The sequence below is a fragment of the Pan troglodytes genome, chromosome 12, assembly GCF_028858775.2.
Source record: "Pan troglodytes isolate AG18354 chromosome 12, NHGRI_mPanTro3-v2.0_pri, whole genome shotgun sequence".
Taxonomy (NCBI): Eukaryota; Metazoa; Chordata; class Mammalia; order Primates; family Hominidae; genus Pan; species Pan troglodytes.
The window spans coordinates 65885143-65957231 of record NC_072410.2 but is presented as its reverse complement, the minus strand read 5'-3'; positions in this window follow the sequence as shown (position 1 = coordinate 65957231).

The following is a 72089-nucleotide window of genomic DNA, read 5'->3' as shown; positions in this document are numbered from 1 at the left end:
TTCATTTAAAAACTAATATTAACTTATAATTAAATCAGTTATACTAAAACAAATATAATAAATACTAAAACTCATCACATCATAATGTAGTAGTTATCCTACTACCTTATTCTACATATCCTATATGATCAAGGTGATTTCTGTCTCTCTTACGTGTTTGGTGGAAATGTATAATAGGGTGCTATTATGTACCTCCTCCAAACTCCAGTCAGGTTAATAACTTGAAATTGGCCATTGTGAACATCATCACATCACAGGAATCTGCAAATGCTGCATATTGAGCCTTGATTTATTGTTTTATTCATTGTCTAGATCAGAAGTTGACAAAATTTTCTATACCTATGTATCAATAAAACCATTTTTTTTTTTTTTTACCAAAACAGGAAGCTGCCTATGTGGCCCATGAGTTAAGGTTTGCCAACTTCTAGTCTAAACTTCAGAAAGTGATGTTGACCTCTTGATAATGCATTTAAAATTAAAAGTGTGTTTTGTTTTTTATCTGTTACATTTTGAATAGTACAAACATTCAGAAATTATTGCAGGATTTAAAAAGTATTTGCTATTCATCTTTATAGCAAAAAAGTCACTCATCACTGACAAATGAGTGATGTTCTGACATATATATTTTTTGTTTCACTTTTATGTTACTTGTTGATGTAAATGAAAATATTATCCAACATTTAGGCTGGCACTACACTTGTTTGTCAATTGCATTAGTAAATTGGCTACAGAGAGAAGAATTTGGCAAAAATCAACCAAAATTCTAAGAGAATCAACTGGTTATGTGGACTTGTATAACATATTATTTAATTGTATCATTATTTATAAATTGTGTGCTACATATCCTTTATATCAGTAAAGGATTTCATGTACATGTATATATACATGGATACTTTTTTTTTCTCTGAAGAGCCTGTTGTTAAACATTTATCAGTTCATTATTTAGGAAAAAAGGAATCACGTGTAGGAGAAACTGAAAGTATCCATGGAAAGGGAGGAAGGTGGGCCAACATCTGGAGCCCTCAGAAGGAAAGGAAAAGAGTACTTAGGAGAACATGGGTCTGGCTATTGCTTGGACAAGGACTTGGGATTTCTCTGTATTAAGGTGGGGGTGTTAAACAAAAAATTATTCATGACACTCGTTAAAGATGATAAGAAAGACTTATTCAAGAAGAGAGCAACTACAATGGAAGTTTTGTAGCAGAGGAAAAGATGCTACTCAACTCTTAATATAAGGATAAGTGGTAAGTTTATAGCCAAGAAACAGGGTGGGAGTCAGTGGGTGAAAAACTGCTAAGGGGAAACATCAAAGCTAGGAGCATTCTTGCTGAAGTCAGTGCAGAGTGGTAAGATATCAAGGGTGGGGAATGAGGAAGTTAATTGGATATAGTGGGCGATCACATACCAAGGGTGGGGGATTTTTTTCTAAACTGAATTAAGTAAGATTCCTGCCAAAACTGGACTAAGCAAGCCAAAGACAAGAGCCCAACATTGATGACTAATTAAAAACAGGACTCGGAGGAGCCCAACTCAAGTTAGTTCAAGGAGAAAGTCTTTGTCAGGAGATGGGACAATTGTGCTCTTAACAGATCAAGGTGAAATTATTACTATAATGAGCACACCAAATGCAACACTGACCTTGAGGTAACTTGTATGTTGAGTACAAGTTGAGATCTGGATATGGGTACTTTATCACAGTTTTCAACTTAACTTCAATGGATAAAATACTCCAGACACCTAACAAACAACATACATTTTGGAGAAAACCTGTCATAAACTAATGTGGACTTCAAATAATTAAAGCATACTTTTTCTCATTTACGGCGTGCATTGGAGATTGCTCTTTTACTTTCTTTGTCATTAGTGTCTTCAGTGCTGGCTACTTCTTTAGGCCCCTATTTGTTAGAACATGAGTTTCTTTCTATAGCTTCAATTAAAATGCAGTATGGCCATTTGTCAACATTGGTTATACAGTAGCTGTAGGCTATCTGCATGCTGGTGATCTACAATGCATTCCACCTGGAGGCAGATTTCATCCTGGGCCAGCTTTCTTGACTATGATCAATTTTCCATAATGATGTCCAGAATTGTGTGAGCTCAGCCAATGCTAATTTATGTTAGTATTATTTGAAGCCTGATTTTAGGAAATCATTCTGATTGCCTAAAGAAATGTTATCTATTCTCAAATAAAATATCAATGATTTTTCATCTTAAATGATTGCTGTTTGGATGACTTATCCTCCATCTTCCTTTCCTAACTCCCTCAAAGTTTGTTTCCATTATAAGGATTACTCAGAATTGTCTGTGCTGCTGTTCAACCACTCATCACAGTTGCTGGTGCTTTCCCAGTATCTGATTATCAATATTACTTTGATAAACAAAGCCTGTATATTGGTTCCTTTTCACAACTTGTGTAATTGCATCTCCAATTTCAGAATGAACCGTTTGATATTCTCCCTGCACAATTTTTCACCTTGTATGTTGTTGCTGGGAGGTGTCAATGGCAGCAGGCTAGCCCCTTGGGGACTTGGTAAGAGCAGTTTGAGAAGTGTAAATGGTGTTTGTTTAGGATGAACAAAGGAAAGGGTGCTTTCTGCAGTGCTCTTTATAAGGAAAATAAAAATTTTCTGTAATAGAGATCTAGTTCAATAAATGACTACATACAAATGGAACACTAGGAGTCATAAAATAATTTTAGATAAAATTTAAAAGGAAAAATAATGATATTTAGTGAAAAATGATGGAGTTAAAATTGTATGGATACACAGATCCTAATTTTGTATATACATATATATATTTATATGTGGTATATCAATAAAAAGATCAAAAACGTTACATAATAATTATTTTGTGTGGTACGATTATGGGTGATTTCAATTTTCTTCCTCAGTCTTTTCTGTCATTTTCAATTTTCTATAATGCTTATGTCTTTCTTTTAATAATCAGAATTTAAAATATCATTATAAGGAAAAAATGTCAAAACCAAGTCACAATAATAACACCCCCTCTCCCATATATATATTTCATTTGCTGAAAATAAAAGGAAGTCTTCCTTAATTACTCAAATTTCTTCATGTACTTATATGAAACCATGGATTCTTTACAGTACAGTAAACCATTTGTTCTAAGTCTTGAGACACAAATGAAAAGGGGGAAAGAGTTAAAAATTATAAAATATTTACAAGGCAAATGCTGTTGGACTAATTTAGCCCTAACTATATTTGTCATAAAATATCTGGAAAATTGCGGGAATTTTTGTGATCAACATGAGGTATACTCACGCAATCTTAGCATTCTGACTAAAATCTGGAAAAGAACAGGGCCCCAGGCATCACCATTAAGAACCAAATCTGTGTTCATCAACTACTTTTCTCACATTGAAATCATTTGTGATTTTATTTTCATTTTTTTTCTCATATACATCTCAAAAGTAACTTTTAGGCTTAGCTATGGCTTTCCTGCCCCGGTTTTCTTTTTTCAAGGCCAAGTTTTTCATTTTGAACATTTTTTTATCCTCATACTGTTCTTTTTTGGAGTTTTTTTGTTTTTATTTTGCTGAGGTATTCTTTATTAATTTGCTCACAAAAAGTCTAAGTAAATTATCCTAATCCTTAAGCATCTACAAATATGTTGTTTTGTCCTTACACTTGAATACAAGTTTTAAGTTTTATTTTCCAAAACTTTGAAGATGTGATTTTGTAGGTTTCTGTTGACTATATTACTGATAAAAGTTCTGATGCCAATTTGATTCTTATGAGCCAGTAGATAAATTTTTATTTTTTCTCCTGGGAAATTGTTGACTTTTTCTCTTCTATTTAATTTTCTGAAACTTCACAATGATGTGCCTTGGAGTTGGATTCTTTTGTACTAATCCTATATTCAATCATCAGACTTGGGTTTTTATTCAATTCTAGGAATTGAACTTATTACTTCTTTATTATTCCTTCTCTTCCATTTTGTCTGTATTTTCTGAAACTCATAATTGATGGGCCTTGAAAGTTCCGGCTGTAATCTCTTTGTGTTTCAGCTTTTCTCTCATATTTCTCTTTTTACAGGGTCTGCTTCTGCTTATTGAGGGGAAGATTGTTGCATGGGGTCCCATGTGTTCCTGGGATTCATTTTTCTTCCTAGTGTAAGAGCCCAAGGTCCCTCCAGAAGCTGTATATTACCTGTGGCCATTGCGCTACTTCTTTAGTTCCTAGTCTTTCTACCATGTCTGAACTTCTGCTTCAGAGAACAGTATTTGTAGCCTTAGAAGATACCAGTCTTTCTCTTCCTTCCATGTGTTTAGACATTGCTCTTGTCTTTCAGCGCCCGTACATACTGTGTGCCCCACGAGAACAGACTATCCCCAGGCTTTTAGGCAGTAGTTCCAGAGCATCAGTCAGGGGGCAGACACTTCTCTCATCTGCTCTGGAGGTTGATGAAGAGTGAGCCCAATGAACTCAGCTGTGCTGAATGTAATTCTTCACCTTGTTATTGGGACTTCTTCTTCATGGATTTGTGGACTCCAGGTCTGGAATTTCTCTCATACTTTATTGGGACTCCAGTGTTTTAGATCTTATTTTTTCCCTCTGCTTTTTTTCTGTCAATCTTACCTCAATTGCTTTCTTTGAGGAATTTCTAAAGTTTTAGAGCTATGAATGACATTCGATCTTGTTTCACTATGATGTTACAGGATCTTTTTTTTTCATAGATTTTGATTCTCATTTTAAAGAAATTTTAAGCCAGGCGTCGTGGCTCACGCCTGTAATCCCAGCACTTTGGGAGGCCGAGGTGGGCTGATCACGAGGTCAGGAGATCGAGACCATCCTGGCTAACACGATGAAACCCCGTTTCTACTAAAAATATAAAAAATTCGCTGGGCGTGGTGCGGGCGCCTGTAGTCCCAGCTACTCGGGAGGCTGAGACAGGAGAATGGCGTGAACCCGGGACGGGGAGCTTGCAGTGAGCCGAGATCGCGCCGCTGCACTCTAGCCTGGTCGATGGAGCAAGACTCCGTCTCAAAAACAAAAAACAAAAAACAAACAAACAACAACAACAACACAAAGAGAAATTTCAAGTTGGAAGGGGTATAAACATTTAAACATTTGGGCTCAGTTCAGTATTCAGACTCTAAAAATTCCAAGACAACTAACAGCATGTTCAGTGAGGTTTTCTTGCTTTACTGCCTATTCTAAAGACAGATACATAGTTGAAGATTTGCTCACAACACAATCATGGACAATTTCCAATCTCGCTCCCTGGAACTTCCTTCTCAGATCAAATACAAAGTTCAGCAGCTCTCCTGGGGTAAGCAGAGAAATATCCAAATTAAGTTAAATTTTATGTTATGGTCTGGAATCTGGCAATTCTTTTCCATAATATTTTACGCTTCATAGCTTACTTTACTCGCGTATTTCCTGAATGGTAAAGTATTGCCAACTCTATTCTGTGGGTGAGTAATCTGAGACACAAAGTGACTAGACATCTTGCATTCATAAGAAGTAGGAGAGGACTATAATTAGAAGCCACTTATCCTAATCTACTAGGTCAGTCACTCTTACTCCTTTTGTAGAGCAACACACGTGATAGATTAAGCTCACATATTCATCACATTCCTAAGGTTTTCTGAAGATTAAACACAACCTCCACTCTGACTTTATCATTTAAAGATCCTATTGGAATGCATGCCAGGGTATGTTAATTTTTGGATGAATATGAATTGCTGTATTTAAAAAAATCATAGTAAGCATTCATTGTGCACTCATTGTCAGGCAGGACTCTGGTGCCTTGCCCATGTTACCAAGGCCATCTTCACAACTATCTAATCAGGTAGGAGGGTATTATTTTCATTTTTATTTTACAGATGAAGAAACTAAGGCCTGTGGGATAAATTTACCCAGCTGTCTGTTTTTGCTTTTGTTTTTTATTGCCATGAGCAAATAATATATTTTACATTTTAAAATTAATTACATTTTAAATGGTTACAGAGGTACCAACATAATATCATTGATTTTAATTTGGCCCCACAAAGGCTGAAACTTTTACTGTCTGGCCATTTAGAAACATGTATTCCTACTCCAGTGAGTCTAACCATCAGGCTATTATTCACACACGCTTGTATTTTTATTACTGGTTACAATTAGCTGTGGCATAGCTGCTGCTTGTGGATTGAGATGTGTAGTTGAGAAGTGCTGTACTAAAACATATCATCAACTCTAGAGACTTAAAACAGGCTATCTATGGGTTTTATTGTTTCTCCTGTTGCTTTCCTCCTTTGCCATAAATAATCTCTGAATAGACTGTGTGTGTGTGTGTGTGTGTGTGTGTGTGTGTGTGTGTTTTAACTACTAAAATGAATTGATAAAATTTCTCACTCTGTCTTTAACTCATTTTAAATGTACTCAGTTTTTCCTAAGGGGACAGCAAAAGGATTGAACAGAGATGAGACAGAGGAAATCTGAAGAAAAAAAAAAAAAAATCAGGAACTCCAATTCAGGAACGCAGCCGTTGTTTCCAGAATCTATGTCAGCAGTTACTCTGGTGTTAGTGAGGCCCTGGAGACGGAGTAGGACATGTACCTAGCCTAAAATCTGAAACTGGCCTGCTATGTGGGCATTTCTTGGCAGATAGGGAGAAGCATGCCAAATACCACATTACAAATCACAGAGGTGCTTGGTAAGCATTGAATTATGGCAACGGAGTGGGTTTATTACGAATATTTTAATCTGTGACATGTGCCACAGATACCATTTCCACAGAACTCTAATAGCTATTGGGTATGGCAGAGGCAGGGTACCTACACGATTAAATAAGTCTGAAAAATTTTTGGCTACAAACAGTTAACTTTCCTAAGTCAGAAAGATTCCTGAAACCCATAAAATGTTGATTGCCATTATCAGTCCATAAGTGGAATACATAGCATATGGTGTTTTCCAAAGTTACTAGATAATGAACTTTTTTTTTTTTTTTGCTTGATTTTTGGTTTTAATCAAATAACTTGTGCTCTAGGAAACACAGGGCAAAACCAACATAGTGAAGTACCTTGTTCCCACTAGAAGCTTTTTCTACCCAGTGAATCAGTAGCAAATGATTATAGTCAGAACACCATTCTTCCTGGATAATGCAGAACCATATTTATAAATCCCCATTCATCCATTTCGCTTCCCTATTTTAGATTCCATGCAAACCACCAGCCTTCTGTGTGCATTTGACATTATTATTCTTTTTCATTCCAACATACTTTTTATAACTATAAAATTTTCGAGTTGACAAAGCATTCCCCATTGCTTTTCTCCTTGGTTTCACTGTATCGTGTGCACTTCAGGAGTTACTTTAATCAGCCAGTTCTCTGTAAATCACAATGTAAGATATTGACAATTAATTCCAACAAAGGGGATGATGTTCTGCTAACTTAGATCCCAGAGGCATTCTGTAAACCACTGTTTAGGTTGGGAGATTTATAACACCTTTCAGGGAGGTACAAAACCTTTTGGCAACTGACCACCTTTCTCAGACACCAAATAAAGTATCACCCAACATAAATAGACAGCTCTTACCTTTGAAGTTCTATTTTGCATTTTACTCAGGGATTAACTGAAAGTGATTTTGGTGGTTTTCTTTTCTTTCTTTCTTTTTTTTTGAAATCTTCAGATAAAAGAAAGTTACTGAATTCACTACATAAAGATCAGTCTCACCTGCCCTGACAACCTCTGACAATCCTGTCTTCACCTCTATGTTGCAGAAATCAGCATTCCCTGTTTACAGCAAAACTACATGAAACGATAGCAATTTCCTTGTGCACATCAATTTTCTTTGTGGATGGGCAGCCTGTTGCAATAATGAGGTCTGTCAGCTCTTTGCAAAAGAACTGGAAAGTGGCCTTACTCGTGTGGAAATCGAATAGCAACTTGTCACTCTCCCTTGGCAGCATAGCCCCAGACTGTCAATGTGGTGTCCTGTGTCACATTGTGGCAGTGGGCTAGGTCCCTCCCTGAAGAGATGCTGCTGATTAGGCCATTTTGCTCTTTCCTGCAGAATTCATGATCTACCCAGCACTGTCCTCATGATTGACTTTTAGCAAATGAGGTTGCCAAGTCCTGGGTATTTTAGTCTGTTAGTAACTAGTACAAATTCTGGCATCATAATTCATGCAATAAAAACCAATTAATGAAAATAATCCAGGGATTGGTAATATAGTTAACTCTCCATATCCAAGTTTCACATCCAAGTATTTAACCAATTGCAAATCAAATATATTTGGAAAAAACAACAATAAAAATAATACAAATTTAAAAATACACTATCATAACTATTTACAGAGCATTTACATTGCCTTAGGTATTATAAGTAATCAAAAGATGATTTTAAAGTATACAGAAGGATATGTGTAGGTTATATGCAAAATGCTTGGCCATTTTATAGAAGGAACTTGAAAATCTGCAGATTTTGGTCCTGGAACCAACCTGCCTGGATACTGAGAGATGACTGTTACCCATTATGTTTTTTCCTTGTGCCATGACAAATGTGTTACCCTGTTGGACTGAAGTATTCTCCTGTCTCTCTCTATCATTCTACTTCTAGATTATACCTAATAAGAAGTAAGATTTTTTTCCAAAGAAATTCAAAATATTGTTCCAGCAAGTCATTCTCTCAGACATTACATGCCAGCTAATTGATTTTTAATCTTTTTCTTTTCAGCTTCATTATGTTTTACACCTCAGTATATTTTTGTACTCTCTCACTTTTTGTAGAAACAAGACATCAGATTTCTAGCTTTAGCAGGACTGTTCAGTATACCAATTCCTGTTAACACAGCTGTTAAATATTGAGATCATGCTGCATGTTAAATGAAATTGATTTTCAAAGTAAATTAAATCCCTGAATGAAAGTGGGTCTATCTTTCCACAGGAAGGAAGAAATGTTAAGAGGGTTGCATGTATTAGCAGACCTTGGGAAAATGAGCTGAATTGTCAACCTCTATGGCGAATAGTTTAGAGGTTCCTCAGAAAACTAAAAATATAACTACCATATGATCCAGCAACCCCACTGCTGGGTATATACCCGAAATATGGGAATTCAGTATATTGAAGATAAATCTGCACTCCCATGTGTTTTTTTGTTTGTTTGTTTTTGTAGCACTGTTCATAATAGCCAACATTTGGGAGCAACCTAAGTGTTCATCAACAGATGAATGAATATGGAACAGTTGTATTATGGTGCAACAATCTACCTGTCTCAAGAACCTTAAAAGTAAACTACATCCAGTACAAGTCCAAACATAAAACACAAAGATATAGATGTTTAAAATACAATGACATTTGTCTGACAGCCAGTAGGACCATCTAAATTGGTCTAGAGTCAATTGTACCTAGTCTGCTCGTTCATTTCTTCATACCAGGAGAGGAAAAATAAGGTTGAAGTAAGTAATGCCTATAAAGCAATTATCACATTTTAATTAGCTGACTCTGGTTATAGCTAATGGATGGAGAGGATTTACATACAAGTTTTAAAATACTGAATGTTATATGCTCTTGTTAACCCACATTATTTATTGCATTCGTAAAAAAAAGTAGGTTTTATCCTTATAGTCCCTAGTTCTCTCCTCTGTCCCCAATTCTCTCTTCTACTCTAGGATTCTACTCAGGTAGATTTTAATTTTAAGTTACATTTTATTATTAAATAAAAATATGTTTTTTAATCTACATTTATTTTTATCTGCATTTGTTAGGTTAAAAAAAAAAAAAATTACTCAGGGATTGACCCAAACGGATTATGGTGTTTTTTTTTTTTTTCTGTTTTAATGTGGCAGTAATTCTAATAATTATGTATCACATAGATTATAGATTATATAGAGTGTATCAAAAACATATGTATATTCTCATAAGCACAGAAAAAAGTCTCCATTAGTTTTTCTGTTCTTTTCTAATTTTCCATTATATTGTGAAATAAAGACAAATCATTACTTAGCAAATATTTGTCATGTTCTCACGGGGAAGTGTTAAGAAATTTAGAGGAGTTATAAAAGTGGAATAGAAGACAATGAGGGCTGTCATGTGACTTATTACCAGATATTTGAGATATAAGACTTGCTCAGGTAAAATTAATTGCACAAGCCTTCAATCCTTTCATGGGAAAAACTATATGAAAAGATTATTCTATGTAATTCTAAATGCAAATAAATATAATAAAAGTTGAAGCAAGTTGAGGACTTGGGGTGGAATAATCAGAGCCAGGTAAAGTTAACTCAGGGGTCACTGAGGAGATAGACTTTCTGGTAGAAAGAAAAACAGAAAGGTGGGCGTAGTAACTTTTTCAGTAAGGAGAATGGTCTAAAGATCGGCAAATTATGGTTTGTGGGACAAATCTGGCAAGTGGTTAATTTTTTATGACTTCCAGCTATAAATAGTTTTTATTTTTTGAAGCATTGTAAAAATCAAAGAAGAGTATAATGTAAAGATAATATGGCTCACATATTCCGAGCCATACTAAACAATTCACTGTGTATCTGAAATGTGTCTTTAACTGGGCATCCTGTATTTTTAGAAGTTAATTCTGGCAACCGTATGTAAGGTCCAGTGACACTGCCTGATGATGTTCTTACTTGTTCCGTGAATAGGTTGTACCTTCCTGCAGGCTCTATGCAAATGCTTGGAATCAAGCTAAGGTTGACATTTGCTATTAATAGATATACACTTTTGGCCACATCTCTTAAACTCTCTGAGCCTTCTGCTTTTATTAGTGTGAAACAATGAAATGCACTCCATGAAAGTAATGTCTGTCTTATCTTGAAGAGCAGAATATTAGAAATACATGGGAGCTTAGTTATCTTTTACTGAATGCTTTATTTACAGATTGTAAAGCAGGTCTAGACTTTACCAAAAACCCAGATTTCTACTGTGATGACATGACATTTTGTGAACCCTGGGTATCATATGGCGCTGTTCAATGCTTTTCCCCTTCTATACTGCACTGTCTTCTCTATCTTCAAAGAACATAGGAAATAATGTACATTAAATGTTTTGTAACCTTAAATGTGCAAAATGTAAACTTACAAAATGATTATGTCTAGGCTGATATCAGAACATGGGAATCATCTCTCTAATTATGCTAATTCACAATCATACTCGAGAAAAATGTTTGGGTACCAGCACCTTAAGGTGCTTTAAGGGTGGAAAACCTCTTAAAGGCATTCTTAAGCCACAAACAATAGCATGAGCAATCTGTGCCTTAAGGACATGCTCCTGCTGCAGTTAACCAGCCCAACCTATTCCTTTAATTCGGCCCATCCATTCGTTTCCCATAAGGGATATTTTAGTTAATTTAATATCTATAGAAACAATGCTAATGACTGGTTTGCTGTTAATAAATATGTGGGTAAATCTCTGTTCAGGGCTCTTAGCTCTAAAGGCTGTGAGACCCCTGATTTCCCACTTCACACCTCTATATTTCTGTGTGTGTGTCTTTAATTCCTCTAGTGCCACTGGGTTAGGGTCTCCCTGGTCTCGGCAAGTTGTGTCCATCGTGGGGGCTCGAATCCAGGTTGAAGTGTTTCTGGAGCGATGGTTGGAATGGAAAACTAGCTGAAGGACACCCGAGTACTCTTAAAGCAATCCTCATGGTGAGTAAGAAGGGGAGCTAGGAAGTGTCAGGGTAACAGTGGGACAGGTGTGGGGTCTGGTTCATTTCACCTTGGAAGTTTTTCACACTGGTGATGAGGAGGAACAAGAGTATAGTGAAGTAACAGAAGACGTTACAGAGCATGTTTATTTACCAGCTAAAGCTAAAGCGGCAAAGGAAGAAGAGGTTCATCTCTACTCTTATGCAATCCCTCCTTATTATTTTGAAGAAAATGATCCCCCAGATCTTTCTTTTCTGGAGGACACTGGGTGAAAAGTAGTTGCCCCAGTGACTGTTCGAGCAGTGCCTCGAGCGACCGCTCTTAGTTCTATTCAGGCAGGAATTCAGCAAGCTAGACAAAAGGGTGATTTAGAGGCTTGGCAGTTCCCTGTTAGAATACACCCCCCAGATCAACAGGAAAATATTACAGCTACATTTGAGCCTTTTCCTTTTAAATTACTCAAAGAATTAAAACAAGCTATAAATCAGTATGGACCAGGTTCTCCTTTTGTAATGGGACTGTTAAAGAATGTTACTGTTTCTAGTCAGATGATTCCTACTGATGGGGACCCTCTTACTCGAGCTTGTCTAACTCCTGCTCAGTTCTTACAATTTAAAACTTGGTGGGCAGATGAAGCTTCCATTCAGGCTGCTCACAATGCCTGGGCCCAACCTCAAATTAATATAACTGCAGACCGACTTTTGGGGGTTGGCGGCTGGGCTGGTTTAGATGCACAATTCGTCATGCAGGATGATGCCATGGAACAGCTTAGAGGAGTGTGCATTAGAGCTCGGGAAAAAAATCACTTAATGTGAGGAACAATACCCTTCCTTTAGTGCTATAAAACAGGGACCAAGAGAACCATATGTTGATTTTATAGCTCAGTTACAGGAGTCTCTTAAAAAGATGATTGCAGATTCGGCTGCTCAGGATATAGTGTTGCAGTTATTAGCTTTCAACAATGCTAATCTCAATTGCCAGGCTGCTCTGTGACCTATCAGAGGGGAAGCATATTTAGTTGATTATATCAAGGCCTGTGATGGTATTGGAGGTAATCTGCATAAAGCTACTTTGTTGGCACAGGCAATGGCCGGACTGAGAGTGGATTAAAGAAATACTCAGTTTCCTGGAGCTTGTTTTAACTGTGGGAAGCATGGTCATACTAAAAAAGAATGTAGAAAAAATCAGCAAGTCAGGCCGCCAGATAGGGGAAAGAAGAAAACTGTTGAGCCCGAAATATGTCCAAAATATAAAAAAGGAAAACACTGGGCTAGTCAGTGTCACTCTAAGTTTGATAAAGAAGGGAACCCGATTTTGGGAAATGCCCTGAGGGGCCGGTCCTAGGCCCCGTTCTAAACCAGGGCATTTCCAGCTCAGGTCATTCCCTCACCCCTGTACAATGTCTGTCGCCTGCCACAGCCAGTAGTGCCACAGTAGATTTATGCTGCAGAAAAGCTGTGAGCCTTCTGCCTGGGGAACCCCCACAAAAGGTCCCAAAAGGAGTCTGTGGACCCTTGCCAGCAGGGACAATAGGATTACTTTAGGAAGGTCTAGTGTAAGTTTAAAAGGGATACAAATACATACAGGAGTCATTGATTTAGATTACAATGGGGAAATTCAAATTGTTATATCTACTTCTGTTCCCTGGAAAGCAGAGCCAGGAGAGCGCATGGCACAGCTCCTGATTGTGCCGTATGTGGAAATGGGGAAAGGTGAAATTAAATGAACAGGAGGATTTGGAAGCACAAATAAACAAGGCAAAGCCGATTATTGGGTAAATCAAATTACTGATAAAGGTCCTACCTGTGAAACAACTATTCAAGGAAAGAAATTTAAAGGTTTGCCAGATACAGGAGCGGATATTTCAATCATTTCTCTTACAGCACTGGCCGTCCACGTGACCAATTCAACCTGCTCAATTTAATATAGTTGGGAGTTGGCAAAGCTGCTGAAGTATATCAAAGTAGTTATATTTTGCATTGTGAAGGGCCTGATGGACAACCTGGGACTGTTCAACCAATTATAACTTCTGTACCTATAAATTTATGGGGAAGAGATTTATTACAACAATGGGGAGCACAAATTCTAATTCCAGAACAATTATATAGCCCTCAAAGTGAACATACAATGCATGAAATGGGGTATGTCCCTGGTATGGGACTAGAAAAAAATTTGCAAGGTTTGAAAAACCACTTCAAGTGGAAAAACAAAGTTCCTGCCAAAGATTAGGAAATAATTTTTGATGGCTGCCATTGTGAAGCCTCCAGAACCTGTACCTTTAAAATGGTTAACAGATAAGCCAATTTGGATAGAACAATGGCCACTAAGTAAAGAAAAACTGGAAGCTTTAGAGAAATTAGTAGCTGAACAATTAAAAAATGGGCACATAGCTCCAACATTTTTCCCTTGGAATTCTCCAGTTTTCGTAATTAAGAAAAAATCAGGTAAATGGAGAATGTTAACTGACTTAAGAGCCATGAATTCAGTTTTACAACCTATGGGAGCATTACAGCCAGGATCGCTTTCTGCTATAATTCCAAAAAGTTGGCCTTTAATAGTCATAGATTTAAAAGATGGTTTATTTACTATCCCTTTAGCTGAGCAAGACTGTGAATGGTTTGCATTTACAATTCCTGTGGTAAATAGCCTGCAGCCTGCTAAGCGTTTTCATTGTTTTACAGATGGGTCTAATAATGGTAAAGCTTCTTATTCTGGATCAAAAAGTAAAGTTTTCCGGACGTCCTATACTTCAGCTCAAAAAGCAGAGCTTGTAGCTGTAATTGAGGTATTGACTGCTTTTGATATGCCCATTAATGTGATTTCTGATTCTTCATACGTGGTTCATTCCACACAGTTAATTGAAAATGCTCAGTTATGATTTCATACAGATGAACAACTGATGACTTTATTTACCCAATTACAAACAGCAGTTAGGAGTAGAATGCACCCTTTTTACATCACTCACATTAGGGCTCATACACCTCTTCCAGGACCTTTGACTGAAGGGAATCAAATGGCTGATCGCCTAGTTGCTAATGCACTATCTAGTGCTAGACACTTTCAGCAACACCTGTTGAACACAGCCACCCACCTGGGGACAGATCAAGAAGCTGTCACAGATGGCGGGAAAAACTTGAGGAAAGCGGGACAAGCAGTCACGAGTAATTTAATGGTAGCTATAATAGCAGTTATCACCACTGCCATGAGTATTCCTTCAACAAGAGCTGACACAGAGAACAATTATACTTATTGGGCATATTGATCAATCTTGGCTGGCAATAATGCCTGTATGCAATCACTCTATGACACAGTTACCCGTGCTTTCTGATCTCAGTATTTACCATAATAAATCTGCTCCTGTAATGGAGACATACTGCCCTCAAAAACCTATTTGTAAACAGGATTGGAAAAAATGAACTTACTTGTTTAGTAATGAACTTAGAACTTAGAAATGAAAATGAACTTAGAATGAAAATGAACTTAGAAAAAATGAACGTACTTGTTTAGGAAGATTGCATTGCAGAACAGGCAGAGATTCTGCACAGAAATTCCTATGGAATAATTATTGATTGGTCCCCTAAGAGGATGTTTAGCTTGAATTGCACCTCTTAGTCTGCATGCCACAGCCACACTATGTTCAGATGATCTGAAAAAAATGGTCAGATGGTAGAAATGATAAGAAGTATGGCAAAAGTTCCTATTATCTGGAACCATGGTGGTATAGTGGCACCTCAACCTCAAATGATATGGCCCACTGTAGGAGCTAAACATAAGGATTTGTGGAAACTCTTACATGTTCTTAATAAGATCAAAATTTAGGAAAGTATATAAAAGCTTCTAGAACACTCTACAAACTTGTTTTTGGATATAGCAAAATTAAAAGAACAAATATTTAAAGCATCCCAGGCACACCTGACCTTAATGCCAGGAACTGGAGTGCTTAAAGGAGCTGCAGACAAATTAGTAGCTAGTAACCCATTAAAATGGAAAAAAACACTTGGAAGCTCTGTGATTTCAATGATGACTGTTCTTTCAATCTATGTTCTTTGTCTTTGTATAGTCTGCAGATGTGGATCCCAACTACTGCGAGAAGCAGCTCACTGTGACAAAGCTGCCCTTGCTTTTGTCGATTTGCAAATCAGAGAAGGGGGACATGTTGGGAGCAAGCCCCCAAAAATCTGGCCATAAACTGGCCCCAAGACTGGCCATAAACAAAATCTCTGCAGCACTGTAACATGTTCATAATGGCCCTAACGCCCATGCTGGAAGGTTGTGGGTTTACAGGAATGAGGGCAAGGAACACATGGCCCACCCGGGGTGGAAAACCGCTTAAAGGCATTCTTAAGCCACAAATAGCTTGAGCAATCTGTGCCTTAAGGGCATGTTCCTGCTGCAGTTAACTAACCCAACCTATTCCTTTAATTCGGCCCATCCATTCATTTCCCATAAGGGATACTTTTAGTTAATTTAATATCTATAGAAACAATGCTAATGACTGGTTTGCTGTTAATAAATATGTGGGTAAATATCTGTTCAGGGCTCTCAGCTCTGAGGGCTGTGAGACCCCTGATTTCCCACTTCACACCTCTATATTTCTGTGTGTGTGTGTCTTTAATTCCTCTAGCCCTGCTGGATTAGGGTCTCCCCAGCTGAGCTGGTCTTGGCAGAATTTGTCCTTTTTTATGGCTGCACAGTATTCCATGGTGTATATGTGCCACATTTTCTTAATCCAGTCTATCACTGATGGACATTTGGGTTGGTTTCAAGTCTTTGCTATTGTGAATAGTGCCACAATAAACATACATGTGCTTGTGTCTTTATAGCAGTATGATTTAATCCTTTGGGTATATACCCAGTAATGGGATGGTTGGGTCAAATGGTATTTCTAGTTCTAGATCCTTGAGGAATCGCACACGGTCTTCCACAATGGTTGAACTAGTTTACAGTCCCACCAACAGTGTAAAAGTGTTCTATTTCTCCACATCCTCTCCAGCACCTGTTGTTTCCTGACTTTTTAATGATTGCCATTCTAACTGGTGTGAGATGGTATCTCACTGTGGTTTTGATTTGCATTACACTGATGGCCAGTGATGATGAGCATTTTTTCATGTGTCTGTTGGCTGCATAAATGTCTTCTTTTGAGAAGTGTCTGTTCATATCCTTTGCCCACTTGTTGATGGGGTTGTTTGTTTTTTTCTTGTAAGTTTGAGTTCTTTGGAGATTCTGGATATTGGCCCTTTGTCAGATGGGTAGATTGTAAAAATTTTCTCCCATTTTGTAGGTTGCTTGTTCACTCTGATGGTAGTTTCTTTTGCTGTGCAGAAGCTCTTTAGTTTAATTAGATCCCATTTGTCAATTTTGGCTTTTATTGCCATTGCTTTTCGTGTTTTAGACATGAAATCCTTGCCCATGCCTATGTCCTGAATGGTATTGCCTAGGTTTTCTTCTAGGGTTTTTATGGCTTTAGGTCTAACATTTAAGTCTTTAATCCATCTCAAATCAATTTTTGTATAAGATGTAAGGAAGGGATCCAGTTTCAGCTTTCTACATAAGGCTAGCCAGTTTTCCCAGCACCATTTATTAAATAGGGAATCCTTTCCCCATTGCTTGTTTTTCTCAGGTTTGTCAAAGATCAGATGGTTGTAGATATGCTGCATTATTTTTGAGGGCTCTGTTCTGTTCCATTGGTCTATATCTCTGATTTGGTACCAGTACCATGCTGTTTTGGTTAATGTATCCTTGTAGTATAGTTTGAAGTCAGGTAGCGTGATGCCTCCAGCTTTGTTCTTTTGGTTTAGGATTGTCTTGGCAATGCAGGCTCTTTTTGGTTCCATATGAACTTTAAAGTAGTTTTTTTCCAATTCTGTGAAGAAAGTCATTGGTAGCTTGATGAGGATGGCATTGAATCTATAAATTACTTTGGGCAGTATGGCCATTTTCACAGTGTTGATTCTTCCTATCCATGAGCATGGAATATTCTTCCATTTGTTTCTGTCCTCTTTTATTTCATTGAGCAGTGGTTTATAGTTCTCCTTGAAGAGGTCCTTCACATCCCTTGTAAGTTGGATTCCTAGGTATTTTATTCTCTCTGAAGCAATTGTGAATGAGAGTTCCCTCATGATTTGGCTCTCTGTTTGTCTGTTATTTGTGTACAAGAATTCTTGTGATTTTTGCTCATTGATTTTGTATCTGAGACTTTGCTGAAGTTGCTTATCAGCTTAAGGAGACTTTGGGCTGAGACAATGGGGTTTTCTAAATATACAATCATGTCATCTGCAAACAGGGACAATTTGACTTCCTCTTTTCCTAACTGAATAGCCTTTATTTCTTTCTCCTGCCTGAAAACACCTCTATGCAAATAAACTAGAAAATCTAGAAGAAATGGATAAATTCCTGGACACATACACACTCCCAAGACTAAACCAGGAAGAAGTTGAATCCATGAATAGACCACTAACAGGCTCTGAAATTGAGGCAGTAATCAATAGCCTACCAACCAAAAAAAGTCCAGGAGCAGACAGATTCACAGCCAAATTCTACCAGAGGTACAAGGAGGAGCTGGTACCATTCCTTCTGAAACTACTCCAATCAATAGAAAAAGAGTGAATCCTCCCTAACTCATTTTACGAGGCCAGCATCATCCTGATACCAAAGCCTGGCAGAGACACTACAAAAAAAGATAATTTTAGACCAATATCCCTGATGAACATCGATGCAAAAATCCTCAATAAAATACTTGTAAACCGAATCCAGCAGCATATTAAAAAGCTTATCCACCATGATCAAGTGGGCTTCATCCCTGGGATGCAAGGCTGGTTCAACATACATAAATCAATAAATGTAATCCATCATTTAAACAGAACCATAAACAAGAACCACATGATTATCTCAATAGATGCAGAAAAGTCCTTTGACAAAATTCAACAGCACTTCATGCTAAAAACTCTCAATAAATTAGGTATTGATGGGATGTATCTGAAAATAATAAGAGCTATCTATGACAAACCCACAACCAATATCATACTGAATGGGAAAAAAACTGGTAGCGTTCCCTTTGAAAACTGGCACAAGACAGGGATGCCCTCTCTCACCACTCCTATTCAACATAGGGTTGGAAGTTCTAGCAAGAGTTAACTTTTTTAACTTTTATTTTAGGTTCAGGGGTACATGTGTAGGTTTGTTATATAGCTAAATTGTGTGTTGCAGGGGTTTGGTATATAGATTATTTTGTTACCCAGGTAATAAGCATAGTACCTGGTAGGTAGTTTTTCCAACCTCACTCTCTTCCCAGCCACCACTCTCAAGTAGGTCCTGGTGTCTGTTGTACCCTTCTTTGTGTCCATATGTATTAAAAATTTTAGTTCCCACTTCTTAGTGAGAACATGTGGTTTTTTGTTTTGTGTTCCTGTGTTATTTGTAGTTTGCTTAGGATAATGGCCTCCAGCTGCATCTATGTTGCTGTGAAGGACATGATCTCATTCTTTTTTATGGCTGCATAGTATTCCATTGTGTATATGCACCACATTTTTTAAAAATCCAGTCTACTGTTGATGGGCATTTAGGGTGGCTCCATGTTTTTGCTATTGTGAATATTGCTTCAGTGAACATACGTGTGCTTGTATCTTTATGATAGAATGATTTATATGCATTTGGATATATACTTAGTAATGGGATTGCTGGGTCAAATGGTAATTCTGTTTTAAGTTCTTTGAGAAATCACCAATCTGCTTTCCACAGTGGCTGAAATAACTTACATTCCCACCAGTGTTGTGTAAGTGTTCCTTTTTTTTCCTACAGTCTCACCAGCATCTAATATGTTTTGACTTTTTAATAATAGCCATTCTGGCTGCTGTGAGATGATATCTCATTGTGATTTTGATTTGCATTTTTCTAATGATTATAATGTTGAGCATTTTGTCTTATGCTTTTTGGCTTTGTGTATGCCTTCTTTGAAAAGTGTCTATTCCTGCTTTTTGTTCACTTTTTAATGGGTTTGCTTGTTTTTTTCTTGTAAATTTGTTTAGGTTCCTTATATATTCTGGATCTTAAAAGTATACTACAAAGCTACAGTAACCCAAACAGCATGGCATTGGTACAAAAACAGATAATAAACCATTGAAATAGAATACAAGACTCAGAAATAATGTTGCAAGTATAAAATCATCTAATCTTCAATAAAATTGAGAAAAACAAGCAATGGAGAAAGGATTCCCTATTCAATAAATGGTGCTGGGATAACTGGCTAGTCATATGCAGAAGACTGAAACCAGACCACTTCCTTTTACTATATACAAAAATCAACTCAAGATAGATCAAAGACTTAACTGTAAAACCTAAAACTATAAAAACCCTGGAAGAGAACCTAGGAAATACCATTTTGGACAGCACGTGACAAAGATTTCATAATGACTCCAAAAGCAACTGCAACAAAAACAAAAATTGGCAAATGGAAGCTAATTAAACGGAAGAGCTTCTGTGGAGCAAAAGAAACCAACAGAGTAAATATTCTACAGAATGGAAAAAAGAATTGCAAACTCTGCATTCAATATTAATGGTTATTAATATCCATTCATATCCAGAAGGGTTTACTTTTCTTAACCCAAGTATTTTATTAGAAAGAGGCTGTGCGGAAGAGTGTTTTGGAATATATTCCTTGCTTCCTGCTCATGGCAGGGACAGAGTCTTCAAGCAAAACTACCCAGTCTATGATTAATAAATATACTAGAGTAAGTTTTCCTATAGGGTCAGTTTAGTCCCTTAGAAAAAAAATATGTTGTTTGAAAACACAATTGGATAAAGACCACTCATGTCTATGTGCATATATTTGCATGTATATATAAGAAGATATATATACACACACATATATATCTATATCTATATCTATATATGTGTACACACACATGCAAACACAAATCACTAGGCTTGCATCTGAAACAGAGCCAGTGTATGGCTGTTGGTTTGATTTTGTAGCTATAAATACCTATCTTATACTCATCACTGTACTGAGAACCATTATTTGAATTATTCCTTGATTAAACTAATTCTTCATCTTAAGTCTGATACCTTTGGAGGGTCTCTAACTTTTAAGTTGGTCGAGTAGGCTTATATTTAACATATTGATGCATTAGAAACTTGGGAAAGCATTCAGGTTAGAAATTTGTTGGGAAGGGGAAAGATGTGTGCTCATCCTTTAAATACAATGTGAATGGGACTACTGCTTTGGTGTTTTTTAATTTGTCACTCCCTCCTCCTTCTCTCCACTCACCCATTTTGGCCACTTATTTTTACTTGGATTATTACAAGATCATGCTAATTAAATGTCCTGTCTCCAGTCTGAGTCCACACCCCCCAAAATCAATAAAACAAGTAATCATTCCTTCTCATGTCTCTGAATAAGGTGATGAGTAAGTTGTCTTATGATTGATTATTCTCAGGATTTGTAAACATTACTTCCAGTTATTTTTCAGAAGCAAAATGAACTTTTGCCTACAATCTAAAGGCATTTAACAGAATCCCACAGAGAATTCTTGAGTTTCCTGGTGTACTCATCTTTAGGTTGTATTCCACAAACCTCCATAGCTGGGGTACTTGGAAGCTGATGTGACCATTTTAGGTGTTCATTTGAAACTGGCTATTAGCTGAGGAGAATCTGGGCTTCTACAGACAGGAAAAAGAATCACTTCTAGCACCAAGGTTGTAAAACTCTGCAGTATTGTGGTATTATGGATGATTGTGCTCTTATAGACACTATGTCTTTATTTTGTGGATAAAGAAACTAGGAGTCAATGTTGTTTAGTGTAAGCCTTTATAAGGGAGGGAAAAAAGCATTATATAAGGATGACTAATGCAATGTAAGAGGAGTTACTTTGGCACAACGGTGATGTATTTTTCCTTTGCAGTTTTGTAACAGTTTCTAGCTATTAGATAACTATGTCAGAAAAGTTGCATTTGAATTGACTTTCAGAAGAACTTAAAACAGTTCATTATTTTTGTTGCATTTGCAAAAGTGACCTCCAACTTCTGCCTTCAGTGAAAGTGATTTCGCCTGCAGTTAATTATTTCCATTTGCACCACATCAGCAAAGTCATTCAGGTAGACTCCTAAAATCAGTCTAGTCTGCTTCTCTCTCACTCTCATATCACATTCCAATTCTGTTGTTAGTCTTCCTATGAGATTTTTCTTGCATCTGTACCCTTCCCTCTATAATCACTGCACTCATGCTCAACAAGGTCCCAATCATCTCTTGGCTGGATAATGCAGCAGGCTTCTTACTATTTTCTTGTCTTAGCTCTTCCTACGCTCCCATTTATTCCCTATATTACAGCCATAGTAATTTTTCTAAAATGCAAATGCAAGCATTTCACTCATCTCCATACAAACCTCACTGTCTTCCCAGCCCTTAATCTTAAGTCTAAGCTCCCCAAATGGCATGTAAGACTCTACAGGTTTCTAGTGACAACTTTTACTATTTCCTTCCTCATACTTTTAGGTTTAGAGTTATTGAACTACATGTACTTTCAAGATTCTATCCTGTTTCTGTGCCTTTTCACAGGCTGCTCACTCTTCCAGAGACACTTTTCTCCAGTCCCTTTGTTTCACACCACCATTAACCTTGGTAACTTTTATTCATCTTTCAAAACTCTGCAGGTGTCACGCGCTCTGGGAAGTAATGCATCAATCCCTCTTCTGTATTGAGGTACTATATATGTTGGTGATTAATAGGATATGCTCTGGAGTCAGACAGCCTAGGATCAAATCCTAGCACCATATTTTTGTAGCTATGGTACCTTAAACAAGCTGTTTTATTTCTCTGTGCCTCAAGTAAGACTTCATACTTGAGATAATAATAATAATGCCTCCTCATTGACTAATTATCTGGATATTAAAAAAAAACTACCATATGACTCAGCAATCCCATTAATGAGTATATATCCAAAGGAAATGAAATCAGTATGTTGAAGAGGCATCTGAGCCCCTCTGTTTATTGCAGTACTATTCATACTAACCAAGGTATGGAATCAACCTAAAAGTCCATCTACAGATGAAGAGATAAAAATATTCCACTCATACAGTGGAATACTATTGTATCATAAAACAGAATGAGAGCCTGTCATTTATAGCAACATGGATGAAGCTGGGGGACATTATGTTAAGTGAAATAAGCCAGGCACAGAAAGACAAACTCTGCATGATCTCATTGATATGTGGAATCTTAAAATGTTGATTTTATAAAATTACAGTACAATAGTGGTTATGAGAGGCTGGGGGTGGGGGCGGGTACAGGGGTGTTCCGGAGAAGTCGATCAAGGGGTACAAAGTTACAGTTAGATGGAAAGAATAAGTTTGGTGTTATATTACACAGGAGGGAGACAATAGCAAATAACAATGTAGTGTATATTTCACTATAGCTAGAAGAGAAGATTTTTTAAGATTGTTACTACAAAGAAATGATAAATGTTTAAAGTGATGACTTTGATAATTACTCCCATTTAATCATTAAACAATATATGCATGTATTGAAAAATCACACTGTACCTCCTAAGCACAATTATCACGTGTCATTGTCAATTTGATAATGAATTAATAAAAAGAAGAGTGCTTGTTATACAGTAAGGTATTAATAAATATAGCTACAGTTATTGTTACTAACTTGTGAATTCAATTATTACATATATTAGTCTGAATTATAATTATTTCTTTATACTCCAGTAACTCACACTAACATTTAAAAAAGACTTTGAGGGCAAAGGCAGGAATTTATTCATCTTTATATTTTCAAAAGCTGCTGTGAAGCCAGGAAACTAATATACACTCAGTAGAACCTGGTTGAATATGGGATGCTTTAAGGAAACAAAATATTATATAAAAATGAGGCAATATCATTTCACCATGAGAAAGAAAGAAAGTATAAGGACAATTCAAAATTAAAGATGATTCAAGAAGAGTTAAAATTGATGTTGGTTTACATTTTCAGATGTAAATTGCTTAGGCTAACATCAAAATATGACTATATTTGAGAGTTAAGTGACTGTAATGGTGGAAAAACAGAATGTTTTGATGGGAAGGTAAGTAAAAAAATTACATTTTCTGTTGACTAACACACAAAGCCTGCCAACACTTCCAAGGAGCTCCAACTGTTGGACATGAATACCCCACTGCACACTCAAATGCCTGGCTTCCTACATCTCTTCTGCCAGGACCATACTTCTGCTGTTATTGGTGCACTGGATCCATTGCCCCATAAATTTACATATATGAAGCCATGGGATCAGCCTGCAAAGGCCCTCACATCCTTTTAAGTTTCCACTCTCCCACCAGAACATTCACAAAATGGACCTCTCAGAAGCTTTCAGGGTCCTGGTAATGACCTCAGACCCTAAAATTCCCAGAACCTTTTCCCCCAACCATAAATTTAAGCTATACTTGAAGGGGGTTTGGGTGGTGGCAGGAACCACATCCAGAATTTCAAACACCTGAGTCTAAAATAATCATTTAAAGTTAATTTTTGCAAGCTGAGTACAGTCTGGCTTACTAAATCCATGGAGACTGACAATTGAGAGTAAATTGTACATTTTTTCAGACTGTAAATGTTTACATAAGCACATAAAAACCAGACACACACAGCTCCTTATTCAGATACATTTTTGAAAACTTAGTGCATTGTCCAAAAAAAAAAACCCATAAAAATATTTAAATGAATGATTTAACTAAATTCTGTTTGAGAAGCCATGAAGAGAGTTTGGGGTAGGGATTTAAATTAAATTAACACAATTATAGTCAGCAACCATGAAACAACAGAAGTCATGTTTGGCATAGCAAGCTGATGCACATACCTCAATTCACATTGCAGTGATCATTTTGAGACTAAAATTGTCAGATCCCAGGAGACAGAGAATATAGTCACATTCTAATTAAAGTAAAACTCTTTATAAGTGCATTGAAGGAGGTATACAAGCAGAATGACTATATAGAAATCTCTAAAATTAAGCATTTATTGAGTAATTTACAAAACAGGCTGATTTTGGTGGGATTATTTGATTTTTGTGAAAATCAAAGGCAAAGACTTTAATAATTATTATTGTAATAATAGCAATAATAATAATAACATCCTAACACTGTTTTAAATGCATATGCCTTTTTTCTTTAAATCCAAGATGAGTTGATGATGTAGCTATAATTTCATCATATTAAATTAGAAAAATGAAAAAAATAGCCTGAAAGTTTTCTATTGGCCTGTGGCACATTCCTGAATTTCATGCTGTTTTTCGACTCTGCTCTAGGGATAATGAGATATTATTTTGGGTGTGAAATGCTGTCCAATGCATTAGCTGTGACAGGATTGCAGAGAGACGTATTCAACTGACTGGTAGAAAATTTTGCAAACATAGTGAACCTTGTTTCAAAATAAATTACTTCAGTTTTCTGGCTCTGTAATGTTAAAATTTCAATATAAATGTGAGGCAAATGCTATGAGTAGATTAAAAAAAAGAGATTCCTGTTGACAGTAAGTACAAGACAACATATGATATTGGGGGTGCATACAACACATGGCTGGTTAATCTTCAAGGCTCATTTCATGTCGGGAAACAGAGCCAAGTGAGAACAGTCCCTTCCAAATTCAGACAACTACACAAAAGCCAACTACACAAAGCAGCATTATCTCATTAAGCAAAGCTGTCTTTCCCCCAGTCAATCATCTTGAATAAAATAAATTGATGTTCAATTTTTAAAAAATTAAAGAGTGGTAAAATTCAAGAAAGCTCCTGGCACGTTTAGTCTCTGCCGTACCATTGCTTCCTCAGCATGAGCTGTTTTCAGGAACAAAACAGCAATTGACACTAATTAATACTAATTACTCATCTTGAACTTACTTTTTAGTTTATCTGGCCTTACCAATATGTCCTACTGAAGTTAACCATTTGCTTGAGGACTGAATAATTTTTTCAGCTCATCTCTAACCCATGCTGTTTTACAAGCATGCTTACCTGTGTATAGGGAGGAAAAAGAATAAATGAGTTGTGGTCATATAAAATGGGTGTACTTAAACCTTGAAAAGATTATAAGCTTCTTTAAGATTTAATGCTTTTTCATAGATTTATACCAACAATACATTATCTGTGTATAGAAACACTGTTTTATTGTGCTGCACTTTATCATACTTTGCAGATGTGTTTTTTCCAAATTGAAGGCTTATGGCAACTCTGTGTTGAGCAAGTCTATCAGCACCATTTTTCCCATAGCAGGTGCTCACTTTGTGTCTCTGTGTCATGTTTTGGTAATTATCACAATATTTCAATCTTTTTATTATTAATATATCCACGATGGTGATTTGTGATCAGTAATCTTTGATTTTACTATTCCAGTTGTTTGGGGGCACTGCAAATTGCACCCATATAAGATGGTGAACTTAATCGATAAATGTTATATATGTGCTGAACACTGCACTGACTGGCCGTTTTCCCATCATTTTCCCTCTGCTCTGGCCTCCTTATTCCCTGAGACACAATATTTAAATTAGGCCAATTAATAGACCCTACAGTGGCCTTCATGTGGTTCAGTAAGAGTCACAGGTCTCTCACTTTAAATCAAAAACTAGAAATAATTTTCTTAATCCAGTCTATCATTGTTGGACATTTGGGTTGGTTCCAAGTCTTTGCTATTGTGAGCAGTGCTGCAATAAACATACGTGTGCATGTGTCTTTATAGCAGCATGATTTATATTCCTTTGAGTATATACCCAGTAATGGGATGGCTGGGTCAAATGGTATTTCTAGTTCTAGATCCCTAAGGAATCACCACACTGTCTTCCACAATGGTTGAACTAGTTTACAGTCCCACCAACAGTGTAAAAGTGTCCTATTTCTCCACATCCTCCCCAGCACCTGTTGTTTCCTGAGTTTTTAATGATTGCCATTCTAAACTCATAGGTGGGAATTGAACAATGAGGATACTTGGACACAGGAAGGGGAACATCACACACCGGGGCCTGTTGTGGGGTGGGGGTAGGGGGGAGGGATGGTGTTAGGAGATATACCTAATGTAAATGACGAGTTAATGGGTGCAGCACACCAACATGGCACATGTATACATATGTAACAAACCTGCACGTTGTGCACATGTACCCTAGAACTTAAAGTATAATAAAATATATATATATAAACTAGAAATACTTAAGCTTACTAAGGAAGGCATGTCTAAAGCCAATATAGGCCAAAAGCTAGGCCTCAAGATTACTGATGATGGTTGCTATACTAAACAACAATTTTCAGTGTAGATGAAACAGTCTTGTAGTTGAAAAATAATCCATCTAGGACTTTCATAGGTAAAGAGGAGAAGTCAGTGTCTGACTTCAAAGCATCAAAGGACAGGCTGCCTCTCTTGTTAGGAGCTAATGCAGCTGGTGACATTAAGTTGTAGCCAATTTTCATTTACCATTCCAAAAATCATACAGCCCTTAAGATTTATGGTAAATCTGCTTTTCTTATGCTTTATAAATGGAACAACAAAGCTGGATGACAGCACATTTGTCTAAATCAAGTTTTACTAAAAATTTTAAGCCCACTGTTGAGATCTACTACTTTGAAAAAAGACTCCTTTCAACATATTATTGCTTGACAATACACCTAGTTACCTCAGAGCTCTGATGGAGATGTACAAGGAAGTTAATGTTGTTTTCATGCCTGCTAATGCAACATTCATTTTGTAGCCCACGAATCAAGAAGTATTTTCGACTTTCAAGTCTTATAATTTGAGAAATATATTTCATGAGGCTATAGCTGCCTTAGATAGTGATCCCTCTGACAGATCTGGGCAATGAAAACTGAAAACCTTCTGGAAAGGATTCACAATTATAGATGCCATTAAAAACATTAGTGGTTCATGAGAGGAGGTCAAAATATAAAAATTAACAAGAGTTTGGAAGAAGATGATTTCAACCCTCATAGATGACTTTCAGGGGTTTAAAACTTTAGTGGAGGAAGTAACTGAAGATGTAGTAGAAATGGCAAGGGATCTAGAATTAGAAGTGAGGCCCAAAGAAGTGATTGAGTTTCTGGAACCTCAGGATGAGTAAAGAAAATGGTATTTTAAGATGGAATCTACATCTGGTGAAGATGCTGTGAACATTGTTGAAATAGCAACAAATATTACGAATATTATATAAACTTAGTTGATAAAGCAGCAGCAGGATTTCAGAGGACTAACTCCAATTTTGAACAAGTTCTACCATGGATAAAATGCTATTAAACAGCATCACATGCTACAGAGAAATCTTTCAGGAAAGGAAGAGTCAATCAATGCGGCAAACTTTATTGTTGTCTTGTATTAAGAAATTGCCACAGCCACTCTAACTTTCGGCAACCATCACCTTGATCAGTTGGCAGCCATCCAAACTGAAGGAAGAGCCTCTACCAGCCAAAAAGATTATAACTTGTTGAAGCCTCAGAAGTTTGCTATTTTTTTAGCAATAAAGTATTTTTTCATGAAAGTATGTCCAGTGTTTTTTAGACATAATGCCATTGCACACTTAGTAGACTAATGTATAGTGCAAACATAACATATGCACTAGGAAACAAAAAAACATGTGACTCCATTATGATATTTTCTTTATTGTGATACTTGCTTTATTGAGATATTTGCTTCATTTTGGTGATCTGTGGCTGAAACTATGATATCTCTGAGATATGCCTGTCATTATTACAATAGGTAACACTGAAGCTATTATTATTATCCTTATGGCTTAAAATGACAGCTCTCTGTGTTTACAAACCATCATTGACTCTTCATTGCCCCTGAGTTAAGCATAAGATTTTCAGTTTAGGGATTAGGAGCTCCACGAATAATACAGTCCCATCCTCTCTCTCCAGCTTCATCTTATATTATTTCCCAGTCACTCCTTGGACTCCTGCTAATTCCAGAAATCAACACTCCCAACCCTATTCTGGGCTTTTTAGTTTGTGTGTCATTCTTTACTTATGTTTTGCCCTTCCATTTTTAGTTTCTTGACCTGCCCAACTCTTCATGAATGAACAATTTCATCCACTTTACTACCTATACAATATATCCTTTTATACTTTTGTTAATGTCACTTACCTTATTCAGTTATAAAGTTGCTTGTATATTTGCATCTGTCTAGTGTCCAACAAAGTTAGCCAGACTGAAGTAAACAGTTAACAAATCAAATTACAAAGCATGTTTCTAAAAAATATAAGCTATTTTCTACCCTTTACAAGAGGAGATATGGATATAAACTAATGCATTTTTTGGTTTTAGACAAATTTGGATAATGTAAATACTTAAATATGATTATAGCACACATATTGTTGTTAGATAGTTAAGCACATTCTCCTAGAACTTGCATATTTGAAGTTCTTCTAAATTTTGTAATATATAATGATTAATTTTAATATTTTATCTCGATTTCCAGGATATGCCTAATAAAGGACTGCTAAATCAGAACTATTTGACAGCCATAGTGGGGACTTAGGACTGAGTGAGGTATTGTGACCCAGCAATTGCTAGCCATTTTCAAAAATGGCCATTTCAATCTGCATCAGTCTACAAACATGGCTCCTTCTCTACTATGGTCCATACCTTGTCTAGGTTGAAACTTTATAAGAAGTGTCATAGACAGGAATTTAATGGTCATAGAAAGTTGTCAATTTGTTCTCTTATTAAGTAGTGTTTATTCATTTTTCCTTAACATCTTTCCCACAAGATACAGTGAATCCCTGTTTCTGCGAGATCCTCAATTTAAACCTTATTCAAGATCTAACTCTTAATTTTACTTTCTATGCAAGTTTGATATGCTATATTCTTAACACAATCATGAAATGACAATTCTGTGTTCTATAGACTTTGTCCCTGGACTAATTTACATGATGCACTATAGCCCCCATTTAAGCTAAACCCATAAGTAGCTAAAGGCATATGACAGTGAACAGCAAATACATGTGTTACAAATATCCGTATGCAAAATACCCTGGTCAATAGTATGTGATTCAGGAATAGATTCTGTGGAGGGACTCCAATGGATGGGGGAGGGTAAAAGCGCAGGAATTTACAATTACGGGTTCCTTAAGAGAGATCATAACATTGACATAGTTACGAGATCTGGTTGGTGGCACAGCAGAAGTTGACGATATAATAGAAATGAATCTTTCGCTCTCTCTTTCCTCCTTTTTTCTAAATGCTTCCAGAGAAATAAGTAACTGTTGTATTGAAAACTTGCAAACCCATTCTGTGTTCCTGAGATATCTTTGCTATGTTATTATTGAACTTGGGCTATTCTTCATGTAAATGTTTTCATGGTAGTGGATCTTTACATGAATTAACTCACCTTCAAGATGACTGAGAGCTGTTAGTACATTCCCTCTCCTAGACACAGAAAAGACTTCTGTTTGTGATCGCTTATTCCCATATGACTGGTTTACTTATTTGAACATTTGGAACTTACCGTTCTGAGAAAGAAACTACTCTGGAGAGAAGTGGGATGATGAATCGGTATTACATAGTTTCAAACATGGGAATAAGCAAGGTAATAGCCTTTTCTGTCACTAGTATTTATTTAGAAAGTCACTTGGAGTTTTATAGCCAACTTCTGCCATACCTTCCAAAAGATTAAAAAAAGAGGAATCATGGTATGGGGTTCTTCCCCACAGAGACACTGCCTATTCCTTTGGGTGTACTAAATCTTAAAATGAGTTCTCACTCCTGCAGTCCAACAGCTCCCGAGATATTTCTAGCAATTTTCTGGGTGGCAGTTTACACTTATCAATGATTGCTATGAGAACTCAAAAGTGAGAAGAGCATAAAATTAGAGAAACAATAATTCTCTTCATTGCTAGTTTGATCAATAACCTTAGGGACCATAGCTTCATGTCTTTTCTTCTCAAACACACAGAAGATATCAAGAAAAAGATAATAAAACCAAAATGAAAACCATGGGAGTTGTAAAAGTTTTTCAGAATAGGAATAAATTACACCATGACATATGGAGGCAAAAGCATAGAGACTGCTGAATTACAAGACACAGAAACAGTTTCAATGTGTTTAAGCATGTCTCAAAAATTTAAAGGATCTCATTAAACAATGCTAGGTAACTTTTTTTCAAGTAGGTGTTATTGGTATTTTAAAAAGTATCAAGATAGTTGCTAGGGGGCAAACTAGCCTTTTGACAGAAACTGGCAATATGGAAAAACACATTAGAGAATCTCCTTCTAAGTTTTAGTGTCTGAGAAATTTAGTTTTGCCAGGGAACACAGTATGGCCACATTTAGGGAGAATGACAGAAGCAAAACAAAGTTGGAGGAAACTAACATCTAACTTAGCCTAACAGAAGGATTTACAAAAGGCAGTGAGCATTCCTTGTGTAATAGATATTTACATTTACGCTCTAGGGCAATGTCTATACATATCAGGGTATTTGGGAAGCAAATTTAGTAATAAGAAGTTCTTTATGTCACCAGGGATGATTTAAGACTAATTCATTTAATAAAACAACAAAATGTGATTAAAACTATTTCCATCCTTTTATAACTAACATCTCGTATGGCAGGCACAGGAGTGTGCCAGGTTCAGACTTTCCCCTCCTTAGTCAATGTTAGGTGAACAGTGGTACAATCTTATTTTTTACTCTCCTTTTTCCCAGTGTCCTTGCATGTGTCCAATGTTTTGTTAATATTAATAGGATTCTTCAGAAACGGTATATAATAAATAGTGAGGTATTTCTTTCCTTCCTTTGCCTCCCCTTATGCCCTCTTTCTCCCTCCCCTCCCCTCCCCTTCCCTCCCCTTCCCTCTCCTTCCTTCCCCTTCCCTTCCATTTCTTTCTTCTTTCCATCCTCCTTTCCTCCCTGCTTCCCTCCCTTCTCTCCTTCTTCAAAACCTGTACTTGGTTGTAATTTTATGAAGAAACATTTTAAACATAAAATGTAGAATATATAAGAGACACACATGCTTTGTTCCCCTTCTAGCTTAAATAAATAATATTTATTTGCCGTTAAATGTGGGTTTGAGGTTTATGCCCTTTGTCAGTTTAAGGAAATTCTTTACTATCTCATTTGCTAACAGTTTTTCTACTGAATGAGTGAATCATATTTCCATTTCTGGTACTGGCAATGTTTGATGATAAGGCATTGTTATTTTTTGCTCTGATAAATTTGATTTGCTCTTATTTAGGAATTTAGCTGCTACTTCAAAAACTGGGTCTGGTGTGTTTATTGTATTTCTTGGCATAATTTTGATTTTGGATTATAAATTCATTATAGAATGAGTTGGATACCTTTGTTTTTTAGTCTTTGAAACAATTTGCATTGTATAAATTTATCTGTTTTTAGAGATTTAGATTTGTTAAAGGTTTTCTTGAAATTATGTGACCTGAGCTTTTTGAAGAGTTATGTGTGTATATATGTGTGTGTTTGTGTGTGTCAGGGGGACACAGGGGTGTTGGTGTGGGTGAATCATTTTGTAATGGGCTGGGGAAATGGGGTTTTAGCTATTAATTATATTTAATTAATAATTGTTATTTTATTTTTATTTTAAATTCTAAGTCAATTTAAAAAATCTCTTATGTATATTTAATTTTATCTGTGTTGTCAATTTATTTATATAATATTTTTGCGTTATTCTGTTTTAAAATCTTTACTCTGTTGGTAAGTCCTAGTTTTTAAACTATATATTGATTATTTGTAACATTACTCATTTTACTAGTAATATCTATATTAATATTAATAGTTTTAAAGAACCAACTTTTTGTTTTATTAATCTTCTCTAGTGTTTTTCTGTATTTTCATTGATTTCTGGTTTTGCTTTAAGTATTTCTATTTCTTTCTAGGTTTATTTTCTTAATTTTATTTTGACACTGAGTTGAAGGTTTGACCAATTTTAATATTTCTTATTATGTAATAAATACATTTAGGATTTTATATTACCTCTGATTAAGACCTTAGCCAGTTTGTTATAGGAAACTTATAATACTATGCAAGTCTTTAGGTTTAAATGTGTTATTGTTTTCATTGTAATATCCTAATTAATCTGAGTAATAGAAATTTATATTTGTTTCTAAAAGTTTTATAAGCACTTAAAAATTGTTAATTTCTAATTTAATTTTATGGTAGTAATAAAGTCTGGTGTTTATTATTTAATGTTTGTTATTGTTGTGATCTTGAACACTACGGACCAAGATTTAAAGCTGTTTAAATAGTAAGTCCAGTGAAAATTCTGCTTTATAAAGGTTAATGTAATTTAGTTTCTGGTTCAACCCACAATGAAACATCTAACTTTTCCCTTCTATTTAGAAAAAAAAATACTCTTCTAGTGTTTTTTCACTTGCAGTCACTTCAGGTGGGATGTATAGATGTGATACAGCAAGTTATAGAGAATAAGAGAATGAGCTTTAGCAACATGCAGCTTTGGTTTGAGTCTGATTCTGATACTATGATATTGGGCAAGTAATTTGAAATCTCAATATTTGCTCTTTAATTTATCCATTTGGAGCTTATATATTTTTAAATACCATCCCCTACTGCTATAGAAGAGCATGCGTTGCTCCATGCTCTGAAAGAAGTGTACAGACAGATGATTGTACTAGGTGAGAAGGTAGGCCTGTTCGCTGCTTGGCCATCTTTCCTAGTATAACATTATGAGGTTATCATAAGTCAAAATGGCTACTTTCCTAGACCAGGTACAAACTTTCTGATAAAATTTGCTAGTAGAAAACTTAAAAAGGCAATTTTCTTTCCACATTGATATTCAGGTGAATGATATACAGACTTCAACTTTTCCTCTCTTCCTCTAATAAGATAGTAGGACATGAGTGTTGTGATTTTTGTTTTCCACTACTTGTTGTCGAAAACATTGGAATTTGCAGTTTTTTAAGTCTCCCTTTTGGGAGCCATGAAATTAGCAATGTTTGTGCATGTATGAGGAAGTATCTTTATTGTCCATTAACTTTGGTTTTTATCAGCTTCTATTGTTATTTTGGGGATACGGATTCCCCAGCCCCTGATGGGGCACAAGTCTTTGAGTTCTGAATCTGAAATGTTTGGTGTTTTGTGGGAAGCTGGGGAGCCTCCAGGGCCTCCACAGTTCACTCCTGTCCCTGTGAGACAGCCTGTTACATGCTGGCATAGGCCAGGCAGCTCACAGCTGTGACTCATCTGCTGATGTGTTCCCTCAGGCTCTCCCAGAGTAGCTGAGGTGGGTGGAATAGTGCATATTGAAAATCTGGACACATGTTACATATTTCTCAATACCACCCGACTGAGGGAACAAGGGTAAGTGTGGCAAAATATGCTACCCCAAAATATGCCACTTTGGCGTAAAGGTAACTTTGATCTAAATGCACTTGAAAAACAGCAAACGCATGAGAGGCGTCCTAATCCCCCCTTTTCTGAAAACAAGAGATTAAAAACTCCCTTGTGAAAGTTCCCTTACACCATGAGGAGGTAAACATTCTTCACTGGGGAGTCATAGCCCAGAGAATTTTGTGCAAACAGACCTTGTCAAAATAATTCTTGTCATCTTTTAGCTTCCCCACAGAATTTAGTTACTTTTCCACAATTGCCTCTCTGTTTTCAACCTAATATATTAGCTTTTAGGTTTTGTCAATTTTGGGGTCTTCATTTCCTTATTAGGGCTCCCGTGTTACATAAAATTTATATTAAATTTCTATGCTTTTCTCTGGTTAATCTGACTTATGTCAATTTAATTACTAGGTTCTGTCTAAAACCCTAGGAGGGTAGAGGTAAAATTTTGTCTCCCTGACAAGGGTAAAGTGAGGAAGTATTTTCTTTCCTTTTTCATGAATAGCATTTCCCTGGGTTCTGGGGTGAGGGAGCAGATTTTTGTATTTTTTTTTATCTCACAAAAGCTTTATTTACAAAGTTTCCATATTTTTGTGGTTGTTTCAAATAGTTGTTTTAAGCTTTTGTGGAGGTTTTGCTTATATCTACAGATTTAGCATCAGTAGGCATATATTAAGCTTGATAGCAACTTAAAAAGAAGGAGACCACAAATGTTTGAACTATTTTCCAGGTGACATCCATTAATAATGCAATATATTTAGAAATATGGTAACTGAGGTTTTCATAATCAGTTTAGGTCTTCAATATTTCTGTGGAGTATGGAGAGCAGAAATCAAGCAGTGTTCTTAAGATGAGGATCTGTCTATAGGTTTTAAAATAACTTTTACTTCTCAAGGAAATGAAATGGGAACAGCAGAATTGTGGGACCCCTGTAGAAGTCATGTTTGGACAAATATATCTTCATTTGTTAAATTGTGTACATGTTTACAGCAAGCCTGGCTTTCAGCAGCAGGCAGCGATTTCCTACTCAAATGTTTCCTTTACACAATCATTCTTAGCTTCCAAGTGAGCAAAAGGAAACTGCTATTTATTTTGAATTTGTTATTTAGCTTATTGTGACTAGATATATACCCAACTATAATTTTTTTAATTCTGTGGATTATTAAAAACAAGGTTTTGCCAATTTTCTTAGAAACGTAAAAAAAATGGGAAATAGAGAAAGTAGTGAGCTATGAGAGACAGGATGGGGGAGGCAGAAGGGAAAAAGAAATGAGAGGTTGTTCTCTGTAGTTAATGCATTTGTCTTAGAAGAAAATTTTAAAGAAGAAAAAAAGTGGCTTGCTTTAAGTACATGACAGGTGCCCAGATTTTATCTAATATTAAAAATCATGACGTGTCATATGGTTGTCAGGAATCTGAGATAATATTAACTTTTATTTCACGACAGTGCTCTGCCACTGCTGATTTTACATTTAACACAGAGTCCATTTCTTCATCTCCCCTTAAGAGCCAGCCAATTCAAGATTTATTGATTTGGTGTCAATCAAATATGGTTTATCTTCTCAGTCTTTGCCTTACCTAATTGTTGGCAGCCCTTGGAAGAGAGGATACTGTTAACCTTCGGAATGTGCATGAAGGCTTGGCGAGTGAGGTAGGAAAGGTTTAGCTGAGCCAGTTTGGTTGGAACACCAGTGCCCATTGAGAGAGAGTTCTAGGTCATGGTGCTTCATCTGCAGTGAGGGTGGCCAGAAACAGATCCCCTAAAACTTCATATGCATCAGGAGATGCGAGAAGCGGTGATTACAATGCTGGGGAAAATGCCAGAACTGTATGTGTGTGTGTGTGTGTGTGTGTGTGTGTGTTGGGGGGCGTGACATTGCAACCCTGGCATTTTGTAAAAAAAAAAAAAAAAGTGAAAATATATTTAACAGAATTAACAATCTCCTTGCTTCATGCTTTTCAAATGCTAATATTTGAAAAATGTATCGAATGTGAAGTTATGAAAAATATAAAAGTTAAATTAAAAATATGATTAAAATATACATTACTGGCCACTAAATCACATCTCTGTACTGTGCTGTTTGCTGTAACTCCAATCCTTCACTGTCTGAGACTACTACAGTCACCTGGAGTGGAATCCTCTAATGTGGCCACTCCAGTTGACCTTTGGTGTCTTCCTGTCATTTAGCAATCCTGTATAGACTTGGCATTACTATTGCCTCTCTGGCTGCTCATGATGGAGGGTCCAATTTCAGCAATTTTGATTTCTTTCCTAGGTATCCACAGAGATATGGTCATATCCTCAGTCTCTCCTTCCCTTTCCAGTTGAGACATGTGCTCGTGCTACAAGCTTTTCCAGCCAGGTCCTCTTTGGCTGTCTGTGTGATGATGAAGTGGGGTTGGAGGGAAGGATAAGAAAAAATTGGAGGAGATAGGGAACTGCAGGAGCTCAGTGATAAAGAATAACCCAAACAACTTGCAGTGGGATGTCAGGAGTGGTGGCGGGGCAGGTAGTGGAGCAGAAGAGAAGTCTATTTGAGAGAGAGAGATAAATGACCAAGTAAACTGCTTACCAATGTCTCCAACATTTACATGATGACAACAGAAGCATTGATGTTTCATTTTTTTTGTTTAAGAAATAGCAAGGTGAAAGGTGAAGGCCTTCAACCTTGGGTGCACACTGGGAAGCTTTAAAAATACTGAGTCTTGGGTCCCATCCATCAAGAGATACTGATTTACTTGGTTAGGATTGTTGCTCTATCATCAAGAGTTTATAACTCTTCCTGGAAGTTCTCATATTCTGCCAAGGTTGAGAACTACAGTTAAGTGAATACCAGGATTTGATTATAATCAGTAAATTATTTTTATTTTAACCAAAGAGAAAGAGGTTCATCTTTAAGAGGCATTTTTAAGGTACAAGACACAGTGGTGAATACTTATATTATTAACTTTTTAAAAAAATTATCATAGTAACATTGTGAAGTGGGGATAATCAACCTCTTCAATAGGTGAAGGAAGTGAGGCCTACAGAGAAGTAATTTGCCCAAGGTGACACAGTTTCTGGAGGTGAAACAACCAGCTGGGACTCAATCACAGGTCTTTGTGATTTGTCTTTTTCCTTATCTTTCCTTTAAGACCCAGTTGGGAATTATAGATAGGTATCATGGATTGCTTGAGGACCTAATATTTTTCATGCTTTATGTCTAGGAATAAGAAAAAATAAATTCTATGTGTTCTAATTACCATAACCCCCAAGGTTGTCTAAAATTAGGAGCCAACAAATTGTAACCCAGCATCTATTTTTTACACAACCTATGAAGAAAGAATGTTTTTCATCTTTTTAAATGGTTGAAAAAAATTAAGGAAGAATCTTTCATGACCTGTGAAAATGATATAAAATTATAAATTTGGTGACCACAAAGAAAGTCTTATTGAAACAAATTAATTTGCTTTTGTGTTGTCTATAGCTCCTTTCACATTAAAATAGCAGGATTAATTTTGGTGGAGACCATTTTATGTCCAGCAAAACCTAAACTATTTACTATCTTTCCATTTACAGAAAAAGTTTATTGACTTTTTCTCTATATGAAAACCTTATAAATATAAATAAATAAAAAAGCTGATATATCCTGCAGAGAATTCCCTTTCACATTAAAAAATATTTAACAATACAAAACAATTTACAAGTTTCCTTTAAGGTATAAACTCCCCCAGTGACTTGAAATGTTGGTATGAAAATCATTAGATGATCACTGTTCTCATCATTCCTTCTAAGAGATCAACTTTTTAAGATTCATATATGAGTGAGATCATGAAGTATTTGTTTTTCTGTGTCTGGTTTATTTCACTTAACATAGTAACCTCTAGATTCATACTTGTTGTTGCAAATAAAAGAATTTTGTTTTTAGTGGCTGATTACTATTCCATTATGTATTTATACTACATTTTCTTTATTCATTCATCTATTGTTGGACACTTAGGTTGATTCCAAAGGTTATTATGTGTCAATTAGAAATTAAAATTAGGTGACCCTAGGGGTCAGTGCTTAGAGAAATATAAAGCCAAAGTACCACGAACCATTATTCACTGATTGATCATAGGAAAATGTAAAACCTTTGCAGTTCACATCACTAACAACTGAATATTTATTGTAGTAACTCCATTCACTTTTAGTTTTACTTGTGAATTAAGCAAATCACTGCATAGTTCTGTTTCTATTTTTGGCATCATATAGCTTTTACCAAAATTTCTATTTTCTTAAATATTGTTGTATACATTAATTTTTTTTCTGAAATGCATCATCAGTAATATGCTGTCTTTAGTGGAGCAACTATACCAAGAGTTTCTCAACATGTGTTCCTTCAAGCACATGCATGAGAATCACAGATCATGCTTGTTTTAAATAGAGATTCCAGGGTTATAGGCCAGACCAACTGATTCAGAATTTCTGAGGGGTGGGTTCAAGGTTTTGCCTTTCAACAAGCTCACCAGGTAAATCTCATGCACCTTGTAGACTGAGAATTTCATGCTACATCATGGGTGAGAATATTCGCAACCATACTAGAGACATAAATTTGGAGGAGTATGCAAACAGGGTGTAGAGACTCCTGCAGAGAAGTAGAGTTATATCAGGTCTCTGTATCCTCATGTTGTGTGATTGGAAGCTAATATGAAAACAATCTTGCTAATAAGAAGTAGAATCACCCAAGGGAGCAATAATAGAGATGAGGAAACTCGTTAAAATAATGGAAGCTAAGATGGAAAGCTGCTAGTTTTCTTCTGCTTCATGAGCATATGGTTGATCTTAAGGCCATCCGCCTTCCTGGCACCCCTTCTTCATTGTGGAAATGGCAAACTGTGCCAGGCATTTATATTTGCTCCTCCAGATTCAACTGTATCCCTTTCTACCTTTTCCGTTAGCCACCTGGGGAGGCTGAGCTGTATTGACTACTATGAGAGGCTCTTCCCTCTGGCTTCTGGTGGGGTTTTCAGTGAAGTTCCTCAGCAGAAAATGAGAGGGAGGGAGGAGAGTGGGACTCTCTAACTGTGAAGCTAGCTCTATGTCAGTAGACTGAAAGTCATTGCTCTACTCAAGGTGGCCTTTTCTACATGATGCTCCACTGTCAGGTTGTATTATACACTTTTCCGTTGTTCTCTTTGGTCTAAGGATAGTAGTAGCTCTGTGGTTGCTAACCCCAGGTTAACTACATTTGTGTGTGTGTGTGTGTGTGTGTGTGTTTTCCTAGAATCTGCTGACTTGTTTATAAATTTGAAACCATCCTTATGACATCAGTTTTCTGTTTGGACCCTAATGAAACAGGAACCAAATGTTACATGTCAGAGTCCAAAAGAAGAGGAGGCATCATTTTCTCAGTGAGCAAAGTTTTATTTTATCAGTATGACAAGCTCGTTATTGTCTTGGAACCCTCTGATGTTCTATTCTTTCTGCTCAAGACTCTGTTCCCATGATTTGTTTGTCTAGCTAATTCCTGGTCATTTTAGAATTTTTACTTCAAAAGCCACTTTCTCATAGATGCCTTGAGTGGCTCCTCCCAACTAAACCAGTTTCCTATTATAATTTCTCATAATATGCTGTTTCCTTTATTGTACTCATCCATATTATAAGTAAATTTTTATACATTATCCTTGGGTTATCTACCACGCTTGACTCTAATCTCTGGGAGGACTCTGACAAAACCTTCCTTTTGCAGATGCTTACTCAAATTTTGTTTAATAAGTGAATGAATAAAATACAGGTGTCGTAGAAAAGTTCACTAAGTTGGCTTTTTTCCCCTGGGAAAACTTATGAATATATATAAACTATATATATCAACATGCTATTTTCAGTGCTTCCATAAACCCACATCTTTTCATTTGACCAATTACACTAATGCTCACATGGACGTAAATGTCTCAGGTTAAAGGTAATTAACTTATTTGTCTCAAAGATGCTTGTTTGTTTTATGAGACATTTGCTATAAGAGAGAAGGCAAAAACCTATTGTCGAATAAACTGTCAATAGTTTATAAAGCAATAATAAACCATATTAAAGAACAATTGCATGGCAATTAAAGACTGATGCTGGCTTGAACTCTGAATAGGCATTTGCATTTTCCCAACAAATGGAAAAAAGGTCAATGGGATCCATCCTTCCCATTTTCTTCTCTCTAAAGTGTTTCTAATCAGAGTTATTAGCAGACATCTATTTATATTAAAAGGCATTCCTGTACAGAATCAAAGTGCTATACATTTTTATGAGGCAAACTTGCCAAGATTGCCATTTTTTATTTGCTGCAATGAAAGCAACTTCTAGAAATTCTCTTTCTAGATATTTTGTAACATTTCCTAAATTGGTAGCCTAGATTAGAAGGAAAACAAATTAATCAGTCTAAATATTTGAAGGTAGAATGAATACTGAGGACTCCTTTAGGTAATGCCCCATTTTTAAAATTCCAATTCCTCATAATGTGAATTTTGATTTCTTTATAGTCGAAGACTTGGAGGATAGTTAAGATTCCCCCACAGATCTCTAAAAGATATCAGTCTTCCTTTTGTTTGCATTTCTCATTTTATCAGTTCACAGTCCCCACCTTGCTTTAGTTTTTCCCTGCATGGAGCAGAATGCCCAGGTCTCAAGGACTCATCTGGTTCTCTTCTTGAAGGACTGCAGTCAGTGCAGTTTCCCTCTTGCTAGCTGCCACCCCAGGCTGAGAAATTATGCAGCTGACTACGCTTCTCCAAGTCATCACACACCTAGAGACATCTTTCTGCATTGTACCAAATGTCACTGTAAAGAAAAAGAAAATCAGAATCTTCCTGCATTTCTGTATGGGCTGATGTTCCTCCTTTATGAGTAATTTCAGGGATCAAGAGAATATTATAGGCCCTATTTAAAAACAATTTCCCTGTATGGGGTAGCACACAGCACACTGTTAATCATTTATATTTCAATGTGAATAAGACTGCCAGATGCATTTTGAAAGCAGATTTTTATAAGGAGTGACTTGGTGTTGGGGGAGGTGGTGCAGAGAAAACATGAGGCCTATGTGAAGCCCACAGCAGCAGAAAGGAGACATGGGGGTTCTCAACCTATTGTCTACTGTCCCCTAGATACATCCCTTACTTCAGTCTAATTTCAACGAACATTATTCTATTTTGTCAAGTATTGAATGTGTTCCAAATAAAATAATATGTCATGAATTTTCTCTATCTATGACCATGCCAGAGAAGCAGTTACCTCATTATTAACGACCTTTCAATCTTTCAATGTGTATATATATATATGCACAAGTTTTAGACTTGCCATTATTCATATACAGGTATATTATATATATAATATATATATGTATATTTTCCTTAATATGAGTTAAAATAGTATGTGGATTCAGCATTATACAAGGCAGTAGGATGTATAGCCCTGTAAGAACACAATAATATGTGTGACTTTGTACCATTACCTTTCAGGAAATGCATGAGTAACATTTACGTAGCACTTCAAAATTTGTACTTCCATCTAGTGGTAACTGATAGAAACAACACATTTTTAAACCATTTGATTTTGGAGGCACTGGGAGAAGATAAATGGAAAAAGCTCTTGGTCAACCAGCACCTGTTATGAATTCAGTAACATTTTGATATTGAATAGAAAACACACAGTGAAGGTAAACATGTAGTAGGCAAAGGGAAGCAAAGGAATTTAACACAATGAATGGCGGCATAGGCTAAATTTATTCAGGATGGTTAAGCCAGGATTTCTAGCAGTGCTTATATTGGGAAGATCACATAGGATGAAACGGTGGATGGTTTATTTTGAACATGAAGAGGAGGGTCAGGGAATTACTCCCATGTGATCTTCTTGCTGAGAACATCACCTAATGGCCAGCCTTCTCCATGACTTCCCAGAGTCAGTGTCCTTGATGGCAAATAATGTTTCAGATAGGTAATTTGGGGACATGAAAGAATCTGTTGGTTTCCTTAAGTGTCTCATTTTAAATCCTAGTGAGCTGGAATCTCAATAAAATTATATCTCAAATTGATATAGAAGAAAAGGATATCTGCTTATAGACTCTGAGGCTGCCAAGGAGTAACTCTTAGTTAAGAGAGCAATGTGTTAAAAATGTGTAAGTTTTCCGTTGGTCTTTTCACATGAATTCTTCCAAGGATAAGGTAGAACAAGTCTTTGAGATAGATAATCTGGGTTTATTTTTTAACATAAAAAAGACAAAATTTTCTTTATTTTATCCTGTTTTATGTGATACAAGAAAGGATTGCTTAGCTTGATTACATTTCATATAACTTCCTTTCCACTATGGATTGGAAAAACTAGTAGCTCTAATAAACTTGACAACCAAAACATTTATAGTCACATGATTTATACAAAGTTCATGCTGTTTGACATTGCAGATGCCACCACTGCTCGAAGCCGCATGTCATCAGCTATGGTCAATCCCACCATGCTTGACATTGTGGCCTTATGGTAAACCTTTAGTCGGTGTCTCTTCAAGCTGTTTTCAAAGTTTCAAAGAAAGCAGAAAACTTTTGTGCTCTGAGCACTGGAGAGGAAAGCTTTGCTTGTAAGGGTTTCTGCTTTCACAGAATTATTATAGGATTTGTCTGCCAGGGTGGATATTTTAAACACCCTAATGACACTGGCAGCAAGTCACTCTATCACGGGAAATCTGATGGTGAGAACTTCATCCTGAGCATGCAGGTCCTGGAATCTTGTCCATGGAGAATACCAGACCCAACACAAACAGTGCCTAGTTTTTCACTGCACTGCCAAGACTGAGTGGTTGGATAGCAATCATGTGGTCTTTGGCAAGGTAAAAGAGCATGAATATCATGGAAGCCATGGAGTGCTTTGGGTTCAGGAATGACAAGACCAGCAAGATTAACATTGCTGACTGTGGAAAACTCTAATAAAGTTGACTTGTGTTTTATCTTAACCACTGGGCCATACCTTCTGTAGCTCAAGAGAGCACCCCTCCACCCCATAGGCTGGCAATATCCTATATCTTTGTGCTTTTGCTGCAATTCTTTGGGTTCCACATTTTCCTTATTCCCCTTCACATCTTGCTGGATTGCAGAGTTAAGTCTATAATTATGAAATAATAACTAAATAGCCAAAATTGAAAAAAATAAAGCTCGTGCTGTTTAGTGTGAATTGCCTCATTGTTGTAAAACTCTTAAGAGTCACTTGTAAGTGCTGTTTCTTAGGCACTGCCTGCACTGGCAGAGTACAATCACCTGGAAAACCCGTTGCCCAAAGAACTTACCTCTCATTCCATGGACAATTAGTAAGATTTTTATATTTTAATTTTATGTTTGAATTCCTGACTTGTGCCATAAGTATTTTGTTTCTTGACTTGATCTTGCTTATTTGGTCACTCACAATACAATGGTGATAATGACAATACCTCAACTTTCTTTTGAATATTTATTTATTCACTCATTTATTTTGATTTTATTTTAAAAATTCCTTCTGATTTAAATGGCTTTTGGATCAGGCATATGCTTTTTTTCTGTCTATTTATGCATTTTTTTAACAAATGCTTATTCGTCATGTTCAGTATCTTGTCTGGAGTTATTTTATGGGCGAGAGGCACTCTGTGGGTGTTGTTGCCTCAAAAATATCTATACCAAATGTGAAAGGTGTAATAACCCCTGTCATAATTAATGTTTAGCTTTGAGGACTTCTTACCTTTCTTTTAGTTTTCGAAAGATTCCTGCAAATGGTTAGACTTTTTGCAGTCATAACTTACCTTCCCTGCAGGATTCTGCCAGCTATAGAAGCAGCACCTTCCTGCCGGCTCTTACCTGCCCAATTCTGTCCCTCTGAGGGAAGATCCCACGTCTGTGGGAAAACACACTGATAAGCCTGAGTGATAGCCCAGGGCAGTTGTTTGTGGGGTCTATAAAAGAGCTTAGGCACTTAGGCTAGGGTGTTCACGTTGTATCTGAGAGGCCACCTACAATGTTGGGCAGAGCCTGGGTAGAAAAAAAAGTGGGTGAGCTGCAGGCTATTGGCCAGAGGCGAGTCAACCACTTCCAGTGCTGTCAAGGTGAGAATCTTATGAAGACAGGAGGATAGAACATATTTTATTTGGCAGTCTAGTAGTTCTACTTATAAATGTTAATTATTTAGATGTATGTTACCTTGATTTCATTTTTTCTCTTGCCCCAGTCCCACAAAAGTTTAGTATGTTTCTGATAGTGTCTTTCCAAGTGCTACCTCTGCTCTGCCCCCTGCTCTGCTGGGTCCCACTGTCTCTTACCTGCTTCCTGGGTCCTACTGCTGCTCTCCCCAGTGGCTCTGTAGCTACTTCACCAGGCATCAGGCCTTTTATTTCTCTGCCTCTTTGTGGGTACTAGAACCCTCCTAGTAGAGAGGTACACTTGGCTCCAGGTTTGTCTTAATGTTGTCAACTCTCAGAGGTGAATCCAAGCAGTGCTGCATGTGCCTCAGCATTTGGAAGAGACATTGGGTGAAATAGTTCCTTTTGTTTTACACACAAACTTCTCATATCTCAGATATGAGTCCAGTAAAGACAGACAAATCCCTGAGAGAGAGAGAGAGAGAACGAGATCCAAGTTAAGTAATTTGCCTAAAGTCATATGGACATGTGACAGAACTTTGCTTAAACCCATGTTTTTGACTTCAAATATAAACTCTGTATGTGATATTAGGCTGGCACTTGTTTTTATTTTATTATCACTTAATTATTTCCTTTTGAATTATTTGCTAATTGTTTTACTTGTATTTATTTGCCTTGTCTATTAAGACTGTAAACATTTGAGGGCAAAGTCAAACATTGCCAGGGCACTGTATCTCCCATGGCACCGAGAATAATGCTGAGCACATAATAGATGCTCAGAATAAATTATTGGAAAGCATAAGCTTTGTCTTTGGGATAATAATCTGCTGTGTCAGACAGAAAGCCTTCAGAGTGAAAGAAACCTGTATTTACGTTCCTGTAACACCACTTTCTATTTGTGAGAATGTGGGCAAATTGCTTAATCGAAGACTGTTTCTTCAGCTCCAAAATGGGCATAGTAGAAAAATGTACCTAATGGGATGATTGTAATAATTAAATGATATAATGTAGGTAACACACTGACAACAAGTCTCTTAATAAATATTCCAGCTAGCACCATCATAATTTTCTAATCAAATTTCAGAAATCACAAGCCAGATAATATTTTGCCATTTTATGAAGAAGTCAATTTGCCTGACAAGTGGACAAGAACTCACTTTGGGCCTGGTATATGTGTATTGCAATCAACTGTTCCCATTAACTCCATGAATATTTTGATGATGTTTACAGCTCCAAGGAATCTATTTCTTCATTAACATTAGTGGTAAAAACTCAGTAGATACCAAGATTATGTTGCCTAGAGTCCTATGGATCATGAAGAGTTCATGCATACTCATTTCTGGAAGTGGTGATGTGGCACTCAGATGGGATCAGCTAGCACAAACAGGAGAACCATAGCCCCAGTTTCACCTCAGCCCACTCAGTTTTACAGAGAAAACCTTCAGCAACACCCACGGCATGATCTGCAGCCCTGGGTCAACCAACTTTCATTTCTTAGTAAACTCATTTCCACACTACAAAAAAAATCAAACTGTGCTCCTCTCTTATCTAAGAAACTAGGGCTTGTTTTCTCTTTTTTAAGAGGGAAATTACAAAAGCTGTTTTTATTGTTAATGGAACTCCAAGGGATCCATTTTTCCATCTTATCGTAATTCTAGAAATTAACACTTGCTTGGCACCTCAATGTCTTAAGAAGAAAGCACTGTTTAGAAATAAAGTGCCCCGCATTTCTTATTTTTATGTTGTTATCTTTTATATATATACATTATAGAGTATTTCATAATATGGGAGCTAACACAGAAAATAAAAAGTACACACAATTACATCCTCAGCATCAACCATGGTTAAAGATTGATATAGTTCTTGGCCTTTCTCTAAACACACGCAAACATACATGCCTATACACGTAGTATTTTTAATAATTTGCAGCATACTAAATATTGTTTTGCATCCCTTGCCTTTAGTCACTCAATATTATAGAGTAGGCTTTTGATGTTACTATTTTTTTCAAGAATAATCTCAAAATATTAATGTCATATGTGTCATATTTATTAGCGTTATTTCAGAGTTTTTTGAGGACAGAAACCCTGCGTAGTTCCCTCGCCGTATACAGTTCAGTGCCAAATATCTGTGTTGAAAACCATAGCAAGCACTTCTTTCCTTGCACGCCTCCCGTCATGTCTGCCTATTCCCACCAAAAGTAGAATTTCTCATTTTTGATACAGGCCACCTGGCCAGTTGAAGAAACCTCTTTAAAGAATTGACTGCAGTTCAGCATCTATCTTTCAGCTGCAGCGATAAATGGTTTATTGTGCAAAATAAAAGGTTTCGGTATTCAGCTGACAGAGAAAGTAGAAACCTCTTTCTTTGTTGACAGAAATAAAATGTGTCGTGTCATAGGTGTTGATATAACATATTAATCGCCCCTGCTGGGGAACATAGGCACCCTGGCGCGGTGTGCTATAAATATTGATGTGATCACCCCAAACTGGCAGGATGCCTGGGAAGCCATGAGAGGTTTAGATAAAGGATTTTCATAAAGGTGTGCCCAATTGCTTCCCACACTTCTTTCCCCACCCTCTGCTTTGGAATCTACATAACTCCAACTAAGTCGTCCCCGTTGATTCCCCAGCCTGAAAAACCATTCCAGGTGTCCTCTGTATAGTGCTGAATCCTCCACCCCTTCTGGAACACAGCACCTAATCCTTTTATCTTTAACATTTTGTGTAGTTTTGACAGCACTAGCAGCTTCCCCCAGTTGGCTGCCTATCGGGTGTAGTAAAAGGATGCCTGGCGTCAGCTGCTGGTGAGGAAGCAGCCAGGCCATTTTAGCTGCAGGGGCAGAATTTTATGCTGTGATGTTCTTTTCAGTTCAGGGGACACTTTCCAGTAATCAAGTTGACAACCTTTCTTAAAGTCACATGCCAGTCAGAAAATTGTTCTGTTTCTGAAGACTGAGCAAATGCTGATGCTCACAGTGGCAAAAGGCCAGTTCTCTTGTGGCAGATTTGTTGTTTCTCTACTGTTTATTAATCTTCACCAACCACAAGACTGAAGGTTAAAGTAGAGTCTCATCATTTAATCAGAAGTATACATTACTTCAGCGGACTGCATTGCGGATTACTTCTGCAATTATATACACACTTTTTATCCAAAATTATTAAGTACCCAATATATGTCAGGCACTGTTCTACAAGTATGTGGATACAGGGATGAGCAAGTGGAGAAGACAGATGAGGTCCCTGCTTTAAGCTTGTCTTCTGATTACAGCACCTCCAAATAAAAAATAAGGAATATATCAGTTATAAAGACTATTTGTAACACTAAAATAGAATAGAAGAGTGGGTGGTTACTGTAGACTGGGGTCAGAAGTACTCTGAAGTGTAAGTTTTTAAAAGTTTTTAAAAGATTACAGATGAGAATTGTTTCAGGCAGCATGAATAGCTCACGCAAAGTTTTAATGAAGATTTAATGCAAGAATGTTTTTGAGGAACAGGCGGAAGCCAAGTTGGGTTAATACCTTTGACTGTTTTTAAATATTACATGATAATAAAGGCAAAGCTGATTTAGCATATTTGGAAGGAGAATGAAGGAACCACAAAGAAATTGTGTGGCTGCAACTATTTAAGAATATTTTATAGAGATATTTAATATAAGAATATTTACTTTAAGCCCTTCCAGCAAAGGTCTGGGAGACTAAGATTAAAAGCACATGGCAAGATCACCCAGTCTCATCCAAGATGAAGATGTTGTTGGGTAAGAGGCTCTGTGTTGGATCCCCTGCAGAGTTTCACCTCAACAGGCTGTCTGAGGATCCTAGTTTGGATGAAAACCCATTTTCCTTGGAAAGCAATGACAATTCCCTTCTTTTGTATTTGCTCTTAGTTCTTGGCATAAAAGTTAATAAATGTTGCGTGTTCAGATTTTATAGATGATACCAGTGTACAAGCAAATGTGAAAAATTTGATTCCCTACTTGGAAACCTATAGTAGCTGGAAAGCTCTGTAGAATGTCTTGACCTAGTGGACACCATTTCTGCCGCTCTGAAGCACTTGGAGAAATAGATGTCTATGGCAGGAAAAGACAGATGATTCAGAATATCACTTAACATTGACTTAAACCTTCATTTTTTGATATCTGGAAATGAATACTCTCTGAGGAATATCAATGAATTGTAGTGACTAGACTAATTTAATTCAACTTTCTTTTGTAATCTCATAAATACACTTACTCCAGAAGAACTAAAGATGTTTTGTAATGTAGAGTAGGACATGCCTCAGATTATTATCTTAGGGACACATACATTCAAAAAATAGGTCGTATTGACTAAATTTATGTGACTTTATTTATATGGGGGAGATTTTGTTTGGAACAAATTTAGGGGGTTGTTTTCTTCTGAAATTAATCTATCACATTCCCCCAAAATTTCTACAGGGAGTATGATGGTTAAAGTGGTGAAAGTTCTTTTCAGAAATGGTCTGGGAAATGCAATTAGGTTTTATTAGGTGGAGAAGTAGCTCAGGGAATTTTCTCTATTCAAGGTTTGATAAAGACTGCTAAAAAAAAAAAGTTTTTACATTTAAGTGACAATTGACAGCTTAAGAAAGACAGGTTGGATCCCTGTGCTGATCTTCAGAAGCTTAAAGTTAGAGATCAAATAATTCTGACTGAAAGCCATATTAAAGAGCCTGGCTAATATGGGAAATAGATTACAGAGTCTGATCACAGGCTTTATTCAGAAATTGGATATCATTGATATAATGTGAATTGCACAAAGCAATCTATCCAACAGGGGAAGGACCTGGGTACTTAGAGATTTCATTTGGAAGAGTTTGAAAATATTGGGTATTTTAGTTTATTTTAAGTGACAGATGAATGGAAGTAAGCTAAATATTTGATATCAATGACTTTTTAAATACAATAAAAATTATATTAAATTATTTAAAAGTCTTTACGAACTTTGGCAAAACTATAGGACTTTAAAATCAATCCTATTATTTGCAACACTCACTGCTTTTGTTCTTGATTGGTGAGGCGGTAAACATTTGTGAATATGTCTGATCTCTGCTGAAATGTGATTGAAAAGAAAAGAACAGGCATTTTGATACTTATTACCTCTTTTTTTCTTGGGCCTTCTGACCCTTACAAAATAGAACTGTCAATTGAATTAACTTTTTTATTGAATACCTTCTTGTGCAAGGGCCTGTACTTGAAGAAACATGATAAAATGAGTACAACAAGGTCTCTGCCCTCCAGTTGTTTAATCTACAGATAGAGAAATCTTTCTGTTGCCTGTTGGTTATTACCATCCAGAATTTCTACATAACCTTAAATTTAACATATGCAAGACTGGATTGAACACCTCTTTCTTTATAATTCTTACCTTAGTTAATGTCAGTGGTGCCTCAAGGTGTCTCCCAAGCCTGAAATACAGAAGTCATTCTTGAAGCATCTCTTCATCCACCCCTCACATGCAATCAATCAAGTTATCTTAAATTGATCTGTTCAATGTCTAAAATTTTAATTCTCATGTCAGAGGTCATAGTTACTGTTCCTGAATTAGTGTAATAGTTCCTTGAATAACTTCTGTGCTTATGTATATCAGTATAAAGTTATCAGTTATCTTTTCTTGAAAAGACTCTCTTTTATAATGAGGGTTTTATCTATCTTAACTTTCTGTTGTTTATTTTGAAAATAATGCTTGATTATGGTGCAAATTTAAATAAGAATCCAAATAATACAAGTTACTATAAATTACTGAACATGTATTATGTCCCATGCGGTATTCCAAGGGCTTTAAGCATATTGTTTCAATTATTCTCACAATAACCCTCTCAGGTAAATACTATTACTATCTATATTTTAGCATTAAGCAAACAGTATTTAAAGGTTTATTACTTTTATATGTTAAAATATATTGCATTTTCATAAAAAATAGAGATTTCTTTTTATTTTTCTTAGTTAGCTAAGTAAAATATTTGGCTGATCTAGGCTATTTTTAATAGGTTGACTAATTGATTAATTGAATGTTTACTGAAATACAAAATCAGATAATCTCTTTGTTAATGGTTTGCCTTTGATAGATTTCTTTTTATTTGAGTAGGTCTGTCACTTACAAAGATACTGTGATGGCAGTTTATACAATGTTTTATTGAGCAATCTGCCACATTGCACAAACATTGAACTTCATGTTTTTGTTCAATAAATGAAGCTCGAAGACTAGTTGATATGCTATTATATAGATCAGGAGTGATGAGGAATCAGTGAGTAGAAACCATATGAAAAGGAGAGGTAAGGAGTTACAAGCCCATAAAGATAAAGTGACCAGAATTTGGTGTTAAAATGAAGTGTCCAGGAGAACTCTAGATCTGTAAGAGCAGCTGGAGAAACAGTGACTTTGCAATACTACAAAGAGATCGCAGTTCTGGCAGAGATCCCGGGTTGATTGATGCTTTAGATGTTTGATTCTAATAATACAGTAGTTTCATCTGTTTGTTAAAGTTTTAAATGATTACTCTTCCTCTTGAGTAATTACTGCAAGTTTCTCCTATTTCCATAGTACTTTCTATATCATTTCCAGTCTCCATTTCACTATCTTATCCATTAAAGGAAAGGCTCTCATAAAAGCAATTTAGACTAACATACTTTTTCTTATGGGGCATTTATATTTTAAATCTACTTTTTGATTATGAAATCATATTGTATAAATAACAAATTACCATAAACTTAGTGACTAGAAACAAGAAAATTTAGAGTGTTTGTAGGTCAGAAGTTTGGGCGCAGTTTAGCTGGGTCCTCTGCTTAGGGTATGACAGGCTGCAATGCAGGTGTTGTCTGGAGCTTGGTTCTCATCTGGAGGCTCACCCAGGGGAAGGTCCACTGCCCCCCTCACATAGTTGTTGGCAACATTCAGTTCCCTGTGATTTTACATTTCATGGCAGTTTGCTTTTTCAAAGCCAGCAAGGGGATAAAAAGAGAATAGAGAAAGTCGCTAGTAAGAGAAAATACTATACAATGTAACATAATCACATGAGTAAAGCCTATCACCTTTACCACATTCTGTTGGTTAGAAGGAAAGCACAGGTACTGCCTACATTCAAGGGAAGGAAATTCACAAGGATGTCAACAGCACAAAGCAGAGATCATAGGGCTGGGATCATTTTTAAATTAAATTAAAAATAGTTTAATGTGTTTTAGGGATGGAGTCTCACTCTGTTGCCCGGGCTGGAGTGCAATGATATGATCATAGTTCATTGTAACCTCAAGCTCCAGGGCTCAAGTGATCCTCCTGCCTAAGCCTCCTGAGTGGTTGTGACTACAGATCTATACCACCATATTGATCTTAAAATCTGCTTGCCACAGGATTAGAATTGGCTCATGGTTAATATTTTACTGTAATTTTAATTTTTTTCTTTTTTCAGGTCTCCTTTAAAATCAGTATATTAATTTTGGTTAATGAAGATTTAATGTTATCTACTTTCTGTTATTCTAATAACAGCAAAATATACCCTGCCATGAAATTTTTTTTCTATTTGCGCTTCTAATTTACATATTAGTTCCAAGTATGGTAAAAATGAAACAACAATAACAGCAATCTAGTAAAGCAGAGCCAATAGTAGTAAAAAGCCAAGTAAACAAACAAATCACAAACAGAACAGAATAATAAAGATGTAATGATGTAAACCTAATATTATTTTTTCATGCTTTACCTGCTCAGACTGGCTCAGTGAATCCTACTGTTCTGGAAAACATGAGTTTAAAGGACAAGCATTCCTATACAACAATAATAGACAAACAGAGAGCCAAATCATGAGTCAACTTCCATTCACAATTGCTACAAAGATAATAAAATACCTATGAAAACAACTTATAAGGCATGTGAAGGACCTCTTCAAAGAGAACTACAAACCACTGCTCAAGGAAATAAGAGAGGACACAAACAAATGGCAAAACATTCCATGCTCATGGATAGGAAGAATCAATATCATGAAAATGGCCATACTGCCCTAAGTAATTTATAGATTTAATGCTATCCCCATCAAGCTACCATTTACTTTCTTCAAAGAATTAGAAAAAACTACTTTAAATTCCATATGGAACCAAAAAAGAGCCAATATAGCCAAGACAACCCTAAGCAAAAAGAACAAGGCTGGAGGCATCATGCTAACTGACTTCAAACTATACTACAAGGCTACAGTAACCAAAACAGCATGGTACTGGTACCAAAACAGATATATAGACCAATGGAACAGAACAGAGGGCTCAGAAATAATGCCACACATCTGGTCTTTGACAAACTGGTCTTTGACAAACCCTACAAAAACATGCAATGGGGAAAGGATTCCTTATTTAATAAATGGTCTTGGGAAAACTGGCTAGCCATATGCAGAAAACAAAAACTGGACCCCTTCCTTACACCTTCTACAAAAATTAACTCAAGATGGATTAAAGACATAAACATAAGACCTAAAACCATAAAAAAACCCTAAAAGAAAACCCAGGCAATACCATTCAGGACAAAGGCATGGGGAAAGACTTCATGACTAAAACACCAACAGCAATTGCAACAAAAGCCAAAATTGACAAATGGGATCTAATTAAACTAATGAGCCTCTGCACAGCAAAAGAAACTATCATGGGAGTGAACAGGCAACCTACAGAATGGAAGAAAATTTCTGCAATCTATTCATCTGACAAAGGGCTAATATCCAGAATCTACAAAGAACTTAAACAAATTTACAAGAAAAAAACCAACAACCCCATCAAAAAGTGGGTGAAGAATATGAACAGGCACTTCTCAAAAGAAGACATGTATGCTGCCAACAAACATATGAAAAAAAGCTCATCATCACTGGTGAATAGAGAAATGCAAATCAAAACCACAATGAGATACCATCTCATGCCATTTAGAATGACGATTACTAAAAAGTCAGGAAACAACAGATGCTGGAGATGTTGTGGAGAAATAGGAATGCTTTTACACTTTTGGTGGGAGTGTAAATTAGTTCAACCATTGTGGAAGACAGTGTGGCTATTCCTCAAGGATTTAGAACCAGAAATACCATTCGACTTAGCAATCCCATTACTGGGTATATACCCAAAGGATTATAAATCATTCTACTATAAAGACACATGCACACGCATTTTTATTACAGCAATATTCACAGTAGCAAAGACTTGGAAACAACCGAAATGCCCATCAATGATAGACTGGATAAAGAAAATGTGGCACATATACACCATGGAATACTATGAAGCCGTAAATTAGCAAGAGTTCATGTCCTTTGCAGGCACATGGATGAAGCTGGAAACCATCATTCTCAGCAAACTAACACAAGAACAGAAAACCAAATACTGCATGTTCTCACTCATAAGTGGGAGTTGAACAATGAGAACACATGGACACAGGGAGGGGAACATCACAAACTGGGGTCTGTCAGGGGGTGGGGGGCTGGGAGTGGATTAGCATTAGGAAAAATACCTAATGTAGATGACGGGCTGATGGGTGCAGCAAACCACTATGGCACGTGTATACCTATGCTACAAACGTGCAGGTTATGCACATGCATCCCAGAATTTAAAGTATAATAAAAAAAGTATGTTAAAAAAGTAAAACAGTGTATCTTTACAAGTCATAAAGCAGTCAAATCTAGAAAGAAGAAGTACCATTTCTCAAGACAAGAACCAGATAACTATTATCTCAAAACCTACAAGGGCTTTTTTCCAATCTCCAGTTTATAGATTTTTTTTTTAACACAAAAGCACTTTAGTTTCCAGATTAGAAGAAGCCAAAATCTCCCCCAGAAAGATAACTCACTTCTTATTAGTGGTTTAATTTTTTAAAAGGCTAAGTTTCATTCCTGTGCATTTGATTGCAGAGCAATTGAGTGGTGGGGGGATATTTTGCAAGGGAGAAAAATTGTGTGAGAAAACAGCAAATTCCTTACCTGGAGTTTTTACTTTAGCATTTAAATTTACACCTTCAGTCATCATAAAGATTATCATAGTGGTGAATTTCAAAATTTCTTGTTGTGTTTTGATTTATTAAGACAGCAAGATGAGCAAAATGAAGTTGTAAAAATTTGTAGAAATGTTTACCAGTTTGGATTTGGCTAGGATTTTCTCTTGTTTAACTTTTTTAGGGAAAGATTTATGAATCTTGAGTTATCAGCTTAAAATGCTGTATATCTATCCATGGGTTAGACATGAAACTCTCACCTTTATAGCAACTTTAAGTAAATATTTAGGCCTGAAATACTTTGATTTGAACTAAAAAATAGTATGGAGAATCCTTCCTTGAATCTTTGGAAGTTGATTGTTGTTGTATTTATGTAAACATAACACGAAGACTTTGGGCTTGTACAGACAGCAGCCCTGGAAGAATATATTTAATTTAGAATTATTGCACCAACAAATGAGTTACTTGATGAATGAAACTATACCATGGTATAAATAACACATGATTTACTAAATAGTCAACTTCTCTGTATGTTGATAGAAAGATTAGAATAATACTTAGTAGCAAACATAGTTGTTTCGGTAATATTTCCAATTTCTCTTTACTAAGAAATTGGTGAAATTCACCCGTGTCAAGTCCCGGGAAGTGCTTCTGTCATGGTCTTCTTTGTATGGTCTTTTGTTGTCCTGACGTGATATCTAAATCAAATTTTCTAGCTTCCACCTTGATAGAAGCTAGGTTTAGAGAGCGATTGCAAGTTTTATTTCAGTCTATTTCTGCAATTTCTTAGTTTCTCAACTATATTCCTATGGGATTACTTCATATTTTGTCTAATTTTGTTTTACAGGTGTGAGGGATGCCAGATGTTATGGGATTTTCTCTCCTCTAGTATATGTTTGGGAAAAGGTGATGGCTGCCCTAGAGTGAAATGATTTGTCTGTGCTATTCAGGCAGACATTTCAGGTTACAAGTCCTGCTCTGACTCTTTCTGGGGAAAGAAATGCCCTCTAGGTTGAGGTCATGGAACACAATGGGCTGCCATATTTAATAAGACATTAAATCTATGTTCCCTTCATGCTTTACTATTAAATTATCAGTGTTTTGTTATTTACCTAGTTTACTCCAATGTGTGTGTAAGACGACATCTACAAAATTAGTATACTTTTTAAAGAAAAGAGCCAAATTATGTAAATATTTGTAAGTAGTAAGAGGCAGCTTGAAAATGAGATCTGAAACCTTTAGTATCTACAACAGGACTCATTCTTTCTTTATACTCAGTTCTTGTCCCAACACATCGATACCCATTCTTTCTGTCCATATGGTGTTTTTTTTTTTTTTTCTACCCTAACTGTTCTCTATTTCCCAGAATAAGTAGATAACATATAGCTCTTTGGCCGCAGACCAAAACATTAACAACTTTGAAACTTTCATCTTTTACATCCTATTTGGAAATCTTACCTTAGAAGATTTTCTTGAAAATAGCCCCTTAAAGGAGTTATACTAATGGGGGCTAGGCTTTAAAAGTTTTCTTGGAATTATTAACCTTAAATATTAAAATGTATTATATTAATTTAAATGATATATTTTCAAAGAGAGAGGCCATGTCGACTCCATAGAAAGTCAAATGTAAATAATAAGTTAACAACCATTGATCTATAGAGTATCTGTTTCATGTACAATACATTAGAAAAATATCTCAATGCCTTAAATTTCCTCTATCTAAATAGTTGCTTAAATTCATAGTAATTAAACCCCTGAGGAAGAAAATTTGAGCCCTGATATTGAAGACGAGAAATAGAGACTAATAATGATATATAGATAAATGTTTTATCAGATGTTCTACATTATTCTTCCAAATTTTCATACTCTACCAACATTATTGTTCACATAGAACCTACAGTGGATGCTTTTAATGATATACAGTGGACCCTGGGGTTAAATTGTGAAACCCTGGAAATAGCACAGCATAGTTAGTTATTAATATTAACTCAGCTCTCACACACATTCATGGAAATGTTGGCATATGTCCTGCTATTGCATATTCCCAAATTTGTTTTTTTTTTTCTATTTCTTTGGAAGACCCAAGACATTACCCACACAGATGCATACTTATTAATCCTAAAGGATCTTTTAAAAACAAATCTAATATTAGCTTTGTATAACTTAATTTCCTTTCCCAAATATTGTTTAGTATATCAACTACTTTTGCCTGGATGTATTTGGTACATATATATTTAATAACATGGAGATGAGATGAGTGTAAGGTCTTTAGGCATTTTAAGAAGATGGTGATACTCTCTGAAGTTACTAGAAAATGATTTTCTTCATGGCTGATTAGTATATATGGATCCTAGAAAAAAATATATATGTATATATATATATATATATATATGAAATGAATGTCTTCTTACATAGGGTCAGTTGGAAAGGAGACTTTCTACTTATAATATTTACAGGACTTTTTCCCAAATGTAATACAGTAATATCTACCAAGTGTTTTCCAATGAATTTTAAATGAACAAAAGTCAGGGGGCTGTTATATTAAGGAATAAAGAGTTTTTTTGTCCTGGACAGTGAATACAATTTGCATTGTTTCAACTTGGCTCCATTTCTGCTATGAGAGTTGTAGCTTTAGTTTCATAGCAAACTTATTTAAGGAACAACTAGTTTTGAAGTCACTCTGGGTATGTGATTATATTTTCAATTGTGTCTCTCCTGTTTTGAAGGAAGCTATACTATTCTTAAAACTCAAATTCTTAATTGAGAATATTTGATATTCTGAAGATTTAGTAGTGGTATCATAATCCCAAATACTATAAAAGTGGAAAAGCACAGTTTTTTCTTAGCTACCTGCTAAGCTCATGAAAATAAATATACTTTTTGGCGTCACAGCACTTACGCCTAAACATCAATAGCTATACTAGAGGTAGAATAAACTAGAGGTCATTTATCTCAATTTCTGGCATTATAAATAATAAATGTGAGACTCATCAAGGTGAACGTTAAGTTTTAAGGTTATATAGCTAGTTATTGGTAAAATAAGTTATAACCACATCTCTTGCTTTTTCTTTTTTGCCATATGATGCATAATGCACACCTCTCTTTGAAAATACATATTTGACCCACAAGAATTTCCTTAGAAATCTAATCATGTGGAGATTATAAGGCTAAGAGATATTGATAGTTCAATGTCAACTCATTGATCTGGTGCAGACTCATAATGAATGTAGTTAATATACAATTACAGAATCATCAGACACCAATGTGAAGTCCTTTCATCTTAATTATTTGTAGAAAATATATGCTATTTTACTTTTAACATATGCAGATGACCTAATCCATTCTTTTTATGCCTCTTTTTAAAATTCCAGACAGAAATTCAGTTTTCCCACTGGCATTATTCTGTGGAGAACTTGTTTTAACCAATGAAAAGTTGAAGTGGTTTTATTCCTGCTCCTTGGTGCCCCCTGCCTAGACCTTTCAAACACCAGAATCACATAGGACTTGAAATAAAGTTATAGTCTACATAGGTGTTGTGCTACAATCAGCCTATATAATCAAACAGTTTAATTGTCATAGCTTCATATGTTTGCTAAAAACAAGAGAAAGTGAATGGCTGAGTTATTTCAAGAAACATTTAATAGAATTCTAGCACACTGAAGAGAACTTAGATGGAAATAAAAATCACAGTCTCTTCATTCTTCGTTTTTAACATATGCCACCTTATAATTCTTTGTTTGGAATATTTACCTTCTGCATTTCTGTTGAAAGTTGCTAGGATATGAAAATAAAGAACTTAGAGATTGGACTGTAAAAAAGAATGTAGAATGGAAACATGAATTAACGTGAATGACTTGCTTTATAATTCATTCCTTAAATATCTGATGTGGTTTGCCTTTGTGTCCCTACCCAAATCTCATCTTGAATTGTAATCCCATAATCTCCACCTGTGGTGGGAGGGACTCAGTGGGAGGTAACTGAATCATGGGGGCAGTTCCTCCCGTGCTATTCTTGTGATAGTGAGTGCATTCTCACAAGATCTGATGGTTTTATAAGGGGCTTCCCCCTTCACTCAGCACTCATTGTCTCTCCTGCCACCCTGTGAAGAGGTGCTTTCTGCCATGATTTTAAGTTTCCTGAGGCCTCCCTAGCCATGTGGAACTGTGAGTCAATTAAACCTCTTTTCTTTATAAATCACCCAGTCTCAGGTATGTCCTTACAGCAGTGTGAAAATGGACTAATACATATCTATTTTAAAATATTCATTGGAACAAATTCTATTTAACATTCAAAGTTGTGCTTCTATATCATAATTTGGGTTTAAAATTGCAATATGAGTTTTTCCTCTTTGAGTCTTAGTTTTCCTGTCTATAAAGTAGAGATTGTGATAATTTCTACTTTACTGGGGTTTTGAAGAAAATATTTTTAAAAAATCCTATGTGCTTGAAACATCTTGTATGTTAACAAAATACATTTTGTCTATGTTTATAATTATATTTTATTAAGACTGAAATTTGATGATATGGTGTCTACTTTTATTTCCAGCTCTCAAATTTTACAGCACCAACATTTCATCACCAAACACAGTTAAACTTCCATAAAGAGCCAGTCTATTTATCTCAGTCCAGTGAAAATTTCTTTCTTTCCTTCTCCTACCCCCCGCAGCATGCTAATTATGACACTGATCATTATTTATCTTTGCATCTTCCAGGGAGTGCCTAGCTGAGTGCCATTCACTCAATGAATAATCTTACTCCTTTCGAATCAAGAAAGCCTGGACACTTCTGTAGCTATCATTCTATGGCATATTGTGAAGAGCCAGTTCATTAACTGATCAAGTTACTCAAAACTCCACCCCTAGAAAAATATTAGGAGGTCAATTTAGTTGCCTCGGCAGCCACCAAAAACATCACTGAGCAGGCATGGGTGGGTTAGTTCTTACCAACTTTTCCTCCCTATACTCATTAAAGTGTAACTTTGAATGGCTCTCAAATTTTCCTATGTATTGATCAAGTTTGAAAATGATTCTGTGCTTGGATTTGTGAAGCCAGGTTTAGGTTTTATCTCTCTACTCATGATCACCCATATCCACTCAATAAAATGACAGTAGTTACTAGCTATCTGCCTCCTTGTGAGGATCTTTGAGACAATCTTTGCAAAATACTTTAAGGTCATTTAGAGAGAGAGAGATTCTAAACAATACTGGTATTTTCTCTTCCTAAATCTCAGTGCTCATCTGAAAGGTTCATATTTTTATGTGGCATTCTAGGGGTAGTATCATACATGGCCAAAAAAGTTTTCAGTACCATCTTATTAACTTCTTATGCTCTTTTATTGAAGGAAGAAGAAAACATTTAAGTCCACTGAAATATTAACTTTATTCTCATTGAAGTGAAAATATCTAAGATGCTCTCTCTGAAAGTGTAATAGGGATACAGGACAGCACTCTTAGAAGATAAGATCATTCAAAACAAAAGTTCTCAGGGATCATTTTCAAAATGGTGCTCCCCTCTCAAAGCACTGGTGCCCCTCCACTTTATTGTTGATACAGAGGCCCTTCCTGTCAAGCTAATCATTTTTTTGTTTGAATTAGAATGAAAATTTTCTCTTGTGCTTTGCTATCCTGAGTTAAGACAGATGAAGTAGGAAACAGGCAAGGTTATGTCACCATTCTACTTGTCTCCATTATGACATAGATATTTATAATTTAGATGGTATCATTGCCTCCTAACTTTCTAACAACACCTCTCAATATGATTCTGTCCCTAACATTTTTCTCCGAGCAAGAAGTCTAATCTTTTAAAACAACTTCTGAGCATGTCCCTTCATAACTAAAACCATCACTGATACCGACTGCCTGTGGATATATTTCAAACATCTCAGTCTGATATCCCAAACCCTATATGACTATAACTTGCTTTCCTAGCCATATCTCTCACTTTTTTCTAGGTGAACTGGTATTCTACACAAACTATTATACCCAATGTCTATTTACCCTATTGTTTAATTTTCCATTCTCCAGATTTTTGCTGTTTCCCAGCCTCTGCTTTTCCTGCTTCCCATGCTTGCGGGCCATGTTTAAATCCCATTTTCTTTAACTGCCTTTGTGGAAAAGTGCCCCTTATATGTTTATAAATTCAATACTGCTCTTAGGTATAACTACTGCTGCTGGTATTGCCATTATTGTTAAACATGTCTTATGTATCTCACTGTACTAAAAGCTCCCGAGGGCAGAGTTTGCAAATCAACTGTCATTATCATCCTCACAAGACCACATCCCTGGCCTGAGCTCAAATATTTATTTGTTTAATGATACCTAATGTCATTTATCATACCATTATGATTGGTGTTGCAGGCCTTGCAACAGATATTTTAGACATTTCTTTCATTTATTTAATATATTTTCACAATGATACTGAAAAATGACTATCATTACAATTAAATCTTTAAAAAAGGGAAAGAAACTAGGATCCCAGAAAAAGTGATGTGACCTGCTAAGGGCATCGAATCAAAGTTTCTGGGACAGTTGTAAGCAGGTTTCTCTCACTTTAGAAACTTTTCCCACTACAGTTTGGGCAAGGATTCTAATATTTAAAAAAATTTAAACAAAACTAAAATTATTTATGCAAAGCCAGTTAGTATGGTTTATGAGACTAGAGCCCTGATAACTCCTCAGATAACCTGAGTATGAGAAATATCAAGAAATTGAAACATTTTGCAAATAATCCTTTGTCGTATATTATGCATGTGCTATATTTGTTGTCAAATTTGTGTTATGCTCCAGACAATGAAAGAGATGCATTTCTTGCTCATACTGCTTATAATTGACATATGTAGGGTCATCTGTAGAATAACTTGTAAGGGAGAAAAAGATTGTGGCATTTGTTCTGTCATAACTTGACCTACATGAGCCCCTCCAAAATTTCTCAGTTTGCTTCATATGTTCCACTGATATCTATATTCAGATGTAATTTCTGAGCCAATGTCAATCAAAGGTGGCCCTTTGGGTTTTAGAGTTTAGTCACCTGTCTTTGATCTGGTAGCCAGGCTGTGATGGCTAGCTTTAGATATTTTCCCTATATTTCTCTTGCTGTCAGGTTACCCCTTGGTATAACTGTAATTGATTTCCCCAGATAGAGAGTTTAGATGTGGACAGGGGAAGTACAAACTACGGCTTAGTGCAAGATAAACCAAGGGTGTAATTGTCAAGTTGTATTTGAACAGAAATATTACCCAATAGGATTTCCAAATGAACAGGATGGCAAAGAGTTCTGGGGTGTGGAAGTCAGAGTAGGTGCCAAAGGATCTAGATCAAAGGGGTTGGTAGATGAGCAGGGATGGGTCAGAGAAATCTAGGACTGTTAAAGCAAGCATGACCCAGGCCATGTTCTGAGGTTGGTAAAGTGAATTATAGAAGGTGAGACCAAATGTGAGATTGTGAGATTTTAACCACCCCATAGAGGGAGTATGTGCCTCAGGCAAAGAAAATGGGAAAAAAAACATGGTATATGGCATATTTGAGGAGCAAAGATAAGTTCATTGTCACTAGGGCACAGAGCAAGGGATAAGTGAATGGTGTGAGACAAGATTGGAGAGGTTAACAGTGGCCAATAACAAGTGATAAAAATAATTTCAAATGAGAGCAGCCAGCACTTATAAAGTTGTTAATGTGCACCAAGTACTGCCTTAAGTTATCCTGCAGTATTATTGTGAAGTATTAAATAAACAACCCAATAATAAAAAGCTATAAGGAGAGCATTATTACTATTATCCTGGTTTCCAGATGAAAAAAACCTAAGTATTTCCCCAATTCACATAGTTACGATGTGTTAGAATCAAAATTTGAATCAGTGTTCTTTAGCTATGCCCGTACCCTTAGGCAAGAATGCCTTTATATAGTTCCTGTAGAATATATTAGAGATTTAATCTGAATTCTAAAAGCAACGGTAAATCCACTAAGAGATTTCAACAGCAAAGTAGAAAAATCAAGCTTTATGATTAAAGATAGTTTGGGCTGATGGATGGAGAATGGATCAGGAAGTGACATTAAGCAGTAGGCTATTGGAGTGGGTAGAATACTCTGCTCTCAAACACATTCTAAATTCACTTATCAATAGGAGCATTGGGATTGGTTGATTATCCACCTCAACTTTTTTATCCCAGAAAATGCTGAGGTCTAGTGCTGTTTCCCCTGAGCCACAATTTTATACTCCTTCTCTTCTCATATCACTGTGGGCAGTTTGGAGAATTGACAAATAATCCAGTGTTCCAATATTTTGTATTGTAAATTGAGTAGTTGTCAGTAAGTATTAGGTCAATTTTATCAGGCATTTGTTCCTAAAATCAGCACCTACTTGTATATTTCAAACATATTTTGACCTGAATTTTAACTGTACGATATAGCCATGAACTTAGGTGTTCAGTGAATTTACACTTCTGAGTATAAATTCAAAAAGTAATAATAGTAACCTTTTAACATTTACCAAATACTTTCTATATGTTCTAGGCATATAGCTTTAACAAATAACTGGACAATTTCCTTTATTTTTTTCAGTAATTTAATCCACAAATCTATGTCAAGAATACTCTATGTGTCAATCCTCATTCCCTAGGTACTGAGTATATAGTGGTAAACGAAACAGACATTGCCCTTGTTCTCCTGAAGTTTAAAATCTGATGGGGACTTACATTGATGGTGAGAATATGAAATGATGCAGTGGAAAACAGTTTGGTGGTTTCTCAAAAAGTAAAACCCAGAGTTATCATATGACTCATGAATTCCACTCCTATGTGTCTACCCAAGAGAAATGACAAGAGTTTTTCACACAAAAACTTGCACTCAAATGTTCTTAGCAGCATTATTAATAATAAAGTGGAAACAACTCAAATGTCCATCAACTAATAAACGGATTAACAAGATATATATACACAGTGGAATATACTTCAATCATAAAAAGGGATAAAGTACTAAACTTGCTACAAGATTTATGAATCTTGAAAACCTGTTGATTAAAAAAGCCAAGATAAAAAAGGTTGCAGAATATTCTATTTGCATGAAATGTCCAGAATAGTCAAATCTACAGAGTGAAAGTAGATTAATTGTTGCCAGAGTTTATGGGGAATAGAGATATTGTGCTTTTTCTATATTGCTGAATTTAATTTTCTAAAGTTTTATTGAGGATTATTGCATGTATGTTCATCAGGAATATTGGTGTGTAATTTTGTTTGGTAAAAAGCATAAAACCTAACTAACTTAAATAGATACATTTCTAAAAAATATAATTTACAAAGAAGAAATGGAAAGCCTGAATAGTCCTATGAATATTAAGTTGAATCAATGGCATAAAATCTTCCTAAAAAAATTACAGGCCCATTTGTTTTAGAGACAGAAAGGCACTAAACATTTAGAAAAATAATTAAAGGAGGCCTCAATAAAATTGAGACATATAATGATTCTGGATTAGAAGACTCAATAGTCTAAAGATGTCAATTCTCCACAAATTAATTCATATATTTAATAGAATTTAAATAAAACACTAAAATAGGATTTGAAAGATTGGAAAATAATTTATTACACCTATATATGTGAAACTGATTCCAAAATTAATGGAATTCAATAAAAACCTAACTATAGGTTTTTGGGACGTTTGAAAGGCTTTTCACTAAATTTTTGTGCTATCTTGATGTTGCAATTTGGAAAAAAACAAAAGCTGGATAACAAAATTATGTCATGAGGGAAAAGTCAGGTGGGAATACATCCCCTAAAAGGTATAAAAATGTTTTTAAATCTCTGGTAGGCCTAACAAAATGTTATGCTGGAAAAATAAAACAATGGAGCCAAACAGCAAATCTAGAATCAAATCCACTATATTAGTCAGAACTAATAGGTTATATATATATATATATAAAGGAGAGTTTATTAGGTATTAACTTACACAATCACAAGGCCCCACAATAGGCTGTCTGCAAGCTTGAGGAGCAAGGAGGGCCAGTCCAAGTCTCAAAACTGGAGAACTTGGAGACTGATGTTTAAAGGCAGGAAGCATCCAGCAAGGGAGAAAGATGTAGGCTGGGAGGTCCACAAATAGGTACACACAAAGATTGGAGGTACACACAAGGTACACACAGGTACACACAAGATTGATAGAATTAACAATAAAACTTAGTACTTCTGTTAATCAAAATATATCAAAATTAAAGTGAAAATAAGTCATAAACTATGAGAATACATATAATATACAAAAAACTCATACTGAAAATGTATAAAGAACTCCTACAAATCAATGAGACAACCCAGTAGAAAAATAAACAAAATCATGAAGCCTGTCTTTTAGAGGAGTACATTGAATGGTTAGTAAATATATATTCAATCTCACAGTTATCAGAAAAATACAAACTGAAAAACAAAATGTGTGATCATTTTATATTTACTAGATTGTCAAAAATTAAAGTATCTAATAATTGTTAGTGAGGATATGAAAAATGTGTGTATTCTTGGACAGAACAGGTAAATGTATATATTTGGATAACCAATTTGAAAACAATTAGGCCTTAGCTTGTTAAACTAAGTGTGAACATATCTTGCAACACAGTAATTCCACATATTAGCATATAGAATTTTCAAACGTTTATCAATCTGACCCATATTAAGTAACACATTTTACATTGTTATCCCAGATACTCATAAATATATATAGCAATATAGAAATAACCAGAATATTTTTTCATGAAGTAACGTTTTTATTCTATCTTATTCTTATTAATACTGTTCTAATTTTTTCCTTAATCTACATAAAAAACTATGTTTTGATTTGAGTGATCTTCTCACTTTGGTCTCCCAAAGTGTTGCTTTCTTTAGGATGTGATCCACAGTATGAAAAGCCTCAGCCTACAGAAACTCTTTTAATATACATCAGTCAGAATTTAAAAAAAAATCCAAAGACGTTCATTGAAGTAAATATTATAGAAACAATTTTTTTAACTTTTATTTTAAGTTCAGGGGAACATGTGCAGGCTTCTTACATAAATAAACTCATGTCATGGGGGTTTGTGTCACAGATTATTTCATGACCCATGTATTAAGTACCCATTAGTTATTTTTCCTACTCCTTTTCCTCCTTGCCCCCTCGCCCTTTCAATAGCCCCAAATATGTGTTGTTCCCTTCTGTGTGCCCATGTGTTCTCATCATTTAGATCCTACTTATAAGTGGAAACATGTGGTATTTAGTTTTTTGTTCTTGCGTTAGTTTGCTAAGGACAATGGCCTCCAGTTACATCCATGTACCTGCAAAGAACATGATCTCGTTCTTTTTTTTGGCTACATAGTATTTCATAGTGTATATGTACCACATGTTCTTGTCTATCATTGATGGGCACTCCATGTCTTTGCTATTGTGAGTAGTGCTGCAGTGAACATACACTTCTATGTGTCTTTATAACAGAACAACTTATCTTCCTTTGGGTATATACCCAGTGTAGGGATTGCTGGGTTGAATGGTATTTCTATCTTTAGATATTTGAGATATCACCACACTGTCTCCCACAATGAATAACAAAAATACATAAACAACTTTTCTGTTTATTAACAAAAGAATAGATAAATAAATTTCTATATATGGTGAACGAACGCATCAGTAAAAATAAATGAACTATTCATATATACAATAACCTATATGAATCTTAAAAATATATTTGTGAAATAAGTGATTTCAGATTAAGACATACAGTATTATTAAATTACTAAGTGCAAAACAGCAAAAAATACTGTATAGTTTATGGATAATATACTGAAGATAACAATCTCTTAAAATGAATACTGTTTGCTCCTGGTGGAGATGGGGCTGTGAGAGGGCAGATGAATTAAATCTGGAAGGAGTAAACAAGGAATTTCAATGGTATTTTTAATCTTCTAGCTGTTAAATTAGGTAATGGGTTGACCAATGTTCATTCTATGTATATATTTTATACATAGACACACACACTCAGTCTTTTGTGTGTATCAATGAAATATATTATACATTTTAAACAAAACAAAATATTTTCAGTTGTCCATGAACTAGTAGAATGCAGATAAATGCTACAGAAAGTGTAAAGTATTATTATTTTCTTCTTTTTTAAATTACTGACATTTCTTGATAGAGTGGTCCATCTATAGAAAATGATACAGGCTGCTGCTCTCAGGACAATGAAGTATACAATTTTTGATGTGCTTTGAATTTTTTCTGTTTCATAACACTTTTAATAAAATTCCACTACAGGCAGAAAATCTTATATTATTTCTCAAGTGCTTTGAAATTCTCTACATTTTACAATTAAAAAATATTTATTGGTTTTTAATTACTGTTTGGAGAAAACTATTAGGCATCTGTCAGATATTCTATTAAGACTGACCTTTTCTTTATTTTTGGCTATAACTGTGTTGAGGACTTCTGAGTTATTAATTGTTAGTAAAGACTTTGCATTTTGTCAGGTTCATCCTGTTTTCAAAAGCCTTTACTTCAAGAAATCAATTGTTCTCTGTTTTGAACTGTAACAGGTATGATTAGGTAGGTTTTGTGAACATCTGTGAAATACATTATCTTAATAACCAACTGTGATATTTTGAGAGCTAATATTGTTAAGTGTGACATTTGAGGCTAATTCTCCTCAATTTCAATAAGTGATTTTTTTTTGGTATGAATTAGCAATGTAGTTCCACCTAAACTGCACTAAGTGAAGATGAGATTTAGCAATCTTCTAACTAATTCAATCTATGTAGACAATCCATAAAATCATATAAAACCTTCTTTCCTTGTAGAAATTCACTTCTGTGTAACCTTGCATGTTCTCAAAACAGCTGTTACTTGGAATTAATATAGATAATGTAAGAAGCAGGATACATATGGGTTATTTATGATTTGAAACAACAAATTTATCATCTTAAATAGGTATTAACTTCACATTTTCCAAAGTGCTTTCTTTTTTATCTCATATGTTGCCTGAAGAAAGGGTACCAATGTAAAATGGCTATCACTGTTAAAAATGTAGGTTAGTTTTTAATACTACCCTTAAAGACAATTTAGCATGTGACATGACTACTTTGTGAAGAAGTTTTATCCCTGTGAGTAGTTTGTAACTTCAGAATATAATTTGTTAGAATAATGTAAAATTAATCCACATGAAATGGTATTCTGCTTTTGTTTTGCAGGTTTTATTTATTTATTTTTTTTGACACAGGGTCTCATTCTGTCCCCTGGCTGGAGTGTAGTGGTGCAATCATAGCTCACCATAACCTTGAACTCCTAGGCTCAAGCAATCCTCCAGCCTCAGACTCCCAAGTAGCTAAAACTATAGGTGTGCCACCGTGCTCAGCTAATTTATTTACTTATTTTTTTTTGCAAAGATCGTGTCTTGCTATGTTGCCCAGGCTGGCCTCAAACTCCTGGCCTCAAGTGATCCTCTCACCTAGGTATCCCAAGGTTCTGGGATTACAAGTGTGAGCCACTGTTCCCAGCCTGTTTTGTAGTTTTAATGGGAAATTACAGCATGAGTTTTGTTTTTGTCTTGCCAGGAATATAATTAGCTACCTTAAAAAATATATTTTTTCCCCAGCATCACATTTTAAATACGAGGGATGATGAAAGCTGGTCCCATTTTTCATACATTGAGGTATGTTTCTATTTGTTGAGGCATTGCTAAACAGAGCTAATACAGTTTGTCATGAGCTGGCTATAGGATATGCTAAAACAGGAAATATTTGTTTATTTTTCCATTATTTCTCTTGAAAGTGTCTTCAATTTTATTTTTTGGTAAGAAAATTATGTTTCTTTAATAATTATTCAAATTGTGAGTTAGGCTCGTATTTAGGATGTATAATGCTGGGAAGAGAATCACTCCCAACCTAGTAATGAGAAAATGCCAGATAACCTATAAAATTATAATTTTATTGAACCTGTCATTATGATGTTAGCTGGTTATTTTGCTCGTTAGTTGATGCAGTTTCTTCCTAGTCTCGATGGTCTTTACAATTTGGCATGTTTTTGCAGTGGCTGGTACCGGTTGCTCCTTTCCATGTTTAGCGCTTCCTTCAGGAGCTCTTTTAGGGCAGGCCTGGCGGTAACAAAATCTCTCAGCGTTTGCTTGTCTGTAAAGGATTTTATTTCTCCTTCACTTATGAAGCTTAGTTTGGCTGGATATGAAATTCTGGGTTGAAAATTCTTTTCTTTAAGAATGTTGAATATTGGTCCCCACTCTCTTCTGGCTCGTAGAGTTTCTGCCGAGAGATCAGCTGTTAGTCTGATGGGCTTCCCTTTGTGGGTAACCCGACCTTTCTCTCTGGCTGCCCTTAACATTTTTTCCTTCATTTCAACTTTGGTGAATCTGACAATTATGTGTCTTGGAGTTGCTCTTCTCAAGGAGTATCTTTGTGGTGTTCTCTGTATTTCCTGAATCTGAACGTTGGCCTGCCTTGCTAGATTGGGAAAGTTCTCCTGTATAATATCCTGCAGAGTGTTTTCCAACTTGGTTCCATTCTCTGCATCACTTTCAGGTACACCAATCAGACGTAGATTTGGTCTTTTCACATAGTCCCATATTTCTTGGAGGCTTTGCTCATTTCTTTTTATTCTTTTTTCTGTAAACTTCTCTTCTCACTTCATTTCATTCATTTCGTCTTCCATCACTGATACCCTTTCTTCCAGTTGATCGAATCAGCTACTGAGGCTTGTGCATTCGGCACGTAGTTCTCGTGCCTTGGTTTTCAGCTACATTAGGTCCTTTAAGGACTTCTCTGCATTGATTATTCTAGTTAGCCATTCGCCTAACTTTTTTTCAAGGTTTTTAACTTCTTTGCCATGGGTTCGAACTTCCTCCTTTAGCTCGGAGTAGTTTGATCGTCTGAAGCCTTCTTCTCTCAACTCATCAAAGTCATTCTCCATCCCGCTTTGTTCCATTGCTGATGAGGAGCTGCGTTCCTTTGGAGGAGGAGAGGTGCTCTGATTTTTAGAGTTTCCGGTTTTTCTACTCTGTTTTTCCCCCATCTTCGTGGTTTTGTCTACCTTTGGTCTTTGATGATGGTGACATACAGATGGGTTTTTGGTGTGGATGTCCTTTCTGTTTGTTAGTTTTCTTTCTAACAGTCAGGACCCTCAGCTGCAGGTCTGTTGGAGTTTACTGGAGGTCCACTCCAGACCCTGTTTGCCTGGGTTTCAGCAGCGGAGGCTGCAGAACAGAGGATATTGGTGAACAGCAAATGTTGCTGCCTGAGCGTTCCTCTGGAAGTTTTGTCTCAGAGGAGTACATGGCTGTGTGAGGTGTCAGTCTGCCCCTACTGGGGGGTGCCTCCCAGTTAGGCTACTCAGGGGTCGGGGACCCACTTGAGGAGGCAGTCTGTCCATTCTCAGATCTCTAGCTGCGTGCTGGGAGAACCACTACTCTCTTCAAAGCTGTCAGACAGGGACTTTTAAGTTTGCAGAGGTTTCTGCTGCCTTTTGTTTGGCTATGCCCTGCCCCCAGAGGAGGAGTCTACAGAGGCAGGTAGGCCTCCTTGAGCTGTGGTGGGCTCCACCCAGTTCGAGCTTCCCAGCCACTTTGTTTGCCTACTCAAGCCTTGGCAATGGTGGGCGCCCCTCCCCCAGCCTCGCTGCTGCCTTGCAGTTTTATCTCAGATTGCTGTGCTAGCAATTAGCGAGACTCCGTGGGCATAGGACCCTCCAAGCCAGGTGCAGGATAGAATCTCCTGGTGTGCCATTTGCCAAGACCATTGGAAAAGCGGAGTATTCCGGTGGGAGTGACCTGATTTTCCAGGTTCCGTCTGTCACCCCTTTCTTTGACTAGGAAAGGGAATTCCCTGACTCCTTGCACTTCATGGGTGAGGTGATGCCTTGCCCTGCTTTGGCTCACACTTGGTGCACTGCACCCACTGTCCTGCACCCACTGTTCGACACTCCCCAGTGAGTTGAACCCGGTACCTCAGTTGGAAATGCAGAAATCACCTGTCATATGCATCGCTCACGCTGGGAGCTGTAGACTGGAGCTGTTGCTATTCGGCCATCTTGGCTCCTCCGATTCTATTTTTATGAAATGTCCACAATGAACAAAACCATATACACAAAAAGGAGGTTATTGGTTACGAGAGGCTGGGAATAGAATAGAATGGGGAGTGACTGCTAATTCATATGGAGTTTCTTTTGGGAATTATGAACATATTCTGAAATGAAATAATAGAGATGATTTTATAACTTTGAATATACTAAGACACACTGAGTTGTTAACTTTTTGGATATACTAAGGCACACTAATTTTAGTGAATTATCTGAAAAAGAAATGAAGTAAGCAATCTTTATTTATAATGGCTACAAAAATACACATAAAATACCTAAGAATGCATTTAACCAAGGGGTTGAAAAATCTCTACAATGAAAACTATAAAATATTGATGGAAAAATAAAGACACAAATAAAATTTAAAAATATGTCATGTTCATGGAATGAAAGAATTAATATTGTGAAAATGTCTGCACTAGTCAAAGTAATCTATAATTCCATATAATTGCTATCAAAATGTCAATGACATTCTTCATAGAAATTAAAAAAATAAAACTTGTATGGAATCACAAAATATCCTGAATAGTCAAAACATTCTTGAACAAAATGAACAAAGCTGGAGGTATCACACTGCTGGACTTCACAACATACTATTATTTAAAGTGATAGTGAGTAAAACAGCATGGTATTGGCATAAAAATGACACGTAAACCAATGTAACAGAATAGAAAGCTCAGAAATAAACCCACAAATCTACAGCCAACACATTTTTGACAAAGGTGCCAGGTACACAAAATGAGGAAAGATAAAAGATAGACTCTTTAATAAAATTGTGCTTAGAAAACATTATATCCACAGTTCTCAATATCCTCAGAAGAATGATACTAGATGTTTTATCTCTCACCATATTAAAAATTTACTCAAAATGGATTAAAGAATTGCATGTAAGTCCTTAAACTACACAACTACTAGAAGAAAATATAGGAGAAAAGCTCCATGATATTTGTCTAGTAAGGAATTTTTGGATAAAACCCTGAAAGCAAATATAGACAATTGGATTATGTCAAACTAAAAGAACTTCTGCAGAGCAAAGAAAACAATCAACTAAGCAAAGAGACCACTTGTTGAATGGGAGAATATATTTGCAAACTACACATCGAGTAAGAGTTTAATATCTAAAATATATAATGAACTCAAACAACTCAGCAACTACAAACTCCAAATAACCCAATTAAAGAATGGGCAACAAACTTGAATGGGCATCTTTCAAAAGAAGACACACAAGTAACCAAGAGATATATAAAAATACCAAACTTCACACTAATCATTAGGGAAATGCAAATCAAAACTATAATGAAATATCACCTCACTACAGTCAGAGTGGCTACTATACAAAAATCAAAAGATAACAAATGTTGGCGAGGACATGGAGAAAAAAGAATCCTTGTACACTGCTGGTGGGAAAGTTACCTAGAACAGCTATTATGGAAAACAGTATGAAGGTTCCTCAAAAAAATAAAAACATAATTACTGCATGATCCAGGACTACCACTACTGAGTATATATTTAAAAAATGAAATCAGCATATCGAAGACATACCTGCACTCCTATATTTATAGCGGCACTATTCACAATAGCCAAGATGACCATCAATGAATGAATGGGTGAAGACAATGTGGTGTATATACACAATGGAATACTGCTCAGCCTTAAAAAAGAAAAACTATCATTAGTGGCAACATGGGTGAACCTGGAGGACATTATGTTAAGTGAAATAAACCAGTCACAGAAAGACAAATACTGCATAATTGATCTCACTCATATGTGGAATCTAAAAAGTTGTTCTCATAAAAGTAGAGAAGAGAACAGTGGTTCTCAGAGGATGGGGAGAGTAGGGAGAAGTGAGGGGTGGTGAGAGATTGGTCAACGGGTACAAAACTATGTTAGATATGTGGAATAAGTTCTGGTGTTCTATTGCATAATAGGATGACCAGAGTTAACAGTAGTGTCATTGTATAGTTCGCTGGGAGAGATTTTTAAATGTTATCACAAAGAAATGATAAATGTTTAAGGTGATAAATATTCTAATTATCATGATTTGATCATTACA